Consider the following 72089-nt stretch of genomic DNA (forward strand, 5'->3'; position numbering starts at 1 on the left):
CTGGTTGTGGTGTCCTCCTATGCATCCTAAGAGGCTGCGGTGGTGGCAACGGTACTCCTACCTCATCCAATGCACAATACTGATTGTAATAGGAAGCATCAATCTCCTTTCTTGGACGCTCCAATGGTGGTGAGGATACCTTAACACCCGTAATTTCACACAGATGAGTGATCAAAGAGGGGTGCCTTAGAGGTGCCTTGTTACTCACAGAATGAACGCAACCTTGAATTTCCATGGCTATCACTTGCCCAATATTAATGTTCAACCCCCTAAGAATACAATAGAGGAGTATGACCCTGTTGGTTGTGATGTCTGACACATGAGAGTAGGGTTGTACATTGGCATGTGTGAATGCCATCCAATATTTGACCAGAGGTGTCAGATACGATCTTCTGATGTGCATAGGCGCCTCTTGCCTTTTTCTCTGAAAATGTCCTTCAGGCATACATAATACCCTCTCCACATCAGCAAAATCAGGACCTTCGTCAATAGTCAATTCGAACTGGCAATGTTCTCTAGTCCATCAATGCCCAAAAACCTATTAATTGTTTCAGCATCATAAGGTATCCTCTTACCCCTCACATAGCTCGAGTACTACAGAGTCTCAGTGCCAAAAGCCCTTGCATTTGTATAAAGCTCTCTTACCACTACTACATTAGCCAGTGTTGGGTAAGAAGCCACGTTCTCCCATCCTCTTCTTTCCAGTTCTCTTCTAAACTGTGGGGCTAATGCTGGTATGAGTCCTACTTTTCTCTCCATCAATAATCTCCTATCCTGCATTACGAGGAAGTACCTGTCATGTGCAGTGGAGAGAAACTTGTTTGGTTCTTTGTCCTTCCTCTTATTTCTAATGGTCTTCACCCTTTTTCCTGATGAAGAAGTCATTCATGCACCACACAATTTCACAAAACAACAAATATCATCAAGCATTAGTACATGAAATTAAAACAACTCCGAACACTGCTTCTTAATAACGCTGAGGGAAAAACAGAGAGCCCGCAGTGTCACCTGCTTCTTAAAAACCCTAACAGCAAAAAGTCACGCTCAGCGCCCCTTAAGGGCGCTAAGCGGCATGCGTGACTTAGGTCCCCTCTCTTCTTGGCTTGTCTTGGGTGTTCCTAGTTAAGGTCCCTCGACTTCCACTTCAAATTTTCATAATTCCATGTATTTTTCACCCAACTCACACATCAACACTCACCCAAAACATTGAATCTCTCTACACCCCTTAAACATTCAACAATCAGCACAAAGATATGAGTTTAGAAAACTGGGTTGCCTCCCAGCAAGCGCTTGTTTAACGTCACGAGCCTGACCCAATAACTCTTCAAACACCCATCAGTAAGTTTCTGATAGCATAGTATCCTTCAATAGATACTCATTCACCTAGCATCCATCAGTAGATGATGTGCCATAGCAGACTCATGACCAAAAAGAACAAAAGTTTAAAATTACATCACCAACTGGAAAAAAATTAAAGTGTTCAAATCACTGGGCTGCGTCCCAGCAAGCGCTTCTTTAACATCACTAGCTTGACCCAATAAAGCTCAAGTCACTTCTTTCATGTTGATGTTCTTCTTTTTCCTCTCACCCACGTCATGAACATCTTCTTGGTCATATTTTTTACTCTCCTTGAGTACGGAGCTTCAATCTCTATGACTCCATTATCTTTAAGCTCTTTAACAACACACACTGTGCCCTTGAATCTCACTAGTGCACCAAGTTTGAGTTGTTCATCCACCGAGTCATGATGAACCATCTTTCCTTCGTTGTCTTTTTCTTCTCCTTCCTTAACCTGTGACAAGAAAAAATTTTTACCTTTGATATCCGGCTTGGCACCTTTTAGGCTAGTCACTGGTGCATCTTCATCTGCAGCTTTATAATTGGTCTTCCTCACTTGATTCTGCTGCTCAGCATTGAAGACATCAAAGATCACCTCCTCTTATTGGTCTTTAAGTGCTATCGTCCCATCATCCACATTGATGATTACCTTGGCCGTTTTTATGAATGGCCTTCCAAGAATAATAGGAGTCTTCACATCTTCCTCCATTTCCATCACTACAAAATCAACCAAGAATCTAAGTTTGTTTATGCAAACCACAACATCTTCCGCCACACCATAGGGCTTTTTGGTAGATCCACCTGCTAGTTGCAAAGTAACCTTTGTAGGCTTCACTTTAAGACCATCAATCTTCTCTAGCACAAATAAGGGCATCAAATTAATGTTTGACCCTAAATCAATTAGGGATTTCCTTATATTATCATTCCCTATGATGCAAGGAATAATAAAACTTCCTGGATCTTTAACTTTTGGAGGAAGCACCTTCTATAAAATAACACTGCAATTGCCCTGTACATCAATAGTTTCCTCATCTATATATTTCTTCTTTTTGAGGAATCTCTTCAGAAATTGTACATACACAAGAACCTGTTGCAATGCTTCAACCAAAGGAATTTTAATCTCCAATTTCTTGAAGATTTCTTTAAAACACCCTAATTGCTTCTCCTTTTCTTTTCTGCTACACTCCTTAGGGTAAGGAAGAATCTTTTCAACTTTTTCAATTTTTTTCTCTCCCCTCTTCTTTTCTTTTTCTTTTCTCTCAACCTCACCTATTCTCTCTTCTTTTTCTTCTTTTAATTCAACTCTTTCTTTTCTCTCCTCTACTCTCTCATCACTTATGCTCATAATAGCTTTACATTCTTCCTTGGGGTTAACCTCAGTATTAGCCCAAAATTTCCTCTCAACTTTATCCTCCAACTTCTTGGCCAATTGACCCACCTACATCTCCAAATTCCTTATAACACCTTTAGTGTTCTTGTAGTTGGAGATAGTTACCTGCATAAATTGTTGAAAGGTTTCTTCAAGATTTGAAGTTCTGTCAGATAATGCAGAGATCTATTGTCATTGTGATTGTTGCTGTTGTGGTCTATTGAATTGTCCTACTTGCCCAGATTGCCTAAATTGATCTTGACCCATACTTGGGTGAGGTTTCCACCCTTGGTTGAAATTACCTTGACGAAATTGATTGCCCATATAGTTGACGTCTTCTTGGGCCTCCACTGGAAAAGCACATTGACTATTGATATGATCACCACCACATAATTCACATAGTTTTTGTTCAACCTGTGAAACATTTTGTAGCTCCTTTGGCAATTGAGAGAGTTTCTTTGTCAAATTCTCCAATTGTTGAGTGATAATCTTATTTTGTGCAAATAGAACATCATGAGATTGTAACTGTAGGACTCCCTTCTGCTGAGATGAAGCTCCTTTTTCATTATGCATCTCATTGTCATTAGTAGCCATGTTGTCAATTAATTCACAGGCTTCCTCTGGAGTCTTATTTGTTCAAGAACTTTGCAACCACACCTTCCCATTTAGTAAAGCTATCTTCCAGGAAAGAATTCAACCATAACTTAGCATTGCCTACCAATGAGAAAGAAAACAAACTAAGCTTTATAGCGTCATCCGACACTCCATTGATCTTTATAGTGTTACAAATCTCATTGAAAGTTGTTAGATGCTCATATGGACTTTCATGACATAATCCATTAAATTAGTTGTTCTTCACCTTGTATCAATGTAGGCTTTACCTCCATGTTTGGCATTATTAAAATGATGAGGGCCAACAACTGTTGTGTAATCTGCCAGAGTGCGTCTGCCATTATTTTCTCCAGCCATCTCTTTAGTGTTCTGGTCATATCCTTGCGGTGAAGGTTGTAAAAGTGTCTCTAGAGAAGGGAACAATTCTCTAGATGTTCGAATTCTCCTCCTCCTTCTGCTTTCGTCCAATCCTTCAAGAAGAGGTTCTGAGGTTTTCTTGCTTCTAGTTCTAATTCTATCCTGCATACACAAGAAAACAAAACCCTAGAAAACACTGTTAGAACAAAACAAAAACAAAATTAAAATAAAAACAAAAAAAATCAAGTCAAAGTTAATCAATAATCACACAAATAGAATATTTAAACCACGAGTCCCTAGCAACGGGCCAAAAACTTGTTAAGACTCCGGCAAGTGTCGTATCAAGTAATAAACATGGTAAGACAAGGTATCGTTTCCCTAGAGACTCACGGCCTAAACAATTATGTGATTTCATGATTAAATAACACTTGAAAACAAACTCTTTTGGGTTTAGAATGCAAATACTAAAAAGTAAATATGCATGCAATTTGATCAACTGGACAAAAGTGCAAAGATGAACGGATTTGATATTATGGAATGAATATGTTGTTGGGGTTAGATTTCACCTAGTTTACTCTCATGTATATACAAATTCTACTTCTTCATTAATGTCAATGTCATTCTCTAAAATACTTAAAACCCGATTCCTCGGCGAAGAAATCCTATCCTTAACTATTAGTTCATACGATTTTTAACATTCCTAATAATTAATTCTAAAGAAGAAAAGCTTAAGACAACCATAACTCATACCCCCATTCCTGAGCAATACTGCTTCTGGGAACAATTCTCCGGATCATGAATTGTAAGATACCTTTCGGTACTCATGCATATCATACATCATGCTAAAGAATAAATTAAACAAAGGAAGCATTACGCAAAGAAGATTTACCCTAACAATTAGTAAAGGAAGCATATATAATTAAGAATCAATTCAATACATGAGAGTTTACAAAGGTTACATCATCCCCAATGTTAACCCTCGACAAGTGTAACCGAATCGTATCAAGTAATAAAAAATGGTAAGACCAAGTATCGTTTCCCAAGAGACTCACGACACTAAACAGTTATGTGATTACTCAACTAATTAAGACTCTAGAGAAATATTTTGGGGTTTTTGAATGCAAATGCAATAAAATAAACATGAATGCAATTTGATCAATTGATTTTAAACATAAGAATGAATGAATGAAGTTGATGATATTGTTGTTGGGGTTTAGATTTCACCTAATTTACTCTCATGTATTTATAAATTCGTCTTTCTTCATTAATGTTAATGCCACTTTCTAAATTACCTTAAACGCAATGTCTTGTTTACAATGTCTTGGTGAAGAAAGCATACTCACAATCACTAGTTTACAATGTCTTGTCTCCCTAGCAATTATTCATGCATTATTTTGAACAGAAGTTTAAAGGTAACCAACCATCATATTCCCATGTCTAGGTTTATACTACTATTGGGAGAATTCCCCAGATCGTGATTTGCAAGATATCTCTTAATAACAATCCTAGGGAGAGAAGAGAAGAGCTATCACATCCCCAAATCGTGCAACCCTAAGAGTACGAAATCTCCTTATACTTACAAATAAAAAGATTTATGCCATACATGAATCAAACATCACAAGCATTTGAGCAAAGAAGAATATCTCTAACAATTAATGAAAGAATCATATATCAATAATAAGAATCAATTCAAATTAAAGAGACTTTAAGAGGTTACATCTTTTCCAACAACAAATAAGGTTTAGTTCTCCATCGTCATGGAAAAACTAGATGAACAATGGAATGAAAGAATGAAAGAGATAGAAAAAAACCCGAGAAAGAGAAGAGGATAGTCGTTACCATCCCCAAATCTACCCCTAAGGGGTGAAAAATGTGTTTTTGTGTGTAAGCCATCAAAAGATACTAACCCTAGGAAGACTAAAACCTTATATAGACTTCTAAATATTACAAAAAAGTAAGTTGAAGCCCATAAGAATGTTGCTCAGCGGTAAATACCACTCAGCGATAAGTGCGTGACTTTTATTCTGCCCCTCAGCTGCAGTTGTTCCCCTCAGCGGTGATTGCGGGTCTCCAAAGTGCCGCTCAGCGGTAAATGGCGTTGAGCGGTACTTGCAGCTTCTTCCTTTTATGCACTTTTTCTTCCTTTTCTGAATCCAACTCCTAGCTGCTTCACTTTTTTCACTTAATTCATCTTAAAACCTGCAAAAACAAAGAAATCAATCATAAAACCTGTCTAACTCTCTTATTTCCAAAACTTCAACAAAAACATGATTCCAAGCTAGTTTCTAAGTCATAAAGGTTGTCTTTAAGGTCAAATTTAAGTATAAAAATAATAGTTTTTCAACTGTTATCACAACCCCAAACTTAGAACTTTGCTTGTCCTCAAGTAAACAAGATGTAACTCAATCTTCCACCAATCCATACAATGGTTCACCACATTCAAAACTTCTTTTCTCAAGACAAGTAAATACTCAAATCAGCTCGTCACAAAGAATTTAGTTAAGATGCACAACTGCTTTAGTGTTCACATAATCCCATAATATCCAACAAATGCTATTCTCATGAATGATCAATCAACTAAGCATAGATGAAATTATGAGCTCATGGAATTTGTCCTCTCCAGAAAAACTGTTTCACTCAAACACACAAGTGTATAAGAGGTCACTCATTCACTATACTATCACAATGTCACATGAATTAACTTTGCCTTTCATTTAACCACAATCAAACACATTCACAAGTAAGTGTCATCACAAGGACTTTTCTATGGCTTATAATGTGGCTGGGCTAACAAGAAAATTGTTTTTTCTAGATCGCAAAATCCTTGAGTCAAGTGAATGATCTAAACAAAACCATTCTTCCTTCTTCCCAACTTTATTTTGCATTGAGCCTTTCTCTTTTTCTTTCTCTTCTTCCTTTTTCTTTTTATTTTCACATGCTTAGCTCTTGGCTCAATGCTTATTATTTTCCCTTTTTAGACTTCCCAACAACCCCAAACTTGAACATTTATCAATACCACAATACATCTTCAACTCAACTCAAGGTAAAACGTTTTCAAAAAGGGTTTTCTAATCATGTTCAAGGCTAAGGGTTTAAAGGATAGAACACATAATGTTCTCTTTTAATGGGCTAGAATCATGCATTTTGGCTAAAAAGGGTGATAACAGTTGAAAAACTGTTATTTTCATGCTTAAAACTGATACTAAAAGCAACCTTTAACACTTAGAAACTAGCTTGAAATCATGCTTTTGGTCATATTTTTAGAAATAAGAGAGCTGGATAGGTTTATGCTTGATTTCAGTGTTTTTAAGCAGGTTTTAAGGTGAATTTGGTGAAAGAAGTGAAGAAGGATAGAGATGGAATCAGAAAAGACATAAAAAAGTGCAAAAGGAGAAGCCGCAACTGCCGCTCAGCGGCAGTTTACCGTTGAGCGGCACTCAGGCAGTCACGTTGGCTCCGCTGAGGGGTGAAAAGGCCGCTGAGGGGAGAAAAACAACTCACGCACTTACCGTTGAGCGGCACTATTTTGGGCTTGGGCCTAATTTTCTGTATTTTTAGAATAGTATATAAGCTTTAGGACGTCCTAGGATTTGTATCTTTGGCAGAGACGAAGCAAACACTCTCTTTTCCACCCCTTGAAGGAAGATCTTGGATGCTCAGGCTACCTCCTCCTCTTTCTAGGGTTTTATCTTTCATTCTTTCATTATTGTTCATCTAGTTTCACCATGACTATGGTGAACTAAACCTTGTATTGTTGTTGGGGAATCAATGTAGTCTTGTGAAACTCTCATATATGGAATTTGATTTAATGTCTTATATTAAGATATATGTTTTCTTTCATCTTTAGCCAGGGTTTTTCCTCTTTGCTTATTGCTTGGTTTGTTTAACTCATTCATTGCCATGATTATTGATTTTGTCGATACGGGAACGTACGGGGAAGTCTAGATCCGGGGAATTTCTCCCAATAGCATATTGGTTGCCTTTAAGCTCCTGCACTTTAAGAACTAATTACTAGGAATGCTAGGAATTGTATGAACTCGTAATTAGGGATAGGCCTTCTTATAAGGTGATTTAGAGAGTGGCATTAGCATTGATGATAAGAATGATGAATTCCTAAAAGTATATGAGAGTGGATAAGATGAAATTGATAACCCCAACAACATACTCATCCACCTAATTCATTGAAGTGTTTGTATTCTGTTTTTCTCCATTGATCAAATTCATGCATACATATTTAATTATTGTCTCTTGCATTGAAACCTACAATCTATTGTTTACAAGTCTTAAATAATCAACAAATCACATAGCTAAACTAGGCCGTGAGTCCTTTGGGAGAACGACACTTGGTCTTACCGAGTTTATTACTTGATACGATTCGGTCACACTTGCCGATTGTTCAACAAGTTTGTGGCGCCGTTTTTCGGTGTTCATAAATTTGTCATCAAGTTTTTGTTGTCGTTGTCGGGGACTCGTGGTTTAACTAGTTCAATTGTGTGATTATTGATTATCTTTGACTTGAATTTTGAATTTTGAATTTTGAATTTCTGTTTTTATTTTTTCTGTTTTTATTTTATTTTATTTTATTTTCTATTTTTATTTTATCTTCTTATCTCTTATCTTATATCTTCTTTTATATCTTTTTGTGCTAACAAATTTTTCTAGGGTTTTGTTTTCTTGTGTATGCAGGAAGCAATCCGAACTAGAAGCAAGAAAACTGCAGAACCTCTTCTTGAAGGTTTAGACGAGAGTAGACGGAGGAAAAGAATTCGTACATCTAGAGAACTTTTTCCTCCTCCGGAAACTCTGTTACAACCATCACCATAAGGTTCTGAACATAGCATTGAGAATATGGAGAATAATAATGCCAGAAGAACTCTTGCAGATTACACAAATATAGCTGGACGTCAACACTTTAACAACATAGCAAGACCAAGGGTCAATGCAGTCAACATGGAGGTTAAGCCAGCATTAATCCAACAGGTGAAGAGTAATCAATTTAATGGGTTGTCTCACGAAAGCCCATATGAGCACCTCACAACTATTAATGAGATCTGCAACACGATGAAAATAAATGGGGTGCCAGATGAAGCAATCAAACTTAGCTTGTTTCCATTCTCACTAGGAGGCAATGCTAAGCTTTGGTTAAATTCTTTTCCAGAAGAAAGCTTTACAGAGTGGGAAGCAGTGGTGACCAAGTTCCTAAACAAATACTTTCCACAATCAAAAGTAAATAAAGGAAAGCAAGAGATTTCATCATTCAGGCAAGGCATGGAGGAATCACTGGGGCATGCATGGGACAGGTATAAAAGCTTATTAAGAAAGACACCCACGCATGGCTTTGATGATGTGGAAGTAGTCCTAATCTTCCTTGGAGGTCTTTGTTCACAAACCAAGATGATGCTTGATGCCTCAACAGGAGGAAATATCAAATGGAAAACTCCAGAGGAAGCTACAGAAATCATTGACAATATGGCTACTAATGACAATGAACTCAACAGTGAAAGAGGAGCTCCTATACAACAAAAAGGAGTTCTACAGTTACAAACTCATGATGCCTTGCTAGCACAAAATAAGATACTAACTCAACAATTGGAAACTCTTACGAAAACACTTGCACAACTACCAAAAGAGTTAAAGACTGTTGCATAGGCTCAATCACAGTTGTGTGAAGTATGTGGAGGTGACCATATCAATGGTCAATGCACTTTTCCAGTAGAAGAATTAGAGGATGTAAACTTCATGGCCAATCAATACCGTTAAGGGAATTTTAATCAAGGGTGGAAACCACACCCAAGCATTGGTCACGGACAAACTAGGCAAGTTGGACAAACTGGGCAATTCAATAAGCAACAGCAACAACCAACCTTATGGCAACAAATTGCTATACTAAATGAAAGGTCAATAAGGATGGAAGAAACTCTTCATCAGTTCATACAGAAAACTGAGTCTACTCAAAAGAGCACTGAAGCTACTATTAAGAGTTGGGAGACTCAAATGGGTCAGATTACCAAGCAGTTAGAAGAGAGGCCAAACAAAAATTTTGGGGCTAATACTGAGGTTAACCCCAGGGAAGAATGCAAAGTGGTGGAGAGTACAAATGCTGAGAGAGTTGAGTTAAAAGAAAAGAGAGAAAAGAAAGAAAAAGAAGAGAAAGAGAGAGAAAAAGAAAAAGAGAGAAAAGAGAAAGGAGAGAGAAGAGAGATAGAGAGTAATGATATTTTTCCTTTTCCAATAAATCAAGAGAAGCATTTTGATTTTACAGAATTATTCAAGATGGTGGACAATGATGTACCTTGGAATCAGATACTACAACAAATTACAGTTTATACTAAACCTGAAGAAGAAGTCTCTACAAGGAAAAGACGTAGAGATGAAGATACAAAAAAGTATAAAGCTGTTAAAAAGGAGTCATTCCCTCTAAAGGCAAAAGATCCAAGAGGTTTCTCCATTCCATGCGCAATAGGGAAGAAGAGGATAAACAAAGCCTTACTTGATTTAGGATCAAGTGTTAACTTGATACCTTATTCTTTACTGGAGCAAATCAGTGATGTTGATGTGAAGCCTGTAAAGGTTAACTTAGTAATGGCAGATGGATCTTCAAAGGAACCCTGTGGAATCGCAGAAGATATTATAGTTTGTGTGGGCAAACTCCAGTTTTTGGTAGACTTTGTGGTGATGAAGATGGAGACTGAAAGGATACCCATTATTCTTAGAAGACCGTTTATGAAAACGGCCAAAGCTATCATTGATGTGAACGAAGGTATAGTGGTGCTCCAATACAGAGAAGAGAGAGTTGTTGTAGATGTCTTCAAAGATGAGAGGCAGATGTAGGAGGAAGAAGCTAGTCATAAAGCTGCATTTCAAGATGTACTCATGACTAGCTCTCAAGATGAAAAGCCCAAGGTTAAAGGTAAACATTGTTTATTGTTTCAGATACCGGACAAAGAGAAGATTGGAAGAGGAAGGAAAGTTCCTGATGACTGGGTGAAAGAACAACTCCAACTGGGTACACCTGTGAGAGTCAAAAACAAATTGTGGGTTATGAAAGGCTATAAAGAAAAGGAGATGATAGAGATAAAGTCTCCATATTCTAGAAGAGTCAAAATAGTACACCGGAAGCAGTTGAGGAGTTGGTGGAATATGGACATCAACCAGGAAGAAGGAACTTGAACTTTATTGGGTCAAGCTAGTGACGTTAAAAGAGCGCTTGCTGGGAGGCAACCCAGTGATTTAAGAGATTTTAATTTTTGGTTTGGTGATGTAATTTTGAACTTTTGGGTATTTTTGTTTTTGTTATAAGTTTGTTACAGGGTTTACATCTACTGATGGATGTTAGGCAGAAGAGTATCTACTAAAAGATACTATGTTTGTATACACCTACTAATGGGTGTTGGTAAGAAAGATTTGCATCTACTGAAGGGTGCTGGAGGATTTTGGGTCAGGCTCGTGACGTTAAACAAGCGCTACCTGGGAGGCAACCTAGTTGATTGATTTTATCTGTATTGTTTGTTTTGATTTTGCTTTAGTTGCATGATAGAGATTGAATGTTTGAGTGTTCCGAGAACTTACTTGCAGGGAACAAGTGAGGGGCATGAGTAGAAGGCACCTAGGGTAAGTTAGGAAGAAGAAAAGCACAACACGAAAGTGCCGCTGAGCGGTAGTGTCGTAAAATGGGTTTAGGATTCCCCTTAGCGGAACTCGAGCCCATTAGGGTATTTTTATACCTTAAGTCACACTTTGGCCTCTATTTTTAGATTCTTCTCTGCACACACACTCCTAAACATTTTTCCAAAGGTTCTCTACATTTTCCCTTTCATTCCTCTTTAGAAAATCTCCCTTCCACTCACTTTCTCACTAGTTTTCCATCTAAGTTTGGGGTTGGGAGAGAGCATCATTGATGGGGCTGAGTTTTTCAAAGCACTAGAGTAGGATTTGTTTTATCATTCACTTATGTTTTTAGAATAGGGTTTGATGTACTCAATTGGAAACTTTGTCTGGTATGATGGTTTGCTTATAATTGTGATTGTTTGATAAGTGATGCTTGATGATACTTTGATATGGATTGAGGTTGAGATGTACATTATATGCTTATACAAGTGGTTCACAAGCTTTGTGAACAAATGCATGATATTATGATTGTGATTGTGATATTAAGCAGGATGTTTATGTCAAATATGAATGAGCTTTAATGTGAGGTTTTGATCTTCAGAGTTTTTGTGATTGAATGTTATTCCTTTGGAAACATGAATGACTTTGCCTAGGTTTTCTATGATTGAATTACTTGCTTGTTTGCATCATATGATCAAGGCCATTTGTTGGTAACCCTTATATTAGCCAATTTCATGATTAGCCACTAAAAGAGAACACTATGTGTTCTATCCTTTGAACCCTTAGCCTTGAACATGATTTGGAAACCCTTGTTGAAAAGCTTTACCTTGAGTTAAGTAGAAAATATTTTGTGGTATTGACAAATGTTCAAGTTTAGGGTTGTTGGAAAATAGAAAGGAAATTGAAAGCATTGAGCTAAGTGCTAAGAAATAAGTATGTGAAAAGAAAAAGGAAAAAGAGAAAGAAAAGAAAAGAAAAAGCAAAGCTCAATGCAAAAGAAAGTTGGGAATAAATAAGAATGATGGTGTTGATATGATTCTCTTAACTCAAGGGTTTTGTGATCCAGAAAAACCAATTTTCTTGTTAGCCCAGCCACATTATAAGCCATTGAAAAAGTCCTTGTGATGATGCATGCTTGTGAATTTATTTGATTGTGGTTAAATGAAAGGCAAAGACGATTCATGTGACATTGTGATAGTAGATTGAATGAGTGATTACCTCTTATACACTTGTGTTTGAGTGAAACACTTTACCTAGTGAGGAAATATTCATTGAGCACATGAACATCCATGTTTAGTTGATTAATCATTCATGAAAAATAGCATTTGTTGGATATTAAGTGACTTTGTGAACACTAAGGCATGTGCACGTCTTGATTGAAATCTTTGTCATGAGTTTGATTGAAGTCTTTACTTATCTTGAAAAGAAGATTTTTGAATGAGTGAACCATTATAAGGATTGGTAGAAGATTGAGTTACATCTTGTTTGCTTGAGGACAAGCAAAGTTCTAAGTTTGGGGTTGTGATAACAGTTGAAAAACTGTTATTTTCATGCTTAAAATTGATACTAAAAGCAACCTTTAACACTTAGAAACTAGCTTGAAATCATGCTTTTGGTCATATTTTTAGACATAAGAGAGCTGGACAGGTTTATGCTTGATTTCAGTGTTTTTATGCAGGTTTTAAGGTGAATTTGGTGAAAGAAGTGAAGAAGTATAGAGATGGAATCAGAAAAGACATAAAAAAAGTGCAAAAAGAGAAGCCGCAATTGTCGGTCAGCGGCACTTTATCGCTGAGCGGCACTCAGGCAGTCACGTTGGCTCCGTTGAGGGGTGAAAAGGCCGCTGAGGGGAGAAAAACAACTCACGCACTTACCGCTGAGCGGTAGTTTACCGCTGAGCGGCACTATTTTGGGCTTGGGCCTATTTTTTTGTATTTTTAGAATAGTATATAAGCTTTAGGACGTCCTAGGATTTGTATCTTTGGCAGAGACGAAGCAAACACTCTCTTTTCCACCCCTTGAAGGAAGATCTTGGATGCTCAGGCTACCTCCTCCTCTTTCTAGGGTTTTATCTTTCATTCTTTCATTATTGTTCATCTAGTTTCACCATGACTATGGTGAACTAAACCTTGTATTGTTGTTGGGGAATCAATGTAGTCTTGTGAAACTCTCATATATGGAATTTGATTTAATGTCTTATATTAAGATATATGTTTTCTTTCATCTTTAGCCAGGGTTTTTCCTCTTTGCTTATTGCTTGGTTTGTTTAACTCATTCATTGCCATGATTATTGATTTTGTCGATACGGGAACGTACGGGGAAGTCTAGATCCGGGGAATTTCTCCCAATAGCATATTGGTTGCCTTTAAGCTCCTGCACTTTAAGAACTAATTACTAGGAATGCTAGGAATTGTATGAACTCGTAATTAGGGATATGCCTTCTTATAAGGTGATTTAGAGAGTGGCATTAGCATTGATGATAAGAATGATGAATTCCTAAAAGTATATGAGAGTGGATAAGATGAAATTGATAACCCCAACAACATACTCATCCATCTAATTCATTGAAGTGTTTGTATTCTGTTTTTCTCCATTGATCAAATTCATGCATACATATTTAATTATTGTCTCTTGCATTGAAACCTACAATCTATTGTTTACAAGTCTTAAATAATCAACAAATCACATAGCTAAACTAGGCCGTGAGTCCTTTGGGAGAACGATACTTGGTCTTACCGAGTTTATTACTTGATACGATTCGGTCACACTTGCCGATTGTTCAACAAGTTTGTGGCGCCGTTTTTCGGTGTTCATAAATTTGTCATCAAAGGGTTACCAACAAATGGCCCTGATCATATGACACATACAAGCAAGTGATTCAATCATAGAAAACTGGGGCAAAGTCATTCATGCTTTCATTATAATAGCATTCAATCAAAGCTCTAGATCTCAAAACCTAACATATGAGCTCATTTAACTATTCCACATACACATCCTGCTTAGCATCATAATCATAATCACAACATCAGGCATTTGTTCACAAATCTCGTGAACCACCTGTATCTCAGCATATAATGTGCACATTCTCAACATCAATCAATATCAAAGCATCATCAAGCATTACTTATCACACAAAAGTCACAAGCAAACCATCATAGCAAACAAAGTTTCAAATTGAGTACATATAACCCTATTCTACTAGAAGAAGCAAATAAGTTCAACAAATTTAGAATACTAGGGTGCCTCGCAGGTAGCGCTTGTTTAATGTCTCGAGCCTGACCCAAAATCCTCCAGCACCCATCATTAAGTGCAAACGAACATAATATCCTTCAATAGATACTTTTCCACCTAACATCCTTCAGCAGATGCAAACCCTGTAACAAGTTTATAACCAAAACAAAAATACTAAAGGTTCATAATTACATCAATAAACCAAAATAAACGTTCTTAAATCACTGGGTTGCCTCCCAACAAGCGTTCTTTTAACGTCACTAGCTTGACCCAATAAAGTTCAAGGATCAACCAACATCATCATCGTAGACAACTGCTCTACTTCTCCTCCCAGATAATGCTTGAGACGTTGGTCATTCACCACTCAGCTTCTCTGTTGATCATTACCAGTTGGATCAACCAATTCAATTGCTCCATGTGGTCGCACACTTTTCACTATGAATGGTCCTGACCATTTTGACTTTAACTTTCCAGGAAAAAGCTTCAATCTCGAATTGAACAATAGCCCCTGTTCCCCTAGAGTTAAAACTTTTTTTACTAACTTCCTGTCATGATAGAATTTTACCTTTTCTTTGTAGCTTCTGGATGAATCATATGCATGCAACCGCATCTCTTCAAGTTTCAGCATCTTCCTTCTATGCTTATTGTGAGTTTCAGAAGGATCAAAATTCAAAACTTTAAGCGCCCATAAAGCTTTGTGCTCCATCTCCACTGACAAATGACATGCTTTCCCATAGACTAGCTGATAAGGCGATAAACTCATAGATGTCTTCATTGCAGTCCTGTATGCCCAGAGAGCATAATCAAGTTTTTGTGACCGGTCCTTTCTTAATGCAGCAACTGTTTTTTCTAAGATTCCCTTGATTTCTTTGTTATACAACTCAACTTGCCCATTAGTCTGTGGATGATAAGGTGCAGCTACGTTATGTCTCACACCATAATGTTTGAGTACCTTTGCTAGCTGGTAATTACAAAAATGAGATCCTCCATCACTAATAAGTACTCTAGGAGTTCCAAAGCGTGAGAAGATCTGCCTCTTTAGAAATTTAATCACAGTGCTTGCATCATTTTTGGGACACGCCAATGCCTCTACCCATTTGCTCACATAGTCCACTGCCACCAAAATATATTCATTATTGAAAGATGGTGGAAATGGTCCTACAAAGTCAATGCCCCAGCAATCAAAGACTTCAACCTCTAAAATGCCCTATAATGGCATCTCATGACGTCTTGAAATAGTCCTAGTTCTTTGACTTCTGTCACAATTCCTGGCATGATTATGAGCATCTTTAAATAGAATAGGCCAATAAAAACCTGACAGGAGAACTTTTGTTGTTGTTTTGTCCCATTGAAATGTCCTCCATATGGTGAGTCATGACAGTGCCAGAGAATTCCTTCTGCTTCTTCATTTGTCACATATCACCTCAAAAGATTATCTCCTTCAATTTTGAACAAATAAGGATCACCCCAGATAAATTGTTTGGCATCATGCAAACATTTCTTTCTTTGTTGCCAATTAAGATCTTCTGAAAATATTCCTGCAGCTTTAAAATTGGCCATATCAGTAAACCACGACCTCTTTTGAATGTACATGAGTGTTTCATCTGAAAAAGACTCCTAGATTTCTGCTTCTTTACTAGTAACCTTAGTGTTAACCAACCGAGATAAATGATCAGCAATAAGATTCTCACTCCCCTTCTTATCACGGATTTCAACATCAAATTCTTGCAACAACAGTACCCATCTAATCATACGTGGCTTAGAATCTGACTTTGTCAACAAATATTTTATAGTTGCATAATCTGTGTAAATAATCACCTTAGACCCAATGAGATAAGGTCTAAATTTCTCCAAAGCATAAACTATGGCTAGAAACTCCTTCTCAGTAGTAGCATAATTCAACTAGGCATCATTTAAAACTTTGCTAGCATAATAGATTGTGTGAAATACCTTTTCTTTTCTCCGACCAAGTACGGCTCCTATTGCATAATCACTAGCATCACACATTAGTTCAAAGTTCTGATTCCAATCTGGAGCTACAATCACTAGAGCCGACACCAATTTACTTTTCAAGATATCAAAGGCTTTCAAACATTCTTCATTCATCACACAAGGTATATCTTTGACCAGTAGATTACTCAATGGTTTTGCAATTTTTGAGAAGTCTTTAATAAATCTTCTATATAATCTGGCATGGCCTAAGAAGCTTCTGATTCCCTTCACATTTGTTGGCGGAGGAAGTTTCTCAATAACCTCTACTTTGGCTTTATCAACTTCAATCCCCTTAGCAGAAATCTTGTGTCTCAACACAATTCCTTCTATTACCATGAAATGACATTTCTCCCAGTTAAGCACAAGATTTATTTGAACACATCTTTTGAGAACAACATCTAAATTCGCCAAACACCTTTGGAAAGAATCTCCAAAGACTGAAAAATCATCCATGAAGACTTCAATGCACTTCTCTATGAGATCTGCAAAAATTGCCTGCATACACCTTTGAAATGTGGCTGGAGCATTACATAACCCAAATGGCATCTTTCTGTAAGCAAAGACACCAAAAGGACAAGTGAATGTCGTCTTCTCTTGATCTTTTGGATCTATCACAATTTCATTGTATCCAGAATATCCATCAAGAAAACAATAACAAGCCTGACCTGCTAATCTCTTTAGCATCTGGTCCATGAAAGGAAGAGGAAAATGATCATTCCTAGTGGCTTTATTTAGCTTCCTGTAATCAATGCACATTCGTCATCCAGTAACAGTCCGAGTAGGAATAAGCTCATTCTTCTCATTATAGATTATTATCATTCCACCTTTCTTTGGAACTACTTGTACTGGACTTACCCATTCACTGTCAGAGATTGCATAAATGATATCAACTTCCAAGAGCTTCAATACTTCTTTTCTAACCACCTCCTTCATGACAGAATTTAGCCTTCTTTGTAGTTGAGCACTCGGTCTATAGTCATCTTCCATAAAGATCCTGTGCATGCAATAAGTTGGACTTATACCTTTAAGATCTGAAATTGACCACCCAATAGCTTCTTTGTTGGCTTTTAACACTAGTGCAGAAAGGGGTTTTAACGTCCGATATTTTGGCCTTTTGACGTCCGCCGTACGCCCGACGTTTATGTGGGTGACGTCGCTCAGACGTCCGTTGTGTGAGGACGGACGTCTACATGAACGTCCGTTGTGCCAGGACGGACGTCTACATGAACGTCCGTTGTGTCAGGATGGACGTCTACATGAACGTCCGTTTTGTCTGGACGGACGCCTATGTAAACGTCCGTTGTGTCTGGACGGACGCCTATATAAACGTCCGTTGTCTCAGGACGGACGTTTATATATACGTCCGCCTCCTCCCCCGGACATCTACCTTGCTGAAATGTTTTAGGTAGGAGCTGGAGGGTGGACGTCCGTGTGTGCACTGACAGACGTCTATAGACGTCCGACTGTGCACTAACGGACGTCTACTGGGCGTTTTTTTTTTTAAAATTAGTTTATTTTTTCAATAAAACCACACCTGAAAAGCAGAAAAATGTCCCAGAACAATTTTGCAATAATATAAAAATGCGTTTTATATAAACAAAGTTCTACTTAATGTGGAGTTCAATCCACTACCAAACTATCAACATAAAACTTAAACTAAAACTAAACAATGTTCAACAACAAATATAACTATTCCTAACTCCATCTTTGCAGAAGATAAGCGGTCCACTCCTGCCTTATCTGTTTAATTGTGTCTTCTGTAATAGGCGATGTAGTCTTGAAGCGCTGCAAAATTCAACAAAGATTCATTATTGTTTCATATATAGTTGAAGATGAATATGATTTGTAATGTATTTAAGGTATACATCATTACCTCATTCCAGTCATCTGTAATGACTGCTCGAATGATGGTCTTAATCCAACACATCACATAGAAGCCACATTCCCATGAATCTAGCTGGTGGTTACACTAAAATAACAAACTAAATATTTAAGAATTTAGATCATTCAATAACATAAATGAAAAGGAAACTATAAATGACTTACAACCTTTGGATACAAAAGTTGAACCAGTTGACCACGAGATTTACCAATAACTCTGTACAGATTGAAAACACAATGTATAATTAATATGACTATTTTATCATAAAAGTTGAAGGTGAACATCAAATTCAAAGTCATTTTTGGAGAAACACTTACCCTTGAAGCATGGTTCTCAACTCAGTTTTCATCCTCCATTGCAACGAACAAAAAAATATAATTTTACATTGTTTGGGAATGATTACCATCAGCTGCCAGTGCGACCTATCACGAAGGACAAATAGTTATTCAACTAATTAACGAAACTATAATAATAAACTGACCACATATAACAACACCTACCCGTCAATGTATGGCACAAGGTATACGTCTCTTTTTGACTCATCCATCCATGTTTGCAAATAATCTTGTCTGTTTTGAAGTGTGTTACGAGACGGTTGAATGGTCTGAGGTTCAACAAATCCATACATGGAAGACCGACCTTGGTCTACAACGATTGTGTCCATGTACCTAAAACAACAAAGTTAAGTTGTTAGAAACTATATAACAATGTAAATAAAAGTAATATGAAAGACCAAATTGACTAACTTACATGCACCACAGCTGAATGATGGAAATATTCAACATCCTGTCTCCCCCAATCACCTCCAATGCATCAGAAAATGTGATATAAACTGGCACATGTGGGGGAAGACCAAATACCCTCAAATCCCAGTATAGTTCTAATGATGCTTTCTTCAATCTGGGTAATTTTGTCACTAACTTTGATAGAGGATCATCCTCCGCTTCAGCCATCTCATCATCTTCATGTATGACTGTATCATGAATTGGCTGCTTCTGAGGACGTGTGAACTGAAGATAAGAATTTAGGTCAAAGCTTTGTCAACAATTATATGAAGAATAAACATAGAAATACTAAGGAAAAAGACATTATACCTGTGGAGTAGCGATGTGGGACATGATCAATGCTCTAGGCCATGCAATAAATGATCCAATGGCCTCCCCCACAAAGTTAATTTCTGGAGTGGGTATAGGCACCTGAGCCTGGGGATCCCGAACCTCGTCAATGGTCACACGCACATGTTGGGGTAATATGGGAACACCATGAATGGTTTCCCCTCCCTCAAGCACTCGTCCGACAGCCACAATGCGTGGGGGATCCCCATCAACCAACAGCTCATATTGACCGCTATACTGAGTGGGTCTACAGCAGAGCATGATCCTCTAGTGCTGACACGAGGTGGTGTGGGAGTTTCATCGACCCCCATGTTGCCTTGCGTCATGGAATGCAGCTTTTCTTCAAGCGCTCTTTGTATTTGTTTTTGTTCTTGTAGCTGCTCCATGAATCGTTGCTCCATTGATCTCATGCTTTGGTTGAGTCTTTCCTCCCACTGAAGATCCATTTGCCTCAGTGTCTCCTGACTCATTGATTGGGGGGTTTTCTGTGTAGGGCCAAAATAGTCACGAAGACTAATCGCCCCAAGAACTCCACGTACACGTCCTGGGTGCTCGGGCCTTCCAATGGCCGTTGTCAGAATGTCGTCCCTACCTTGGCCAGCAAATGTGCCCTGAGTCTGCTGCTCAACCAACTCATCCTGCACATAAAAAAACCAAGTTACTTAGAAGACATGCTGTGATAGATACACAATCAGTTAACTGCTTATAATTTGAACTTACAATTCTCTGTGAGATCAAGGCAGCTGAGGAAGATGTCATGTTCCCATCAGATTTAGTCCGAGCAGCCTTCCACAGCTCGTACCTAGCAGGTGCAGGTGCTAGGTCTGGCGACTCAAGTCCCAAGGCATCGGCTCTAGACTTTCTCAGTTTCTTCTCCAGTTTTGCATATCCACCTCGTGATAACAAGTGGGGTGCGTCGTTTAACCTTTGTCTTTCTTGGGCGGCTAACCTTTTATCCTGTGAAACCATGTATATAAGTAAGTGTAAAATCATAAAAACTCAATGAAAGACGATCTTAAGAAACATACCTTCCATTCCTCAGACTCTCTAGATGCACGAAACTGCATCCAATCCTCCTCTGTGAAGGTATAATGCTGAGATGGATTTTCATGTTGTCTATCTCCAAAGACATATAGTCGTGTCAGCCTTGTCTTGAAATCCCTCCATCTTATCGCTATATGCGATAACACTTTCTTTCTGATTTGCATTGTGTTTGGAATATCAAAATGTTGTTGTTTAAAACAAAAAACTTGTTACCAAAAGAAAACATAACAGATAAGTATATCACAAATTGCATGAAGTCTAAACATACCTGAACATCTTGCCATAAGAGGTTCTTGTCGACCTCTGGGACGTCATCCCAACATGCATGAAGGATAGAGACATGACTTTTTGCTAACTTGCCCAGATAACTCCTAAACCTATCAGCATTTGGCCCTGATGGATGACCTGATCTGGGGTCAATGTCAACATGCCTCCTCTGACCATCCACGCGTCTGGATGTCACATCTGCCACTCGGGTGACGCCTCGTCCACGTCTGCTCTTTCCCGATCCTGAGTCTGAGGCCGACATACCTGAAAAATTATACAACGTTAGTAATAATTCAATTATGATGAACATACATATAAAGTCAATAAAAGTGAAAATATTAACCTATTAATTAATTGTTTTTTCCCAAATGCCTTCGTTGTGATCACTACGAATTGCCTGCATTACATCGGCAACGTCATCAACTGGGTCTTCAGTGAGTCTACATGCAACAGATGTTGTCTCAAGTATATCAAGAGAATCATCATCATCATGTCCATGCATGTTTCTACCTTCTAAAACCACTGACCATTTGTTATTCGATGGATCACTTACGTAGAAAATTTGTCTTGCTTGACTAGCCATGATAAATGGTTCATCAGTGTAATTCATCTTGTTCAAGTCTACCAATGTGAAACCAAGGTCATCCATCATGACACCAGAATTTATATCAACCCATTTACACTTGAAAACTGGTACTCTAAAAGTGACGTAATCAACTTCCCATATTTCTTGTATTATTCCAAAATAACTGATGGATGCTGTGATTGGATTTTTGTCTTTAGAACTAGCAAAGTGCACAGCCTCAGCTTGTAGTGTGACGCCACTATTTTGAACTCTGCTTTTGTCATCTTCTACCTTTGTCTGAAACGAAATATTGTTTATATAGTACCCACCATATGTAATGACCTCTGTGTTCGGCCCACGAGATAACCTCAATAAAGTTTCAGAAACATGTGGAGTCGCATACATCTTTTTCTTAAACCATCCCAAGAAGGTTTTCACATGTTCATTAAGATGCCATTTTTCACTCATTTTTGGGTTTGCTGCCTTTATTTCATTAACGTGGTCAGAAATGTAAGGAATCACATCAACAGTGTTGTTTAAGACGTACAAATGAGCTTGGTCAATTTCTTTTCTGCTAACACTTTGAATTCTCATACCTCGAACACCCTTACCTTCACATTTTCCTTCATTTTTGCTCTTGGGAAGACCGACGGGTTCACAAGATGGCATATAACTTGAACAAAATTCAATGGCTTCTTCTACAACGTATCGCTCTATGATTGAAGCTTCTGGTCTATACTGATTCTTGACATATCCCTTTAAGATCTTCATGTATCTTTCAACTGGGTACATCCACCTTAAGAAGACCGGCCCACATATTCGAATTTCTCTGACTAGATGAACAATCAAATGTACCATGATATCAAAAAAGGAAGGTGGAAAATACATCTCCAATTGACATAGTAGTCTTATTCCCTCATTTTCCAATTCATCTAAACCTCGAGGGTCAACAACTTTCTTGCAAATGGCATTAAAGAAAAAACTCAGACGTGTCAGAATACCCCTAACAGAAGGAGGTAATATACCTCGAATAACAACTGGTAACAACTATTGCATCAATACATGACAATCGTGAGACTTTAAACCAACTAGCTTTAAGTCTTGCATAGACACAAGGTTACTAATATTTGAAGAATAACCTTGCGGAACCTTCACACTTCTTAAACAATTACAAAAACTTTGTTTTTCTTTTTTGGAAAGTGTGTGACAGGCTGGGGGCAGATAGGTGCGTCTTCCTATTATCTGTGGATGTAACTCAGATCGGATTCCCATGTCAGCCAAATCTTGTCTTGCTTTTATTCCGTCTTTGCTCTTTCCTTTGACGTTTAATAAAGTTCCGATAACACTGTCACAAACATTTTTTTCAACGTGCATCACATCAATACAATGTCTAACATCAAGTTCACACCAATATGGAAGCTTAAAAAATATCGATCGTTTCTTCCAGATGTTCTTTGCAGAGGTACTTTTATGATGTTTTCCAAACACAATGTTAATGTTTTTAACTTCGTTGTACACCTCTTCACCATTCCGGGGTCTGCACACAACCTCATCCTCAGCACTTCCATTAAATGCTTTTTTCAATCTACGATAAGGATGATTACGAGGAAGAAATTTTCGATGTCTTGTATATACTGTCTTCTGACCATGCTTCAACTGAAGGTAACTAGTGTTTTCTTCACATATGGGACATGCAAAATGACCTTTAACACTATAACCGCTCAAGTTTCCATATGCTGGGAAATCATTTATAGTGCAAAACAACATTGCACGCAAACGAAACTGTTCCTGAACATGTGAGTCAAACACGTCGATGCCTTCTTCCCACAACAATTTCAAATCATCAATTAAAGGTGCTAAGTAAACATCAATGTCATTTCCAGGTTGTCTAGGACCCGATATCATCATGGACAACATCACATATTTTCTCTTCATGCACAACGAAGGAGAAAGATTGTAAATCATCAACATAACTGGCCACGAACTGTGTTTGCTACTTAAGTTTCCATAAGGATTCATACCATCAGTTGCAAGTGCAAGCCTTAAGTTTCTTGGATCTGCACCAAATTCAGGGAATTTGTCATCCATTTTTTTCCATTGTGGAGAATCAGCAGGGTGTCGAAGAAGATTATCGCACTTTCTTTCGTCAGAGTGCCATTTAAGGTTCTTTGCATCTTCTTTAACAGAGAACATACGTTTGAACCTAGGTATTATAGGCAAATACCACATCACGTTAGCAGGTGCACCATCATTACCTTCATCACCAGTGACTCTGTTAGATTTCTTTTTAAAACGGGATAAACCACATGTTGGACAATACTTTAACGAAGCAAACTCCTTTGTGTACAAAACACAATCATTAGGACAAGAATGTATCTTTTTATATTCAAGACCCATTGGACATAAAATTTTTTTGGCCTCGTAATTACGAATAGGTAGAGTATTATTTTTTGGAAGCATCTCCTTCAACAACTCCAACAACTCGGTGAAACTTTTATCGGTCCATCCATTCCTTGCTTTTAAACTAAACAATTTTAAAGTTGAAGACAGACGTGTAAAGTTCGAGCATCCTGGGAACAACGGTTGCTCTGAATCATTAATAAGAGAATCATACAAATTAGCCCTTCCAAAATTATCTTCACCGACATCACGTATCATGTCCTCTAAATGGTCACTCATCCATTCTTCCACATAATCCGTTCCTCGTGACGTGGTTTGCTGCTCCAGTAGTTCTCCATGCCAAGTCCAAACGGTATAAGTCCTCATTATGCCGTACATGAATAGATGGTCACGCACATTGCCTAAGTCTTGCCGTATTTGATTAAGACAATGCACACAAGGACAAAAATATGTCCCGTTGACAGACTTAACATTTTGTTCAACGTATTGCAAGAACTTCGAAACACCCTTCTCATATTCTTCACTGATGCGACGTTCCTTCATCCAGCTTCGATCCATACTATGTTCGTAAAATCATCAGTTCAAGTGTTTTAACTCTCACAAGGTTAGGCCCTACCCATTCAAAAAAACTAATTTTCATAATTATATCAGTCACGTGCATTGAAGTCTACATCATAAAATTGATAAGATTTCGGCAGCATTTCGCATTGGTCTCTGAAATACACGAAATGAGAGTAGTCAACGATGACCACAATCAAATATGCATCCGGAGAACAACACAAGTACTGATCCGAAATTTTATCAATCTTATCCTTAAACTCCAATTGACATGGTATTGCAAATTATGGAAATTAATTTTCTCAAACTGTCCAATCGGACAATTCAAAATTTAACACAAACGATTAAAAGATTAATCGTTTGTCTTAAATTTCAAACGGGAACTAAGTGTCACTCAATGATTTGATACTTATATAATAACACAACTAATACAGATATATTCAAAAGCCAATTACACAGTCACATTTTACAGTAAAAAAACGTGCATTCACAAAACTCAATTACATGCATTCAAAAAATTTTCAACCAACAAGCTAACCTGAAAAGTAGATTCGAAATGAAAAGGAGGAAAACGGAGGAGTGAACGGCCTAAAACGCAGTCCAAAAACAGTCAAAGAAGCTGCCCAAGAACACGCAAGAGTCTGCAAAAAAACGGACCGAAAACGATTTTTAATCGGTTGGAATCAAAGGTATTTCATCATAGAGCAATGTAATCGGATTGAAAATCAATTTAAACGGTCCAAAAACGAGAAAACGCACCTGGAAATCAATGGCGCAACAGCGTTTTGCGGAGGAAGACGATGAACAGTGTTTTCGCGTTTCCAAACGTTAACTAGTCACGGGTTCGCGGGAGCACGATATTATAATCTTAGACGTCCGGTGAGCTGGTGGACGGACGTCTATAATATTATAGACGTCTGGTTCGTCACTAATATGACGTCTTTGAGGATTTAAAAATGATATTCGCGGGTGGGTTTAAACGTCAGTCCTTGGTTGCGCGGACGTCTATAATATGATAAACGTCCGTTTTGGGGGGGCTGACATCTATTATACTGAACAACTGAACGTTTCAACTCTCCATGCCAGCCCATAAACGTCGGTCCTCAGCGGGCCCGGACATCTATAATATTATAAACGTCAGGCCCCCCAGATTGGACGTTTAAGGATCTGAAGAGAATTAAATATCCAACCACCCTGTCAATACATTAAACGTCGGGTATGCGGGCAAGGACGTTTATAATATTATAGACGTCCGAGCCCTCCCAAAACGGACGTTTAAGGACCTGAAGAGAATTAAATATCCAACCACCCTGTCAGTACATTAAACGTCGGGTATGCGGGCACGGACGTTTATAATATTATAGACGTCCAGGCCCTCCCATAACGGACATTTAAGGTCCCTACTTGGGGAATTCAAACGTTCAGTGTCAGCATCGTAGACGTCCGTCCCCCTGACACGGATGTTTAAGGGCTGCCATGGGTACTTGAAAACGTTCAGCTTATAAACGTTCAGTTGTCAGCCTATTAACGTCCGTCACCTAGGACGGATGTTCACTGAAGTATAAACGTCCGTCTCGGCCAGGGACGGACGTTCAAAGGCTGCACATGGTTTTCACTCCTTAGCCTATTAAACGTCCGTCACTTAGGACGAACGTTCACTCAAATATAAACGTCCGTCTCGGCCAAGGACGGACGTCCAAAGTTAACACATGGTTTTCACTGTTCACCTTATAAACATTCTGTTGTCTGCGTATTAAACGTCCGTCACATAGGACGGACGTTCAATCAAGTATAAACGTCCGTCTCGGCCAAGGACGGACGTCCAAAGTTAACACATGGTTTTCACTGTTCACCTTATAAACGTTCAGTTGTCTGCGTATTAAACGTCCGTCACATAGGACGGACGTTCAATCAAGTATAAACGTCTGTCTCGGCCAAGGACGGACGTCCAAAGTTAACACATGGTTTTCACTGTTCACCTTATAAACGTTCAGTTGTCTGCGTATTAAACGTCCGTCACATAGGACGGACGTTCAATCAAGTATAAACGTCCGTCTCGGCCAAGGACGGACGTTCAAAGGGCTGACATGTGTTTACTAGTTCAACCTATTAAACGTCCGTCACCAAGGACGGACGTTCATAACATCATAAACGTCCGTCTCGACAAGGGACGGACGTTCAAATGGCTGACACGTGTTCACTTGTTCAGCCTATTAAACGTCCGTTACCAAGGACGGACGTTCAGAACATTATAAACGTCCGTCTCGACCAAGGACGAACGTTCAAAGGGCTGACACGTGTTCACTTGTTCAGCCTATTAAACGTCCGTCTCGACCAAGGACGGACGTTCAAAGGCTGACAGGGGTTCAATTGTTCACCCTATTAAACGTCCGTCTGCCAAAGCCGGACGTCTATAATCCTATACATGTCCAGCTCGACCCAGGACGGACGTCTACAGTTCCACTTATTTACTAATATGCCACCGGTCAATTATATACGTTGGGGCTTTTGTGGACGGACGTCTATTGGGAGACGTTAAAACCCCTTTCTGCACTAGTGTAATATTTCTACCAACTTTTCTTCTTCTTCAGAAAGCAAAGAATTACTGATGATGATTGGCTTTGTTCCATCTTTTTGTAGAAAAATGTACTTCAAATGTGATGGTAACATTTTTAATTCCAACTTTTTTGTTTTAACTTCTTCTTTGATATCAATTGTCTCAAACTGAACATCCTCCACTGGAATTTCCTTCAATGTCTCCAAATTCGTCATACATTCATCAACTAGTTTCTCTTCTTCTTCATTTAAGTCTTCACAAGCATCAATAAGAGTTTTCTCTAGTGGAGAAGAATAACGTACCATCCTTTCTTGCACCATACAAACTTCATTAAGTATATCAAGTTGAAAACATGTTTTATCATCTTTAGGATGTGTCATGGTTTTGAATACATCAAAATTCACTTCTTTATCTTGAACTCTAACTTTAAGCTTACCATTCTCCACATTAATTAGAACTCTGGCAGTCTTCATAAATGGTCGCCCAAGAATGAGAGGTACATCTCCATTATAACAAAATTAACTGGAAATACAAATTTATCAACCTTTACCAGCACATCTTCAACTACCCCATAAGGATATTTAAGAGACATGTCCTCCAATTGTAGTGCCATTCGCATGGGTTTGAGTTCCAACCCATCAATTCTTTTGAACATAGAAAGCGGCATTAAATTAATGCTAGCTCCTAAATCAATCAACGCCCTTTCAATTTCCAACTCTCCTATGGTGCATGGAATAGTGAAGCTCCCTGGATCTTTAAACTTGGGAGGTAATTGTTGTATGATTGCATTGCAATTACCTTGCACTTCAATGGTCTCCTTTTCAATGTATTTTCTTTTCTTTGTAAGGAGTTCCTTCAAAAATTTTGCATAGGATGACATCTGTTGCAATGCTTCAGAGAAAGGGATGGTAATCTCCAGTTTTTTAAACATCTCTAATCTTTTCACTTCTTCCAACTGTTGAGAGATGATCTTATTTTGTACAAGCAAGGCTTCTTGAGATTGCAACTGTAGAACTCCTATATGTTGAATTTGAGCCCCTATCAAATTTAGTATGATTATGCAAAAAGAATAAGTATGACAGAGAATAACTCAGTTTGCATACATATAGCATATATAATCACTCACAATTAATTCATCAACCAATTTGATATTATTCAGACTTAATTCCTTTCATTCATTGATATAAGAAAAATGAGTACAAACAGAACTCCAAAATATGAATGGCTTAACAGTCAATATTACATTTTTCAGAGAAAATAGATAAAAGACATCAAATCATATCCCTTAGCCGTATGTCATCATCACTTTCTTCTATTGTACTCTCCTCTTCATTCTCTTCACCCTCCTCCTTCTCTCCACTATCACCATCAGATTCATCAATTTGCAACTTTCCTTTTATAGCAGCCACATCTTGATTGATAGATTGACAAAGAATGGTTAGAGAATGCATTTGTCTAACCATGTGTTTTTCAAATTCAAAACGAGGTTTGAAGGGTGCAAATGATGATCCAACAACTTCTTCTTCTTCATCCATATATTCATCTTTGAAAAGCCACCCATCAGGACCATGTTGTGAACCCATGTGATGCAGTGTAGTTTTGTCAATAAGATTGTTGTTCCCATATGATTCAAAGGATTCATTAACACATTCTACCCCAAAATGAAGCAGCACCTTGGAGATGAATACTGAATAAGGTAAGCTTGCAGATTCAAGTCTTTTACATATTATCTTATATGGCAACTGCCCAGTCAGTTTGGATATTCTCCTTAAGAGCATGAAGAAGACACAAGTCTTCAATGGTTGCCTGAGCGTAATTGCTGTCGCTTGGCAGAAGAATCCACGAAATAATGAAGGTACATAAGCGGTCATCCTTCTTCATCTCGCTAGTTCTATAATGAGAGTAGTTTTGTGGCTCATTTGAGTTTCTTAAGCAACCTTGATAAACAATAAATTTGTGGAATCCTTCCACCCCCAAATGACACTTTTAACCACCCGGTTGGAATCCAATTATACTTAACCAAATTTCGTCAGTCAGTTTAATATCTACTCCCTTCACCCTGGAACATAGTGTTCCATCACTGATTTTCATATTTGAGTAGAATACCCCTACCAGTTCAGGATACCATGGGTCAGCCATTTCAACAAACCTCTTTAAGCCTTGTCTGTTGAGCCAATTTTGGAATGTAAATCCTTCTCTCCTGAAGAAATTGAGTTTCACATACTTATGAGGGATTATTCTCCTCATCCTCTAGTTCTCAATGAAAGTTTTTTCAGGGTTGTCATCACTGATCCACCCCTCAAGATTCAGACCACGATACATATTCTTTCTTCCGATAGTCTTGATTCCTTTTCTTTGAGAGGAGGATGATGCCATGATTCAATGTATGCCAAGAGTAAATTTAGCCAGTGTATTAGTTAGATATTCAATCTTTTCAACATGAGCATGACAATCTTTACAATCCTTCTCAACAACTTTAATTTTAGATTTAGCATTTATAGCAGATTGTAAAGCTTTGTCAAGTTCAATTTTCAACTTATCATTTTCTTTAACAAGGTTATTAATTATGTATTCAAAATCTTTTCTTTTAGAGTTTAATCGATTAACCTTATATTGAAGTTTCATTGCTTCAGCATGGAGTTCCTAAAACGCATCCAGTAGTTGATAGTATCTGTCCTAATAGGCTCATCTTTGAAACTGTTGTTGTTGCTTTCTGAGTTGACTAATCTAGCCATGAGACATAAGTTTGTCTCCTCCTCTAGGCTTTGGTCATCTTCATCACTTGAAGATCTTGTTGAATAACAATCTTCCCATGTTATGTAGGCCTTCCTTTGCTTATTCATCCTTCTGTTCTAATTGTGCTTCTCATCCGCTTTCTCCTTCATCTTCAAATCTGGACACTCAGGTTTGATGTGTCCCTCCTTTCCACATTCATAACATGTAAAAGTTGTAGCTTTTCCTTTCCCTTTTCCTCCTCTTGAGTTACCTGCAAAAATCAGATACAATATTTCTATTTTTCATGAACTTTGTAAATTTCTTTACCATATTGTTCATCACTTCTTTCTCTGGAATGTTTCTATAAAAATCATCATCAGACTCGTGACTTCTTGAAGCTTTTTTACTTGATACTTTGAGAGCTATGGACTTCTTCTGTTTAGTCTCCTCTTCCTCTCTCAACCTTCCTAGCTCCAACTTGTGTTCCCTAAGCTTGCCAAAGAGTGTGGCCATATTCATTGTAGTAAAATCTCTTGATTCTAAAATAGTTGTAACCTTTGGTTGCCAGTTTCTATTAAGACTCTTCAAGATCTTTATGTTGATTTCTTCTTTCTCAAATACTTTGCCAAGTGCAATCAGATGGTTTACTATGTGGATGAACCTTTTTTGCACATCATAAATATTCTCTCCAGCCTTCATCATGAACATCTTGTATTCTTGGATTAGACAATTCTGTCTAGCTCTTTTTACCTCATTGGTCCCTTCATGAGTCACTTCTAGGAGTTCCCACATTTCCTTTGCGCTTTTGCACGTTGATACCCTGAAAAACTCATCAATGGCAAGTGCAAAAGAAATAACATTTCTAGCTTTTATATCATACTGAGCCCTTCTATTTTCCTCTTGATTGCACTCAGAAAAGTTTTTCAAAACAGGTTTTCCATCAACTAATTTTGTAGGCTCAAAAGGACCATTAATCACAGCATCCCCTACGCCCTTATCTATAGATTCAAGAAAGATTCTCATTCTTATTTTCCATAAAGTGTAATTTTCTCCCGCAAATAAAGGATGTCTGTTTGTAGAAGCACCTTCACCGAAGGTCTGAGAAACAGAGACCATCAAGATCAATTAATTGATTTCACAGAAAATGTAATCGATTATTTTTTGAGTAATTTTCAAAAACCAGCTCTGATGCCAATTGTAAGAAAAGATATGGCTAGTTTCTCTTACCAAGAGGAGGGGGTGAATTGGTGATCAATAAAAACAATTAATTTTTCAACCTTTTCGTAAACTTAGAATGATCTTTAATCTACCTTGAAATCTAAGCAATAAAGCGCATGCAATGAAAGTAAAAGAGATAAAGAAAGAAATACAAACACGAGGTTTATACTGGTTCGGCCTCAATGCCTACATCTAGTGTCCTTTCAATCAACCTGAGATTGAAAGCCAATTACACTATAAAGATATGAGTTTTTACAACAAGGCTTTACAGAGACCACCTTTCAAAGTGTAACCACCTCTTTTACTCACTAATCTAATATAGCCAACAACTAAATTGTACAACAAGAACAATCCTCTTCTGCAGTTACCCTTTGAGACACCTCTCAAAGTACAAAGAACTCAACGCTCTTCTTCCTGGCTGCACGCACAGGGAACAACACAATCCAAGATTGCTAAAAACGAAATTTGATCAGTCAAGAGTACACCTTAGTAGTGCAGTAATTGATCACCAATGAAAACCTAAATTTTTTCTTCAAGAAACCTTCAAGATTATCAACTTTTGTGTATCTTGTTTCTTGGAGCGTCTCAGCACACCTATATCTCTTTTCTTAATTCACAAATATCAGATATGAAAGTTTAGAATGATGAAAAGTCATTAGAGTAGTGTGCAATGCGTCAATTTATAGTTTTCTCATAACAGGCACAATCTAATTGATTACTATAATAATGTAATCAGTTACATTAGTAACAGAGTTACACCTAAAAAACATTCAAACAGATTTAACAGATTAAGCACATAATGTAATCGATTGATTTTATCACGTAAGTCAAAACTTAAATGTATGACCGTTGCGACAGTTAAGACTTATCAACAAACAGTTTTTAAAGTATAACAAACTTAATTGATTACATAAAATGTGTAATCGATTAGTACAACACTCAGGCATATTGAAAACATTTTCAACACAAAACTCATCACAATACAATCTAGAAAGATGTTTGCAAAGACACAAGTTTTAATCGATTTTACACTTAATGTAATCGGTTAAAACTTGTTGTTTTGCCACAGTTTAAAACATAAGCTATCTGATAAACTTAATTCATTACAACATCACTATAATTGATTATTTCATACAAAGTTGCTTTGTGCTTGTGGTTTTATCACACAAAAACATTTAGTATGCATGCAGTAGATAAAAACTCAATTACAATCATAGAAGTATGCAGACCAAACAACATATCATCATATGTATCAATCATAAAGAAACATTTACATACCAACGTATGTATCAATCACAAATACACATTTCTATTGTTGTCATGAAAACATATGTGTTGTTACAATCAATGTGTTGTCATCATAAAAAAACCAAACACATCAGGGATTGGGTTTAACACTTATATTGCTCCCCCTATCAACATATATGATTGGTGATCATAGATCACACGTTCGCTCATTAAAGAGGTTATATGTGGGAACTTGAATGTAAGATTTTTCTAACTTTGGTTGAACATGAACAATGTTCTTCTTTGAAGATTTAGTTGACTTAGAAATTTCATAGAATTTTGGAACTATAAGCTTCGAAGGAGGTTCTCGTCGTGCATTCAACATCTCCTTCAGGCATCTTCTATCATATAGAATGTGGTCTCTCTCTTTCTTCTTCTTTTTGAAAACATTATATAGGCTCTGAAGAAAGTAGTCATTATAAAATTGTTTATGATTATTGAGCAAATTCAACTACTTTTGAATGACTTTTTCTTTCATTTGAAGAATTTGATATTATGGATGTATTTAATGCATTCCATGAAACAATGAATACTCTTTTATTATTTAAGCAATATCTTAAAAGTTGGATGTACTTATATGCTTCTTGGTAGTGTGCATTTACTTTGTTTTTCTTAAGATGGAATGTCGTACGAAGTATTCAAAGTTAAGAATGCTTAATTTAGGGAGTTGTTGAAGAAATTTGCTTTAACTTTGTCACAAAAATCCTCATATGTGACTTTTCCTTTGGCTAATGGATCATTTTAACAAATGGAAGTGGTAGACATTCCCTACAACACAAAATAAGTATGTATATGTTTTTTCATGCAGTACAATGTTAGATTACTTCTATTTGCTTATTGTCTGAACATGTTTGTGCCAGGTTAGATGTAATACAAGACCACACAATGTTGTTTCATTTGTTAGATACAACAATTGCATCTTTCATGATTTTGTTTTTGATTTAAAATATTGTCTTTCAAATGAAACATGTTCATGTTTTTATACTTAGTGGTTTTCAATACTTAATCAAAATCACAAGTTGTTGGACTTTTTCTCTAAGAAAAGAATGTGTTGTGTTCTTGAATCACATTTTTTGTTTCTAGTAACATCTTTCTTTTCTTTAGTTGATGGAGTATTTCCCGTTTGTTTCCTTTTGAGTTTTTAAGGATTGTATTGGTTGGTTTTCTCTTGGTATGATCCAATGGTACGACATATCCTCTTGATTATATATAAGAGTTGATCTTGTGTTATTTTCTATCTTACATACATTTTTCTTATGTTGGGTGCTTAATAAGGTTGAATAAATGAGACTAAATGTAAGATTTGTTGAGATACTGTCAGAACCATTAAAAAAGCACCAAAAACCCCTCTGAACGGACGCCAGGTGTCAAGCAACGAGGATCCGAAAATCAGATAGTGGAATGCAAGTGTCAGCAGATGAGCGGACGTTCGTTTTAAACAAAACTGATTTTCTGAAATTTCGCGTCACACTCTCTACATGCACTCTTCTTCTCCAAAACTCTGATATTTCATTTCTCCTCCTTCTCTCTAAAAAGCTCTCCCTTCTCTCTACCAAAACTCACCCTTTCTCTACTCCGATCTCCATTCAGGCACCGTAAAAACACTCCCGGCGTCCAGAGCTTCAGTTTGAACCGAACAGTTTCGAGTTCTGAACTGGTAAGTTTTTCTTTTCCTTAGTCGTTCGTTCTCTGGTACATGCAAACCAAGTACCAGTTGCATGATGTTATCTTGTCTGAACCATTATTGGTTTTTTTGGTTGTTTGGTTAGTTTGAAGAGTTGTGGAACGTAAGGGTAGAAGGATGTGTAGTCAGACGAACTGTATTCTGTCACTAGGACGATCGTTCAAGCTCAGAGGTAAGGGAAGCTTATCTAATTTAATTGTATGTTCATTTGCATGTTCGTTGATAATGAATGCATGTTGTTGAGTGGTTGAATGTATATAACGTATGAATGCTGATATGCTTGTTTATATGGAATATGATTAATTAGTATGATATGGATTGTACGAAGTATGAAAATTGATTATGATATGAATTTATAAAGTTACGAAGTTTTGTATTAAGAAATGAGTTGAAGATAAATGATTCTGCTATGAATTTCCACTATGAAAGTGTACGTTCGGTACTGAACGGTCCTTGACCGTTCGGTGTTTCTAGTAAACTTGGTTGAAATTGGATTCTTTCATTTGGAAAGAATCCTAGTTGAGGACGAGTGTCTTAGTGTGGTAATACTATGCTTGAGCGTTCGGCCAAGCGTAGTTGCATCTGAGTATTCTGTGATAAACTTAAATGTTATAAATATATGTATTTGTATATTTTAGTTATTCTTAAACACTATTCCGATAAAATCTTATTATATTTATCAAGCTTTCTATTATAAGTTAGTAGTGCTCGGTCTTACACCAATTGTTCGGGCTCATTTCTTTATAATCTATCTTGAGGAAAATAGCGTTCGTCCAACTTCAGCAGAATTTCCCTCTACCATGTTTGGTCATTGACTCGCATTAGGTTTCTATATGTGAATTATTCTAAGTATGGTTCTTTAAACGTCTTGACGTGTCTACATTCATTGGTTCTGGTCTAGAGCTTTAGTACTTGACATGTTCTTTGAAGTGTTGGTTTGAGCTCACGAGAGTCAGTTCATTTAACTGACTCATGGTATAAGTAACGTTCGTTCTTGTGACATATAGAGGTGCTCGGTTTCTTCCTCAACCTGATAGTAACCCTCTCGGTCTTATTCTATTATGGAACGGGAGACTTCTCTGACTCGTTCCAAGTGTCGTCCTAGTTCTGAGTGAGGGTGGAACGTACAGTATTTGAGGTCCTTGATAATCCTTGAACAAAGATGGAATTTAAACGATTGATAATGAAAGATGAAGAAAATATGAGATGGATGAAATGTTGTGGATTATGAACGAGCGTTCCAGGAAGGAACGACTCATGAATGAATATTGAAATTGTAAAGTATGAATGTGGTTATGCTAAGCTGGCGGTTCATCCTAATGTTCCGTGAGTACTCGTCCTCACGTAGAGGGGAGTAGGTCATGTGTGAGAACGGCAGGAGGTCCTAGTCCTTAGGGTTACTTTGGATAGATAGGACTAACCTCGGGTGGCAGCTGATGAGGGTATTCCAGTTACTACATCACCCGGGTGCACGAACGTCGTAGCTACACAGATTTCATACAGTCTGGACAGTCAGTCTAGTATTAGGCCTTGCTTGAAACGTATGATGAAAAATATATTATGTGTTTGAATGTGAGAAATGTATGTTTATACTTGAATTAAATTATATAAGCTTATCCTGTGTTTTCCTGTCCTGTCTTGTTTGGTACGTCCGTCTTTGTCATTGCAATGATCATTCGTGTGGATGTGAGCAGAAGGAGACGACCTGCTGGAAGAGGCGCTGGAAGAAGAAAATTTGGTTGAGGTAGAAGTGAAGACTGAAGAGTAGGACGTTCGGTTATTGGTGTAGTTTATTGTAAGGTGGTCGTTCGATCACCTTTCCCCTTTTGAGTTATTTTGACCATTCGGTATAGATTTTGTAAACCGTTCGGTCAAGTTTGCTTATCTTATATAGTTTGCAATCACTCTTTTGTAAGGACGTTCGTCCGTAAACGTACGTTCAGTTTTATTTTAGTGTAAAGACTGATCTGAATTATTAATTAATGTGATTATTCTATTATATAGTTTTGGACTGTATTTTTGGGATGTTACAGATACGAACCAATATAAATTTTTTGTGTGATCACTCTTTCGTTTATCTTATTATTATTAATTTTGATTCCTAAATAAATTACATCTAGTTTTCTTTTAAGAATTTTTTTAAGTACTTAGAAAGGGTGAATCTTTTAAAACCAATTTTAAAGTAATCAAACTCATTAAATTCTTTGGTATAAGTAAATATATTAAATAAACATTATCATAGTAGATTACAACATATGCCTTGACTTTACACATCTAGAGTAGATTATGACACAAACCCTAACTTTACTCAGCCTCACACATATGCACAATAGACTATAACACAAGCCCTAATTCTACTTAACACTACACCTACACAAAATAGTGGATTGTGTTAACACCTTGACTCTATTCGACCACTCATCCATATATTTTCATCTCAAATATTGATTTTTATATAGAAAATCTTTCTCTCTTGCTCAACAAATACTTCAATTCGCTTAATGAAGTAAGTTTAGAAATTTATAATATTGTGGCTCACTTAGTAAGCATCATCACTTAAGTAAAACCGTATATTTTCTTAACTAATGCTTGACTCACTTACTCAACATTTCAAGATGGAAATTCTAAATCAAGAGGTGTGCTTTGATATACAAATAGAAGAATATATTTGTTAGAATATTACAAAGAATGTATTCCAAAAAGAAATCATAATTTCTTTTTCTTTAAAAGTTTCATTGGTGTTGTTTTTATTACATTTTCGTTTTATTTTCTAGAGAAAGAAAAGGCAAACATTGTGGAAGAAAGAGTGTTGGAAACAGAACAAAGACAAGATGAAACAAACAATATTTAGATTCTTCTTAAGAAAGGACTAGCACACGTGTCAATCGCTTTTAGACTCCAGATGGCACGTGTTTAGAAGTCTCAGGTTTTCCACACAATTCAAGACCAATCAAGCTCAACTTTGTCTTTTTGTTTTCCAAATAAAATAAAATAAATAATTTACAAAAATTGTATATTTTTTATTCGTCTCTTTCAATTTTTTTTTTTAAAATTTGTTCATAATATTAAAATAAGAGATAAAAGTAATACATTAATAATAATTAATTAAATATTTTAATTAATAAATTTAACTAATTAAGAATTCACATGTTTTTGATTAAAATTTGTAATTACTATAATTAAGTATCAGTACTTTTAGGATCGATTAGGTAATAACATTAAAAAAGATTATTAGAAATGATATATATACATATATATTAGAAAATATATTAACATTTTACTCCATATTTTACAAAGCAAATAACATGTATACTACTAATATAAATTATTAGTTATATATGATTTCTTAAAACATACGTAAATAGATCAAGATGGAGTTTAACTTTCCTTAACTCTGTCATTATTAAACTTTTTGAAATTTATTCTGTGCGTGACAGGAAAATTGAAAAAGTCACCGACCTAGCTAAAAGAAAATTTATTTTATCATTTTTTATCCCCTAAATTTTCTATGATATAAATTATTTAAATATGATTTTGTTAAAAAATAAAAGAAATTGTCTGTTATACAATTTGTTTCAGTGTTTGAATAGTGAAAACAAAGTTTGGTTTCAATTTTGTAACTGAAAAAAATTTGATTAATAACAACTGCAAGATTATTAAAACTAGTCAACTAGATTAAATGTAAAAAATTATATAAAATATATAAAACTTCCTTGTGTGTTGGGTTCAAATTTGGAGTTCTTGGTATTGAGATCTTGTTGTAAAGTTTCAATCTTTTTACTGTTTCCTTTATCCCTTTGGAATCACAGAATAATTCCTCAGCATATTTCTTTTCTCCTTCTCTCTCCTCCATCTATTACTCTTGATTTCCCTTCTTTCTTCAGGTTTCTTTATTGTATGGTTCTGCGTTTTAGCACACACCACTATATTCTCTTCTATACCTTGTGGATCTGTCACTATGACTTCCTCACTCGAGAAGATCATGCAAGGCGAACAGGTCCTCACCAACGATTTTCAGGACCTTACAATCAAAGATCTGGTATTTTCCCCTTCTTTCTAGCTAATGGGTATGCATATTTCTTCCTTCTTTCTAAGGGGTTTGTCTTATTTTTATTCAATCCATGTGTTTAATTTCTGCTTTGTTTGGATGATTTTGGGATACCCAATTGGGTTTTCATGTTAAACTTTCAGAATTTATGTTATTGGTGGGTCTTATTTGTATTTAATCTGATATTTTGTTCATGTTATATTTTCCGGGGTTGGAAAGGTCAGAATAGAATTTGTTTGATGATTTAATGTTTCTTTGTTTGCTGTGTTGTTGATGTTCAGAGTGAGAAAGGCAGCGAGACAGTGATTCACGAGGTAGGTAATGGAAGCCATGGGGGAATCTGTGCTATTTGTCTGGATGAGATAGTGCTGCAGGAAACTGCTCTTGTAAAAGGTTGCGAGCACGCATACTGGTTTGTCTGAACAATCTCTTGCTGTTGCTTTCATAGTTGAGTTTGTGAAAAATGTACTTTCTTGAATCTCTATGTATGGTATGTTCATTGTTTCAATTGCTTTGAATTAGTTGGAATTTTCGGTTCTTATTGTTGTTCTATGACATGGATTAGTGCCCCTTTCCAAATGATGGTGTTGTTTTATCTTCCTTGAATTAAATAGGAAAAACAAAATTCCTCTAAAACGTTTGTACTTTGGATGTTATTCGTGTTTAACCTGATCATGTAGGACCGATTCATTTAAGTTGGGGTGGATTATGTCTGAGCTACATAGATCATTTAATTCATGTGTGGACATTTTTTATAGTATCTTTTATGCTTTGGATTTGAGAATTGAAGTCAACGGCAAGTTTGTGGTTGCATTACAGTTGGTATGTACTTTCGGTTGGTATGTAAATTGAGGGTGTGGAAAGATCCACAAATCCAATTCATAATCATATTGGTTCAAATCGCTTTTAAGTCCATTCTAGTTGATTCGTTTTAATTTGATATCCATAGTTTTGAATTTTAAATCCAATCCAATTAATTGGATTTGGATTGGATGTTCGAAGGCATATCTTTTTGGATTTAAAGAAAGGAAAAATACATCTTCATCCTATGAAATCAATTGGTCTAGAAACTTTTTTGTTGATTTTCTCTTAAACATTTTATTACTCTATCTGCAAAGTGCCTCTTTGGTTTGTACAACCTTGGGGCAGTGTTAGTTCGGCTTTGCATAGTCATCTGTTTCTTAGCTTTGGTTAAGATGTCCCCAACTCAGCCTTGAGTGGATCATCATCAACACGACTTTGGCCAATGCATTATCAAGTAGGTCTTGATCAATGCTTTGCTGACTTGACCTCGACTGGAACATCATTGGCATGGCCTCAATAGGGGCATCCTTGGCCCCAAGCAGTATGTTGTTGGCCTATTTACTTATTACAAGCCACTTTTTAAACCAAATTATAACTGTTTTAAAAGCTTGGTCTGATCTAAGAGCTTGTTTATGTGGCCTGATTTATAGAAAGACCTACAAATAATTAGAATAGTCTTGTTTTGTGCCATCAGTCAATGCATATGATTACTCCCTCTCCCAAGTCAGTTTTATCTTGAAAATATCTTAATTATTTAGTGAAAAAATTAACAACTAAATGAATGCAAATAAATCTGAATTTGAATTTGTTACATATAATAGTCTCCGTTTGTGTGCCAATTTGATTTAAATTAAATGGATATAAATTTAAACTGACTTAAATCCAAATCTACAAAAAATAAAAATCAATTTAATTAAATGGATCTAGATTTAAAATACTACCTATTTGATTGGATTTGGATTGGACATGAACCCAATGCATTCCCCCCCCCCTTCCCCTGCAGTTGAGTAATCCGACTTCTGTTAGTATGTGAACCTAACATATTTCTACATCTAGTATGATGTCCAATTAAGCATTTCAGGTTGCATGACTTGGATACTTAGTGTCAGGCAATAACCCCCTTAAAAGCTCAAAATGGAAGAGCTCTTTAGGCTTGACACCTGGAGAATGTACAGCCATGGTTTTAACTTGTGACAACTTCAACTTTTATTTAGTATACTGGAAATTAGACAGATTGAATTCGAACTCGCGATCACTTGGTACCATAGATTCTGATATTATGTTTTGAATGTTTAGGTTGTTAGGTGAAAGCACAAAAATGGTATTACTAAATGTTTAGCAACTAGGTTAGCTTTGATTTGACAGTTTCATTTTGAGTTTACACCAATATTTGTTCTATGCAAAATTGATAATATATCTAGGTTTTATCCCAATATGTATCCCCTATGTTCTAAATGTTTAAGTTGTTAAGTGAAAACAACCGAATGGTGTTACTAAATGTTCAACAACTAGGTTAGGTTTGATTTGACTGGTAGTAGCATTTTGAGTTTACACCCAACATTTTTTCTATGCTGAAGTGATAATATATCTAGGTTTTATCCCAATTCGTATCCCATTTTGAGAGCACACCTAACAAAATGTCATCATGTTCACAAGTCTGAGGTGGTTTGACACTTTAGGTAGTAATGTTTGTTTCTGTAACGATGATTTAGAAATTGTAACTGATGTTTAATTTTCCTCGTTGTGGGGGAAGGGTTGCTTTAGAACATTCTCAGTTGTTTACTTTACATTCATGGATGTGATGAATTCTTCATAATATATATTCAGTCATATCCTATCTATTCAAGTTATCTCAGTTGATCAACGATGATACATATCATGATCAATTGCAATTTTGGAGTCAAGTGATTGGTTGTGCTTTATATGGTGGAGGCAATAGTTGTTTAGGATCTTTTGTTTCCTTTAAATGAATAGGCTGAAATTTGTCACTGCATGAGATTGATCTGGTATATATTGGTCTTGTGCCAGCAATTGTGAAAAGGGTTAAATCATGTCATTCGTTTCTATTTTTGTAAGAAAATCTCAAATCGGTCCCATTTTTTCTCAAACGTTTCAATTTGGTCCCTATTTTAGAAAATTTTATCTGGACTAACAACGATAAAGAGGAGGCATGTGTCAGTTTGTGGTTTTTGTTGATTTTTTATTTTTTTAATTTTTTATAAAAATAAAATTTTGCAACATGTCAAACTGATGTGATGTCGTGTGTCATGTGGCGGTAACAATATGATGTGGTGGCAGAGACAGTGTTATGTTTCACTGTCACACCAAGTCTCATTGCCTTAGTTTCAATTAGGTGTTTCACTATCACACATGGTGTCATTGTCTTAGTTTCAATTTGGTGTCTCTAATTTTATTCGGTCCCAATTCAATCCCAATTTTTTTAAAAATTAAATAATTTTAAAAAATTAGGATTGAATTGAGACAAAATAAAATTATAGAACAAAATTGGGACTAAGTCTAACACTTGACATGGTGATAGTGACATGTGGCACTTCCATTGCCACATCACACTATCACGTAACACGAAATCAATGACACGTGGCAATTTTTTATTTCTTCAAAAGTTTTTGAAAAGATAAAAAAGCTGCAAACTGTCATGTGACACTTCTCTAACATTGTTAGTATAGTACTAACCAAAATGACTTGATTGTATTAAATTTCTCAAAAATTGAGACCTATAAAAACAGGTGACTGATTTGAGATTGTCCTACAAAAATGTGAATGAATGACATATTTAACCTTGAAAAAAAGTATAGGTCCAAATCTAAATCTGGATTATGTAGTGGACATATTTTAGTTAATTTTTAATGCTATTCTACACTTACATTTCCACACAAACAGGTTTATATGATTTTGTATTTTTACCTTTTTGTTCTAAATGCTCTTTTTGGCTAATTACGTGAGCATTGTAGAAAATTTTGTTCTATTTGGATTTGGTAGTATTTCCTTTTCGTTCCATGCATTTTCTTTCACAGCAATGGAAACTAACACTTGGAAATTGTTGGCTGGCCCGTCAAGCTTCTGTTAATGATTGGGGAAAGCATCTCTCATGAAAAAGATGCTGTTTCTGTGGAAATCTTTTTATGAAGTAACTCTTTACTGGACTTGAAAACATCACTGTTGTGTAATGATCTCTGCTCTAAATTCTGACATGGCTGTTACCCATCATAGTTGATCATATAGGGTATGTAATTGCCTTTTTTAATACCCGGGAAGAAAATTAGAAACTTGGTATATCTTCATATAAAATAAACGATGTTCTTATGTAAATTTTTTGCTGAATAATATTGTAGCAGTTGTTCTAGCTTGTGAAATTTAGATACCATTATTTTTGTCATCATCGTCATCATTTTGTAATGTTTGTTCTGCATATTTTTGTTTATTGTTTTACTTGATTTTTGTGCAGTGTAACATGCATTCTTCGATGGGCTACGTACCGTGAGAAAGTTACTTGTCCTCAGTGTAAACATCCATTCGAGTTTCTCAATATTCATCGCACGCTTGATGGCAGGTAATTATGGTACCTTTTTTTATTTTATTCCGTTTCAAGTTTTGTATGGGAGTGGATCCTCTATACTATTATTCAAGACTATATGATGTTCTTACACTTCCAGCATTCAAGATTACATGTTTGAGGAGAGTGTTTGTCTGCTACTCCGGGCCTCATGGTTCAAACCTTTATCTGTTGACGAACACGTGGTTCACGAAGATGCATACGAGGAACTAGGAGATTATTATCAGTACGAGTATGAGGACGAGGACGTGGACGATGATATGGATGAAGCTTATTATGGTGGTTCGTCAAGTTTTCGTATCGGCAACCGCAGATGGGGAGATAACGGCTACGTTAGGGCTGGTCGACAAGAAGCTCGGCCAGTTAACCGAGCGAACTTCCAGGATTCAGGAGCAACAGGAGCAAGTTCGTCGCGAGAGCCGAAGAAGAAAGAGGTTGGGAAAAGTAGCACAGGCAGAAGGGCAAAGAGAGCACAGAAAAGGGAAGCAGCTGATAAGGCTGCTGAAGCAAAACATCAGCAGCATTTGGTAAGGCTGGGTAGGAAGTGATTTTATTTGTTATGTGAGGTTTACTTTGAACTCTCCTTCCCAGAAGCTATATATTTTCTGTCATTAATTTATTTTCCTTGTACATTCTGTGTTGTGTACCATGAACCATGTAATAGATCTTGGGAAGGTGTTTAGAATAATGGTTTGGTGGGGTGGTCGGATCATCAGTTCCATGCTCACTAAAGCACTGATCAATTTAGGTTGTAGTTCTTTGTTTTACTTTCAATCCATGTCTAAACTGTACATAAATTCCTTGTCATGTTGATATTATTCACACCTCAACAATGTTTAATGTGTATCTTACCTCAAGGTTAAGAATGGGGTAAATGATCAATTTGTTATATTGTTTTCATAATACTTGAATTTAATTTCATCTTATTTTGAAGTATTTAATTTGATATTTTAAATTTACATTAATTTAACTTGTTAGATAAACGCTTTTATTATTATTTAATGTCAAAATTATTTAAATATTAAATAATTATTAATAAATTTAGAAATAAATTTTTTAATTGATCTTTTGTCAAACATTTTCAATTAATATTACTGAAGTCTTTTTCTTTTGCTTAGATCGAAAGTTTTTTTTTTATTAATTATTATTTAGATTGGTATTACTTAGAATTATTTTTATGATGTTGAACTTTGTTTATCATTTTTAGTTATTTAATTTTTTATATTAATAGAAAATAACTCATAATGATGGCGGCATATTAAAAAAAATTCTAACAAATGATTGGTTAAGATAAATACCGATGTTGGTGATACAAAACATATTATAAATCTGAATTAATTTAATTGATAAAAAATATATATTTTCTTAAATTATAATATTATACAATTTCAAATAATTTAATTAATAAAAAATCTATATTTTCTTAAATTTTATATATATTGAAAGAAAGAATAAAAAGTTTAAATTAGTTGCCAATGGTTATAAAAGTGCCAGAATTATTCTTCTATTCAATTCCACATGATCTTTGTCATTAAAATGTAATTATAAAATAAATTTACACTAAATTAGGGATTATTTTATCAGGTTTTATCAATTTAGGATTAAAATTTTTGTTCTTTTAAAAATTAATACGTATTTTTCTGTGAATTGTATTTTACAAATTTAATATATGCATAATTGAATTGAATTGATTGAGAAAAGATACTGGACTACTAATGCATGCATCGTCATCTCATGAGAAATAATTGATCATGCCTATATGCATAATTAGTCATACACCTATATATTTATTACTATTAATAAAATTAATTTTTTACTATAACAATTTAAAAAAGTATAAATATTAAAATTTTAAAATTAAATTATTCATTTCATCAATTTAAATATTGTAACACAATCTTGTTATTAAAAATTAATTACATTCTATAATTACATAAAAATTAATTATGTGTGAGGTATGTATTAGTCAATCCTAAAAGTATTGTATTTAATTGTTAGTTTAAACTAACCTTAAAACCCTTAATACTTTATTAATGATATTAACAAAATGAATTAAAATTATATTGAAATATAAACTTATAATAAAAGTTTAAGTATTCTTTAAATTTATTTATCTTTATGAAATGTTACCTAAAAAAATAAATTTAAATATTATTTTCACTTTAATGAATTAGTTACTTTATAATTAATTATTCTTAAATAAAAAATATTTTTATAATTTACTATGTAATTAATTAATTTAGACATTGTAACTTTCTTCGGCAGTTTTAGAAAAATTTCAATATCTATTTATAAAAAAGGAATTAAAAAGTAAATTGGATTAAAATTAATTTAATGTTTTTTAATGGAATGGGAGAAATTTAGTTTTTTTACTCTGAAAGTGTTTGTTAAGACGAAAAGAATTGTATTTAAATTGCCTATTTATTTAGCCACCAATTAATGTGGTCAATGATCCGAGCTACGAAAGATTTTACCGAATTAAAATAAGTGATGAATACTTCAAATTCTCGGGTCAATTTTTCCTTGTGATAGAAGTAACCACATTGTCAATAATCAACAACATACAACTCCATTCTTGTTAAAATAAGTATCAGTGGTGGACTTTTCCTTAAACACCATACATGTAAAATGTGTTTCCTAAGGCATTATACAACAAATGTTAATCACTTTTTGAAAGATAATTAAATTAAGACCAAGTTAATTTGCTTACTGTAATTTTAAAAAGAGAAATAAATCAAGAGTATATACAATCAAGTTAATTATGGTTAGGGAAGGCAACGAAGAACAGATAATGAGGGTTGATTCGTTAACCTTCAAGAAAAAGTGTGGGTAGAATTAATCTATCTGTTTCACATTTTAATATTGATGAATTACTATAATTTGTCTATAATATAAATGAAGAGGGATATACAATTAAGTTAATTATGGTATAGCTTGGTTCTCATTCTAGTTGTTAAAATTTCACATTGATAATAATTTAAGTGCAAAATTTCACAAATAAAAACAAGCTAAAACAAAAGAATAAAAACAAATTAAAATATGATAAAAGCTATATAAAAAATAAAATAAAAGAGTTTTAACATAATTAAACATAGAAGAGTTCTAACGTCGACTATTAAAGTCAACACGTACTCAATCCATTCCTATTTATTTAGTATAACATCACATAATACACCTAATCATATTGTAATGATGAAGTATCAGATATGATGTGGTAAGGAAGGTGAAGAGGTATGAGACTACTGTTTTGCACAATAAATGATAAATGTTTGGAATGAGTAGAGTCGCAACCCGCCTTTAGATATGGAGAGATCTAATGGTTGAGGGGAAAGCATGGAAAGGTAAAAAGTCACAAATTCTATTATAAACAGGAGTCTCATTTTTCACATTTTGAACCAAGTTATGAGAAATTGCTCTATTTTCGATACCTTGTGAGAAGAATGAATAATTTCAAGATTGATTACTTCAAATATATGTCTTGTAGTAGATCCAATATGAGTTCTAGCGAGGAGTCAAATATTAGTAGTAGTAATAGTAGTTGAATCTCAATGTCATTAGACACATCATCATCCCATACCATATGAGAGGAAATGGAGGTGATTACTGAAAATCCCGTTGAGTTTCGACTATCCACAAGGGAGGGGTACAAATGGGTAGATCCTTTAGTAAGAACTCAATTTTCAAAATTTAGGTGGTCTAGAAATTTGAATTCCTGGTTGAATAGCATATATGTGTTTGAGAGAGGAGTGTTAAAGGACATAGTATCGCTTAGGAGGGTGAGTGTTATTGACAATGTTTGTCATGGTCGAGAGGGGTATGAAAAAGAGTTCTTGTATGTGTATATAACTTTTTTCCTTTAGTTGCATGTTTGCTTACCCTTTGACGAGTTTACCATAGGTGTGCTTAGACTTCTAAATGTTGCACCAATACAACTTCATTTGAATAGTTGCACTTGCCTTCAAGCTTTTAGATTAATATGCTAGACTATTTATTTATGTCCTTCACCTGAGTGCTTTCTTTATTTTTACATAATGCGGCCAAAGGATCCCATTACTTGACTATCCTTGGTGAGCAGGTTAAGTACATGTTTGTTAGGTGCCTATTCTGAATCTTTTAAGAAGTTTAAGAATGGGCTTTTTAGCGTGTGGTGAACTCGACTGGCCGCTCATATTTTTATGATGATAACGACAACCCAAAATTTCTCTTTTATTGGACTAATAACCCCCTTAGGTATAAGGAGTGGTCAAATGACATATTGTTCGAGAAGGATCGAAGAATATCTTGGAGCAGCTCCTGCAAAAGCTACCTACTAATAATATCGTTAGAGTTTACCTATCTCCAAAGTCGATTACTAACTTGTGTGGTACGTAATGAGTAGCCTATAACTTGAGTAATTTTTAGTTGATCTAAAAATTTTGTGGTGCTTGTAGGTTACAAGGCCAACATGCTACAAAAACTAGAGCTGATGAGGAGATGTTTTGCAAGATAAGGAACCAACTGGCCAAGGAGGCCAAGAAGGCTAAAGAGACTATAGTTTCTAACTTAAAAGGACCAGTTGTAGATACTCATCGGCCCTTCAGTGGCATTAAGAGGTTTGTCCCATTAAAGAAGCAGGGCATAGGTAAAGATAGGAAAAAGCTAAGAGTTTAGCTTCTTGGTAAAGCTGGCAGTTCAGGTTCAGGCAGCAAATAGTCTGATGTAGGTGGTTTGGAGGTCCCCTTTGTCGTTACTTGTAAAGGCGAGCATATAGGGTTGAAGGATAATGAACTGAAGTTGGTAGAGGAGGATGAGCCTGTAAGACCCTTGAAAAATAATTATATTTAAGATAATAGATAAATTTTATGGTACGGAAAAATTACGTATAATGCTTTAGTAAAATATAATGCTATAGTACATATTGCTATGTATGAAAAGTTGTTTAAAGAACCAACGTTAAAGAAGAAATACTTTATAATGCCTGAAGCCGAGATAATAAACAACGTTTTTTAGACCAAGTTGTCTAAATGAATTAGAAAATCATAAACAACATCTGAAAGAAGGTATCTTTCTTTGCAATCATCTAATAGACTTTATGAGCAAAATAAACTAGCGTTTCATGAAAACAAAAGTCTATCTCTTGTATAATACTAAGGTTAAAAGAAGTTTTTATTCAATATAGTGTTATATCAAGCAAAGCCTTTTTACAAGAAAACATCGTATGATGAATGATTGTTAAAATTGTTACAACCTTTGGAAAAACATCTTATGTTGATATCATCTGATGATTATACATGCTATATGTCTTACCAAACGATGCATTTACGAATGAAATGACAAAGGATAAAATGTGTTAAACACATAACAGTGTCTAACACTTATCAACGTTCAAAATATTTAATGCATGTATTATAAAGAACCTTGATAACAGTTGAAAAACTGTTATTTTCATGCTTAAAATTGATACTAAAAGCAACCTTTAACACTTAGAAACTAGCTTGAAATCATGTTTTTGGTCATATTTTTAGAAATAAGAGAGCTGGACAGGTTTATGCTTGATTTCAGTGTTTTTGTGCAGGTTTTAAGGTGAATTTGGTGAAAGAAGTGAAGAAGGATAGAGATGGAATCAGAAAAGACATCAAAAAGTGCAAAAGGAGAAGCCGCAACTGCCGCTCAGCGGCAGTTTATCGCTGAGCGGCACTCAGGCAGTCACGTTGGATCCGCTGAGGGGTGAAAAGGCCGCTGAGGGGAGAAAAACAACTCACGCACTTACCGCTGAGCGGTAGTTTACCGCTGAGCGGCACTATTTTTGGGCTTGGGCCTAATTTTCTGTAATTTTAGAATAGTATATAAGCTTTAGGATGTCCTAGGGTTTGTATCTTTGGTAGAAACGAAGCAAACACTCTCTTTTCCACCCCTTGAAGGAAGATCTTGGATGCTCAGGCTACCTCCTCCTCTTTCTAGGGTTCTATCTTTCATTCTTTCATTATTGTTCATCTAGTTTCACCATGAATATGGTGAACTAAACCTTGTATTGTTGTTGGGGAATCAATGTAGTCTTGTGAAACTCTCATATATGGAATTTGATTTAATGTCTTATATTAAGATATATGCTTTCTTTCATCTTTAGCTAGGGTTTTTCCTCTTTGCTTATTGCTTGCTTTGTTTAACTCATTCATTGCCATGATTATTGATTTTGTCGATATGGGAACGTACGGGGAAGTCTAGATCCGGGGAATTTCTCCCAATAGCATATTGGTTGCCTTTAAGCTCCTGCACTTTAAGAACTAATTACTAGGAATGCTAGGAATTGTATGAACTCGTAATTAGGGACAGGCCTTCTTGCAAGGTAATTTAGAGAGTGGCATTAGCATTGATGATAAGAATGATGAATTCCTGAAAATATATGAGAGTGGAAAAGATGAAATTGATAACCCCAACAACATACTCATACATATAATTCATTGAAGTGTTTGTTTTGCTCTTTTCCATTGATCAAACTCATGCATACATGTTTACTTATTGTCTTTTGCATTTGAAACCTACAATCAATTTGTTCTTAAGTCTTAAATAATCAACAAATCACATAGCTAAACTAGGCCGTGAGTCCTTTGGGAAAACGATACTTGGTCTTACCTTGTTTATTACTTGATACGATTCGGTCACACTTGCCGATTGTTAAACAAGTTTGTGGCGCCGTTTTTCGGTGTTCATAAATTTGTCATCAAGTTTTTGGCGCCGTTGCCGGGGACTCGTGGTTTAACTAGTTCATTTGTGTGATTATTGATTATCTTTGACTTGTTTTTGAATTTTGAATTTTGAATTTCTGTTTTTATTTTTCTGTTTTTATTTTATTTTATTTTCTGTTTTTATTTTTATTTTTCTATTTTCTGTTTTTATCTTCTTATCTCTTATCTTATATCTTCTTTTGTATCTTTTTGTGCTAACCAATTTTTCTAGGGTTTTGTTTTCTTGTGTATGCAGGAAGCAATCCGAACTAGAAGCAAGAAAACTGCAGAACCTCTTCTTGAAGGTTTAGACGAGAGTAGACGGAGGAGAAGAATCCGTACATCTAGAGAACTTTTTCCTCATCCGGAAACTCTGTTACAACCATCACCACAAGGTTCTAACCATAGCACAGAAAATATGGAGAATAATAATGCCAGAGGAACTCTTGCAGATTACACAAATATAACTGGACCTCAACACTTTAACAGCATAGCAAGACCAAGGGTCAATGCAGTCAACATGGAGGTTAAGCCAGCATTAATTCAACTGGTGAAGAGTAATCAATTTAATGGGTTGTCTCACGAAAGCCCATATGAGCACCTCACAACTTTTAATGAGATTTGCAACACGGTGAAAATAAATGGGGTGCCGGATGAAGCAATCAAACTTAGCTTGTTTCCATTCTCACTAGGAGGCAATGCTAAGCTTTGGTTAAATTCTTTTCCAGAAGAAAGCTTTACAGAGTGGGAAGCAGTGGTGACCAAATTCCTAAATAAATACTTTCCACAATCAAAAGTTAATAAAGGGAAGCAAGAGATTTCAGCATTCAGACAAGGCAAGGAGGAATCACTGGGGCATGCATGGGACAGGTATAAAAGCTTATTAAGAAAGACACCCACGCATGGCTTTGATGATGTGCAAGTAGTCCTAACCTTCCTTGGAGGTCTTGGTTCACAAACCAAGATGATGCTTGACGCCTCAGTAGGAGGAAATATCAAATGGAAAACTCCAGAGGAAGCTACAGAAATCATTGATAATATGGCTACTAGTGACAATGAGTTCAACAGTGAAAGCAGATATCTTAGTCAGAAGGAGTTGTTACAATCAAATGATGCTCTGCTTACTCAAAATAAAATTATTTCTCAACAGTTGGAAGAAGTAATTATGAAACTTTCTCAATTACCACAAGAAATACAAAAGGTTTCAATGGTTCAATGGCAACAGCAAAAATGGCAAATGCAGTCTACTCCATCTGAGAAGACAACTAAACTTGACGAGACTTTCAAAAAATTCTTGAAGACAAATACATCTTATTGTAAGAATGTGGAAGTTGCATTTGAAAATATGAAGATCCATATTGAGCGAATAGTTGACAAGATGAAAAATGGTAATATCAGAAAGGAGTGTAAAACTGTTGTGACCAGAAGTGGTAAGGTGCTAGAGGAGAGAAAAAAAGAAAGAGAGGAGAAAGAAAATGAGAGTGAAAAAGAAACATGTGAGTGGAAAGAAAGAGTTGAGAGAGAAAAAAGAAAGAAGAAGAAGATGAAAAGAAAGAAAAAAAAGAGAGAGAAGAGAGAGATGAGAGACAAAAAGAAGATGAAAAACCACTTCCTTATCCAAAGAGCTATTCAAGGAAGAAGAAAGAAAAATAACTGGAAAGATTCATGGAGTTGTTTAAGAAGTTGGAGATCACTATACCATTCTCTGAAGCATTGCAACAGATGCCATCATATCCGAAATTTTTGAAGGAACTTCTTACAAAGAAAAACAAATACATTGAGAAGGAAACTATCAAGGTACAGGGTAACTGCAGTGCAATCATACAGAAACTACCTCCTAAGCTTAAAGATCCAGGAAGCTTCACTATTCCATGTACCATAGGAGACTTGGAAGTTGGAAGAGCATTGATTGATTTGGGAGCTAGCATTAATTTAATGTCGTTATCCATGTGTAGAACAATTAAAGGTTTGGAAATTAAACCAACCAGAATGGCTCTTCAACTGGCGGACAGGTCTCTTAAATATCCATATGGAGTGGTTGAAGATGTTTTAGTGAAGGTTGACAAATTTGTATTCCCAGTAGATTTTATTGTAATGGAGATGGAAGGGAATAGTGATGTACCTCTCATTCTTGGGAGACCTTTTATGAAGACTGCTAGAGTTTTAATTGATGTAGAGAATGGTAAGCTTAAATTAAGAGTTGATGATGAAGAAGTCACTTTTGACGTATCCAAGGCCATGACATATCCAAATGATGATAAAGCATGTTTTCAATTTGATGAACTTGATGAAGTTTGTATGGTGCAAGAAAGGATGGTGCGGTATGTTTCTCCACTAGAGAAAACTCTTATTGATGCTTGTGAAGATTTAGATGAAGAAGAGGAGAAATTAATTGATGAATGTCTGATGGACTTGGAAACATTGAAAAAGAGTCCAGTGGTAGATCCAATGTTTGAAACAATTGAAAAGGAAGAAGAAGTCAAAGCAAAGTTGCTAGAATTAAAAAGATTACCAACACATCTGAAGTATGTTTTTCTAGAAGAAGATGGAACAAAGCCAGTCATCATTAGTAACTCTTTATCTCTACAAGAAGAAGAACAGCTGATAGAAATTCTGAAAGCTAACAAAGAAGCAATTGGGTGGTCAATCTCAGATCTTAAAGGAATTAGCCCAACTTATTGTATGCATAAGATCTTTATGGAAGAGGATTATAAACCGAGTGCTCAACCACAAAGAAGGTTAAATCCTGTAATGAAGGAGGTGGTTAGAAAAGAAGTATTGAAACTGTTAGAAGCTGGTATCATTTATCCAATCTCTGATAGTGAATGGGTGAGTCCAGTACAGGTGGTTCCAAAGAAAGGTGGGATGACAGTAATTTATAATGATAAGAATGAACTTATTCCTACTCGGACAGTTATTGGATGGCGTATGTGCATTGATTACATGAAGCTAAATAAAGCCACTAGGAAGGATCATTTTCCTCTTCCTTTCAGGACCAAATGTTAGAAAGATTATCAGGTCAAGCTTTCTATTGTTTTCTAGATGGATACTCTGGATACAATCAAATTGTGGTAGATCCAAAAGACCAGGAGAAGACGGCCTTTACTTGTCCTTTTGGTATCTTTGCTTATAGAAAGATGTCGTTTGGATTATGTAATGCTCCAACTACGTTTCAAAGGTGTATGCAAGCAATTTTTGCAGATCTCTTAGAAAAATGCATTGAAGTATTCATGGATGATTTTTCAGTCTTTGGAAATTCTTTCCAAAGGTGTTTAGCTAATTTGAACACTGTTCTTAAAAGATGTGTTCAGACAAATCTTGTTCTTAATTGGGAGAAATGTCATTTCATGGTAACTGAAGGAATTGTGATAGGACATAAAATTTCTGCTAAAGGAATTGAGGTAGATAAAGCTAAAGTAGAAGTCATTGAGAAACTGCCTCCACCAACAAATGTAAGGGGGATTAGGAGTTTTCTCGGTCATGCTGGGTTTTATAGAAGATTCATTAAAGACTTCTCAAAAATTGCTAAACCATTGAGTAATCTTTTGATGAAGGACGCTCCTTTTGTGATGAATGAAGAATGTTTGAAAGCTTTTGACATATTGAAGAGCAAATTAGTGTTAGCTCCAGTAATTGTAGCCCCAGATTGGAATAGAAATTTTGAATTAATGTGTGATGCAAGTGATTATGCAATAGGAGTTGTTCTTGGCCAGCGAAAAGAACAAATTTTTCATCCAATTTATTATGCTAGCAAAGTTCTGAATGATGCTCAGTTGAATTATGCTACCACAGAGAAAGAATTTCTAGCTATAGTATATGCTCTAGAAAAATTTAGACCTTATCTTATTGGGTCTAAGGTGATTATATATACAGATCATGCAGCTATCAAATATTTGTTGACAAAGCCAGATTCTAAGCCACGACTGATTAGATGGGTACTACTCTTGCAAGAATTTGATGTGGAAATTCGTGATAAGAAAGGAAGTGAGAACTTGATTGCTGATCATTTGTCAAGGTTAGTCAACAAGGAGGTCACTAGCAAGGAATCAGAGATCTGGGAATCTTTTTCAGATGAAGCACTCATGTATATTCAGTAGAGGCCATGGTATGCTGATATGGCTAATTTCAAAGCTGCAAGGGTTATGCCAGAAGATTTAACTTGGCAACAAAGAAAGAAATTTTTGCATGATGCCAAGCAGTTTGTCTGGGATGATCCTTATTTGTTCAAGATTGGAGCAGATAATCTTCTGAGGAGATGTGTGACAAATGAAGAAGCAGAAGGAATTCTCTGGCATTGTCATGATTCACCTTATGGAGGACATTTTAATGGAGAAAGAACAGCAGCAAAAGTTCTTCAATCAGGGTTTTATTGGCCAACTTTATTTAAAGATGCTCATAATCATGCTAGAAATTGTGATAAGTGTCAAAGAGCAGGTACGATCACTAAACGTCATGAGATGCCATTACAAGGCATTTTAGAGGTTGAGGTTTTTGATTGTTGGGGTATTGACTTTGTGGGACCTTTTCCTCCATCTTTCAACAATGAATATATTTTGGTAGCAGTGGATTATGTGAGTAAATGGGTGGAAGCATTAGCTTGTCCTAAAAATGATGCTAGCACAGTAATTAAATTTTTGAAGAAGCAGATATTTTCACGTTTTGGCACTCCAAGAGTGTTGATTAGTGATGGAGGATCTCATTTTTGCAATTATCAGCTAGATAAAGTACTCAAACATTATGGAGTGAAACATAAGGTAGCTGCACCTTATCATCCACAAACCAATGGACAAGCTGAGGTATCTAACAGAGAAATAAAAAGGATCCTGGAAAAAACAGTGACTTCATCAAGAAAGGATTGGTCACTAAAGCTGGATGCTCTTTGGGCTTATAGGACGGCAATGAAGACTTCTATGGGACTATCACCGTTTCAATTAGTCTATGGGAAAGCATGTCATTTGCCAGTAGAGTTGGAGCATAAAGCTTGTGGGCTTTGAAATTCTTGAATTTTGATCCTTATGAAACTCAAGGACACGCAGAAGGCAGATTCTGGAGCTTGAAGAAATGCGATTACATGCATATGATTCATCCAAGGCTTATAAAGATAAGATCAAATTCTATCATGACAGGAAGTTGGTAAATAAAGTTTTTAATCCAGGACAACAGGTACTATTATTCAATTCAAGATTGAAGATATTCCCTGGGAAATTGAAGACAAAATGGTCCGGACCATTTGTAGTAAAAGGAGTGCATCCACATGGAGCAATTGAAATATTTAATCCAGCTGCTGATGATCCACAGAAAAGCTGGGTGGTGAATGGTCAACGCCTCAAACATTACTTAGGAGGAGAAGTGCAACAATTGTCCACAATGATGCAGTTGGCTGATCCTTGAAAGTTCGGGTCAGGCTCATGACGTTAAACAACCGCTTACCGGGAGGCAACCCAGTGTTCTGAACTTATTTACTTTTGTTTTAGAATATGGTTTGATGTACTCAATTGGAAACTTTGTCTGGTGTGATGGTTTGCTTATAATTGAGCTGTGCACATTACATGCTTGTACAGGTGATTCACAAGCTTTGTGAACAAATGCATGATGTTGTGATTGTGATATTAAACAGGATGTTTATGTCAAATGTGAATGAGCTTATATGTGAGGTTTTGAGCTTCAGAGTTTTTGTGATTGAATGCTATTCCTTTGGAAACATGAATGACTTTGCCCAGGTTTTCTATGATTGAATTACTTGCTTGTTTGCATCATATGATCAAGGCCATTTGTTGGTAACCCTTATATTAGCCAATTTCATGATTAGCCACTAAAAGAGAACACTATGTGTTCTATCCTTTGAACCCTTAGCCTTGAACATGATTTGGAAACCCTTGTTGAAAAGTTTTACCTTGAGTTAAGTAGAAAATATTTTGAGCTAAGAGCTAAGAATAAGAATGTGAAAGAGAAAGAAAAGAAAAGAAAAGAAAAAGCAAAGCTCAATGCAAAGGAAAGTTGGGAAAAATAAGAATGATTGTGTTGATATGATTCTCTTAACTCAAGGGTTTTGTGATCCAGAAAAACCAATTTTCTTGTTAGCCCAGCCACATTATAAGCCATTGAAAAAGTCCTTGTGATGATGCATGCTTGTGAATTCATTTGATTGTGGTTAAATGAAAGGCAAAGACGATTCATGTGACATTGTGATAGTAGAGTGAATGAGTGATTACCTCTTATACACTTGTGTTTGAGTGAAACACTTTACTTAGTGCGGAAATATTCATGAGCACATGAACATCCATGTTTAGTTGATTGATCATTCATGAAAAATAGCATTTGTTGGATATTAAGTGACTTTGTGAACACCAAAGCATGTGTACATTTTGATTGAAATCTTTGTCATGAGTTTGATTGAAGTTTTACTTACCTTGAAAAGAGGATTTTTGAATGAGTGAACCATTATAAGGATTGGTAGAAGATTGAGTTACATCTTGTTTGCTTGAGGACAAGCAAAGTTCTAAGTTTGCGGTTGTGATAACAGTTGAAAAACTGTTATTTTCATGCTTAAAATTGATACTAAAAGCAACCTTTAACACTTAGAAACTAGCTTGAAATCATGTTTTTGGTCATATTTTTAGAAATAAGAGAGCTGGACAGGTTTATGCTTGATTTCAGTGTTTTTGTGCAGGTTTTAAGGTGAATTTGGTGAAAGAAGTGAAGAAGGATAGAGATGGAATCAGAAAAGACATCAAAATGTGCAAAAGGAGAAGTCGCAACTGCCGCTCAGCTCAGTTGCCGCTGAGCGGCACTCAGGCAGTCACGTTGGATCCGCTGAAGGGTGAAAAGGCCGCTGAGGGGAGAAAAACAACTCACGCACTTACCGCTGAGCGGCACTATTTTTGGGCTTGGGCCTAATTTTATGTAATTTTAGAATAGTATATAAGCTTTAGGACGTCCTAGGGTTTGTATCTTTGGCAGAAACAAAGCAAACACTCTCTTTTCCACCCCTTGAAGGAAGATCTTGGATGCTCAGGCTACCTCCTCCTCTTTCTAGGGTTCTATCTTTCATTCTTTCATTATTGTTCATCTAGTTTCACCATGAATATGGTGAACTAAACCTTGTATTGTTGTTGGGGAATCAATGTAGTCTTGTGAAACTCTCATATATGGAATTTTATTTAATGTCTTATATTAAGATATATGCTTTCTTTCATCTTTAGCTAGGGTTTTTCATGTTTGCTTATTGCTTGCTTTGTTTAACTCATTCATTGCCATGATTATTGATTTTGTCGATATGGGAACGTACGGGGAAGTCTAGATCCGGGGAATTTCTCCCAATAGCATATTGGTTGCCTTTAAGATCCTGCACTTTAAGAACTAATTACTAGGAATGCTAGGAATTGTATCAACTCGTAATTAGGGACAGACCTTCTTGCAAGGTAGTTTAGAGAGTGACATTAGCATTGATGATAAGAATGATGAATTCCTGAAAATATATGAGAGTGGATAAGATGAAATTGATAACCCCAACAACATACTCATCCATATAATTCATTGAAGTGTTTGTTTTGCTCTTTTCCATTGATCAAACTCATGCATACATGTTTACTTATTGTCTTTTTCATTTGAAACCTACAATCAATTTGTTCTTAAGTCTTAAATAATCAACAAATCACATAGCTAAACTAGGCCGTGAGTCCTTTGGGAAAACGATACTTGGTCTTACCTTGTTTATTACTTGATACGCTTCGGTCACACTTGCCGATTGTTAAACAAGTTTGTGGCGCCGTTTTTCGGTGTTCATAAATTTGTCATCAAACCTTGATGCTTATATACTTTCTTTCTTGTGCTATGAGAGAAGAAGAACATTCTAGGAAATTTTCCCTTGAAACCCGTTGCTTAGTCACATCGTACAAGCTTAGTTCTGCTTAAGGTTGTGAGAAAAAGATCTTAACCCTACAACATAGACTAAAGTCTGACCTGACATCAAACGAGTACCTACTCTCTTGAAGTTAACTTCTCTATCTAACGGTCATCTTTCAAGAGGAGCTATATATATAGAAGAAAACTTAAAGAGAATAAGATAATGATAACATAAGAAAGATAATATAAGAAGAATAACAATGTAAAAATGATCATACAGAAAGATAAGTGAACTCAAGCTTCCTGTGTTCATATATCGTTTAAAGTTGAATATCTTGTGAGAGAAAAATCTTAACAAACACTAGTACAATCAGGGGAAACGACAGCGGTTATTTTTGTCTATAGGCAGCGGTTTCTGAACCGAGGCATATTCAGGCGAGGTAAAAAGTCCAATACTTTTGGTCTCGGTTGTGAACCGAGGCATATAGTCCCACTCTACGGCCTCGGTTCAGCCCCAACCGAAGCATTAAGTTTTAGGTTTTTTAATTTATTTTTTTCGTAGGAGATACTGCCTCGGGTACCTTCAACCGAGGCATAAAGTTGCACTCTACTGCCTCAGTTCAGGCTACAACCGAGGCAGTAGATTCTTTTTTTTTTTTTGTTCTCTTCCGCGACACATTTTGCTTCGGGTTTGACCATAACCGAGGCAGTAAGTGGGCTTTTGACTTCGGTTTTTACCAGAACCGAGGCATATAAGTACGTTTTTTTTTAAAAATGGTGTCTGTTTCTGCAACATTCCCAATCACAGAAACAGACCTGCATATATTTTTATAACCAGAACAGTCCAGAATATTACAGAAACGTATATTTTAAATGAAATTCATATTAAAACATAAAATATATTGAATGGAATCATAAATCAAATTCTTAGAAGCATAAATCAATCCAATGTAATCATAAATCAAGTTTCAAGCATAAATCAATGCAATGTACATGTTGAATTTATAGTAAAATAGAAAAGCATAAAACAACTTAGAAACATAAACTTAAAACTTAGTATATCCTAGTATCTACTACATACTATTATATAAATGAATTACATATCTAGCAAGTGTTTTCCTCACAAGTTGGATTGACTTCTCTGGAATTGAAGCAGTCCTATTAAATCTCTGCATAAAGTACAATGATTTCAATTAGTGTATATGAAATCCAAATATAGAGAACATAAAATTCAAACCTAAATATTACCGTTTCCCATCCACTGGTGTAATGTGCACGAATGATGGTCATCATCCAAAACATAACGTAGTAACCACATTCATATGACCCCATTTGTCTATTACACTACAATATATCATCATAATTATAAAATGTTAAGTAACATCATTTGAATGGAACCAAATGTAACAAAGTATGGACTAAAATACCAAACCTTAAGAGAAACCCATGCAAGCTTTTTAGCTGTAGCAGTAGATCTCCCAGATAACATCATATGTGTTGCAAGGGAACTATTAAAAAAATTCTTTAGCATACATTTATATAAAAAAAGGACCACACATTGAGATTCTTACCAATCTACTGCATGTCTAAGAGGGCTGGGAGGAGACTTATGCAATGAACAAAACCAAAGCCGTGTTCTCCGGTATGGAGATCACAAGTAGCTGCCAATGACACCTGAAATTGGTAATAACTTATGAATGATATACCAAAATTAATAAATGAATGTGTTGAAGTTAACAAACTTCACTTACCCATGTATATAAGGGAGAAAATATATCTCCTTCCCCGTTCCAAAGCAGGTGGTGATGTATGTCTGGATATCATCAAATTTATTTCTCTCATGAGTCATAGAAGGGTCAATGAACCCATATACATCGTTGAACCCCTTCTTGTTACTAACATCAAACAGATACCTAAAATGAAGAAATAATATGATATAAGTAAGTTGATAAAATATGTATATAAAATTTTCATAAACTTACATCATCCACAGCTGAATGAGTGTAATATTAATTTCATCTCTCCCCGACGCAAGCTCCCTAACATCTTGCTGATGCAAGTACAATGGGATATGAGCTTCTCTTCCAAATGTAGTAGAATCCCAATGTACATTCATCGGCACATCTGAAATGAGTTTAGCAAGCTCGTCTAACGCACCAAGAGGGTCATCCTCAGATAAATGAGTCTTCTTCGGTCTAGGACTTCCCTCTTGACCTATCTGCTGTTAAATGCAAAAATGGTTTGTTATAACGTCAATTAGAAGTAAATATTAAAATTGAGAAGTATATAGTACGAGTGTTTACCGGGGGATTAGATACATGACCAACCAAATGTCTAGGCCAGGCGACAAAGGACCTAAATGCTTCTTCCACAGTGAAGAACTCATCTGTAGGCACAGGAAGAACGATCCGCTATGACAACTTCATCCACCGTGACCTTGACCTCATCTTCTGCAAGCTGTACACCATGCACTACAGTGGCTGTCTCATAAACTGTACCACGAGCCACTAGCATGGTCCCAGTATCAGAGAGAATATATAACTCACATGGACGAGTGTCATCCATGTCGTCCCCTGGGGCACCGGCAGCTGAGCAACTTCCTTTACCGCTTCTACCTGTCAAATTAAATGTTAGTTTATGCAAAAAGTAAATTAGTAACCAAAAATAAATAACCTTACCTGTAGGGGGCACAACATGTTCCGCTACAGGAGATGGTGGAGGACGATTGCCATAATCCTCATAATGCTGCTGGAACTGGCGCGCAACCATTTCAGCAACTTCATCATATAACTCTGCTCGAACCTTCTTTGTGATCTCCTGCGTCATCTCTTTTCTTATTTCCTCCTTCATCTTTTCATATGAATATGGACGCGAGGAAGACCCAAAAAACTGTCGTATGCCTATGCCAGTCCCAGCACACGCACCCGTCCTGGGTGCTCAGGTCGTCCAATAGCTGTGGCAAGAATATCTTGACGACCTTCTTGTGTGAATTGACCTTGGGAGCTCTGCTCAACCAAGGAGTCCTGTCACATAACAAAAGTTCAAAATCATTTGAAATATCTATGTAATATATAACAAAATTAATGTAATATAATAAATGACATCTTACAATTCTTTCAGATATTTCTCTGGCAGACTCGGAAGTGTAGGAGCCCGATGGTCTCATACGGGCTAACTTCCACTTGTCGTGCCGAGATGGTGGTGAAGGAGGAGGAAGGAGGGTCACACCCTCAGAAAGTGGAAGTCTACTATCTGACTTCTGCTTCATTATTTTCTCTTCAAGCTTCCTATATCCACCACGAGACAGTAGGTGTGGATTTTTATTCTGAGCGCTTATTCCCTGTGCTTTTGACCTTTTTTCCTGTGACAAAATGAAACAATTGTCATGGTAGAGAATTATGAAGATGAATTGAATGATTTTACTGCACTTACCTGAACGAAGCTCTACAAACTGACGCCATGTTTCTTCGTCAATTGCTGAATATTTGGAACATGGATTTTCATTACTTTTTGGTCCAAATATATATCTAGACGTCAATTTTGTCTTAAACCCTCGAAATCTTTCTGCAATTGCAGATAAACACCTATTCCTTAAGCTCTCGACGTTTGGCATATCAATACAGATTTATTAATATAATGAATATAGAATTTGGAGCAATATTGCTTAACTTACCAATAGATCTTGCCAGATGAGATTCCGATCAGCCTCAGAAACATGGTCAAAGGATGGAGTAAGTATAGAGATACGATCACGTGCTAGTACTCCAAGGTAAGACCTAAATACATCTGCATTTGGGCCAGATGCAACTCCAGTGACCACGTCAATAATGACAGGTGTCCTCTCACCTGCATTTCTTCTAAGTATAAGCTGTCGTAACCTCGTTGCTCCTCTCGTCCGTCTAGAAGTGGTGGGGACTTCATCGCCTGACGAATGAGGTGACTCAGCCATATATCTGTCACAATAAATAAGATGAAATATAAATAAAACACTTATAAAATAACATATATTATTTAACAAAAGCCATAAATATTTACACAAACATGAAATTCATACATAATCATATGGATTGGTCATATATATATTCCCTCATTGTGATCTTCTCGTATTGCTTGTATATCATCAATTAGAGGGTCGTCATCCAAATTTATTGTCGTTTTAAATGGATGGTTGTCAGCGATATGAAGATTACTTAGATTCTCTTCTTTATCTTCAATTTGCCTTTTTCCTTGGAGAGCAACATACCAATGGTCAGACGCAGGATCTTTGACATAAAAAACCTGACTTGCTTGATATGCCATGATGAACGGTTCGTCTCTATAACCAACCTTTCGAAAATCAACAAGTGTCATACCAGATTCATCTATTTTGACACCACTCTTATTGTCTACCCACTTACATTTGAAGAGTGCAACGGAAAACTTAGTGTAATCAACTTCAAATATCTCTTCAATTCTACCATAGTATCTCATGGATCCAACTATAGGATTTTGATCTTTGGATGTGGAAAACTGTAGCGACTCAGCTTCTAGACTGACGCCACTATTTTGTACTGTGCTTTTATCATCCAAAGTCTTTGTATAGAATGTGCAATTATTAATTTCGTAGCCTGTACAACATACAACATCAAACTTCAAGCCATTTGCTAACCACAACAAAGTCTCAGAGGACCGTGATTCTTTCGAAACTTCAGATTTGAACCAGGACAAGAATGTTCTGTTATGCTCCATCAACTGCCATTTCTCTGATTGTCGTGGATAGTTGTCCCTTACAACGGCTTTGTGTGCTTCCAAAAATGGGATCACTTCATCTGTGTTGTTTAATATGTACAGATGTGCTTGCATCAATTCTTCACGACTTTTCGTCACCACATTCACACCTCGGATGCTTTTACTTGTAGAATATCTACTCAACCATGATGTCCGAGGGACTCCTATCGGATTTGCTTTAGTCATATACTCAGAGCAAAACTCAATACTTTCTTCAGCAATATATCTTTCAATCATCGAACCTTCTGGACGATATTGATTTTTGACGTACCCTTTCAAAATCTTCATATAACGCTCAATAGGGTACATCCATCTTAAGTATACTGGTCCACACAACTTTATTTCTCTGACCAAATGAACAAGTAAATGCACCATGATGTCAAAAAAGGATGGAGGGAAAAACATTTCTAGTTGACACAAGATGATGATAATTTCGCTTTGAAGTTCATCTAACTTTGTAGGATCGATGACTTTACTACAAATTGACGAGAAAAATGAGCACAATCGAGTTATGGTCAGCCTAACTTTTTTGGGCAAAATTCCACGAATTGCCACTGGTAACAACTGTTGCATTAAGACGTGGCAATCGTGAGACTTCAGTCCAACAAGCTTTAAGTCCTGCATTGACACTAAGCTCTTGATATTTGAAGAGTATCCTTGTGGTACCTTGATACTCTTTAAACAAAGACAAAAACTTATCTTCTCTTGTTTGGACATTGTGTAACATGCAGGGGGCAAATAAGTACGTTTACCAATCTCTCTTGGTGCCAACTCTTCTCGGATCTTCATGTCAACCAAATCCAAACGCGCATTCACTCCATCTTTTGTTTTTCCCTGGATGTTTAGTAGTGTACCAATCAAGCTATCACAACATTTTTCTCAACATGCATGACATCTATGCAATGTCTAACATCTAACTTTGACCAATATGGAAGATCAAAGAATATTGATTTCTTCTTCCAAGGGGTCGTTACAGAAGACTTCTTCGACGTTTTCCCAAATATATGATGTACTTTATTAACTTTCTCAGCAACTTCAAGTCCAGTAAGTGGAATGGGTGCATTGTCTTTCTCTTGTTCTCCATTGAATGCTTTCTTTAACCTTCGATATGGATGATTAGATTGTAAAAATCGCCGATGACGCATATACACTGTCTTCCTTCCGTGTTTTAATTGTTGAGCTGCAGTGTTTTCTTCACATATAGGACATGCTTTATGACCCTTCACACTGTACCCCGACAAATTACCGTAAGCTGGGAAGTCATTAATGGTGCAAAATAACATGGCATGCATCATGAAAGTTTCTGAAGCAAAGGCATCAAATATTTCAACCCCATCAACCCACAACAACTTCAAGTCTTCAACTAGTGGCCTTAGATAAACATCGATGTCATTTCCAGGCTGCTTTGGACCAGATATCAACATTGACAACATCATGTACTTTCTTTTCATGCACAATCCAGGAGATAAGTTGTAAATTATCAGTATAACGGGCCAACAACTGTGATTGGTACTTAAATTACCAAATGGATTCATTCCATCAGTAGCTAAGCCAAACCTAAGATTTCTACATTCTTCACCAAATTGGGGGAATTCTTGATCAATAATTTTCCATTGCTTTGAATCAGCTGGATGACGAAGCAGCCCATCAGTTGTTCTCTCATCTGCATGCCATCTTAGGTTTTTAGCGTCTTTGGGATTCGCGAACAAACGCTTAAGTCTGGCAACTAGTGGAAGGTACCAAACTACTTTCAAAGCAGAACCATTCTTTTCTGTGTGACCACCATCTTCACCGTTGTTTTTGACTTGTATCGTGATAACCCACATTTTGGACACTTTATCAAAACTTCATTCTCATTCCTATATAATATGCAATCATTCGGACATGCATGTATCCGTTTATATTCCATACCCATCGGACAAAGAATTTTTTTTGCATCATAATTACGATTGGGTAACGTATTTCCATCTGGCAGCATTTCATTCAACAACGACAACAATTCTGTAAAACTCTTATCACTCCATCCATTGCTCGCCTTTAAATTCATGAGCCTTAACACCGCTGACAACCGTGTGAACTTAGTTGAACCCGCATACAAAGGAGTCTCCGCATCAGTGGACATCGTTTCATACACATGTGCTTGGGCAAAAGCTTCTGCACCAACATCGCGGATCATGTCCTCTAAGTTGTCTTCTTCTGCTTGATCTTCCATATCCATTGTGGAATCATAAACATTTTCAGTTGGAAAGTCTGTTAATTCGCCATGCCATATCCATGTTGTATAACTTCGTATGAAACCATCACAGATAACATGTTCCCTAATATCACTTGCGTTCAACTTCCTCCCATTCAAACAGTTCACACAGGGACATCTGAACTTCACTTCATCATCACCACTTGTACTCGCATTACGTTGCGCAAACTCTATAAATCTTCTACCCCTCTCTCGTACTCAGTGCTGATGCGTGGTAAATTAATCCACCCTCTATCCGTACGCATCTTTACTGAAATTGTTTACACAATTTCAATAATCTTGAATGATCACTTTGATCGTGTTTGTATTCAAGGTGTGACCCTATCCCATTCAAGAAGATTCACTTTTTTTAGTTTATTAAACATATCAATTTTAAACAACATATCTTATTTCACGAAATTTTGCCAGCATTTCGCATTGGTCTTCAGGTTACACGAAATGAAAGTGATTATAAATCACAATCAAATATGCACCCGAAGATCAATACAAAACACACGACAAATTTTCGTGAAATTTAAGAATGTATATTAAAATTGATATGTTATAATAAACTATGAAAAAGTTATTACTCTTCTTAAACTGTCCAACCGGACAATTCAAGATTCAATACTGTAAATTATTATTACCATCTCCTATATTTTCATTTGTAAAAAGTATGTTTGTTCAAAAAATCTGGAGATAGTAAATAATTTTTGTATTGAATCTCAAACGGGAATCTAAGGCTAATTAAAACAGAAGGATATCTCATACACAAAATAGAATAACAAAGAATACAAATTTTATGCCTCGGGTGCTTTTATAACCAAAGTAGTATCATGTATAGGCACCGGTTCTTCTAAAACCGAAGCATATTAGACGCGTTCTAAAGATGTTTTTTTTACTAGTGTTATAAAATAATTGATTAATTAGTGTTATATTAATTGTTAGAGATATATGAAATTTTTATAACAAGGTTAATATATTTAAAATCAATAAGTTAACGATAACTTATTTGACTAGCTTATAAGATGTAATTAACTAATAATGTCCTGGTATTTAACTAATAAATTAACTATTAGCCTATAAACTTATAATCTATAAGTTATGAATTTCTAAATTAACTATTAACCTATGAATTTATAATCTATAAGTTATGAATTCTCTCACTCATTCTCATGCCAAATAAATACATTGAACAAAAGATTAACTGTTAATATTTTATTTTCTTCATGACCAATCCAACGTCCTTATCTTTTCTGAAAATTTTTAGCTCCCCTTCTACGTTACTCTATCACTTGTTTAATTTTTCTTACTATATTTCACAGTAGGAATGAGATTGAAATAAAAAATTAACTAGGTGTTATTACTTTTATGGCTCTATTCTCTGATTGCTACCGTTCTGGTATAAGTTTAAAAACACCAACAACCTTATCATGATCCTGGTCGTATTAGACAACTATGCCACAGGGCATTCTGGCTCTCAAAATCAGTAGATTAAATCAGTTTATAATTTTCTCTACATTTTGATCAATGTTCTTATTGCACCAAGTCTCAAACAATATACCATTCTCAACATTTATTCCAACTCAAAAATCAAACACAAAATAAAGAAGGTTTGGAGAACTTACCGTGCAGCACCAACGGCAGGGACGAAGGAAGCACCAAAGGTGAGAAAGACGATGACGGCACAAGCAAAACCAAGGACTCCCGACGGAGCGGCGGTCACGGTGGTGGAGCCAGCCCTTGGAGAGAACAACTACGGTGCCGACAACCCTTGGAGACAATAACGTCGGTGACGGCAAAGGCGGAAAACAAAGGCTCAAGGAGTTGCAATGAAGACAATGGCGACACACGAGCGAAGACGAAAATAAATGAAGCAGCAGAAATGGTGCACGAAGAAGAAAGGAAAAAGGAACCTCTGGGAAGAAGAAATGGTGCAGCGCGAAGAAGAAAAGAAAAGGGCGAGAACTTAAAAAAGCTATACTACCTCGGTTGGCAGTGATACTCGAAGCAATAAGACATTACCACCTCGTTTTTTAACGTACCCGAGGCATATAGTGCAAAAACTCAAGCTTATATGCCTCGGTCACTAGGAAAACCGAAGCCTAAAAGGGATTTCACACTAGTTGCAAGCTACCCGAGGTCGTTCCTCTTGACCAGACTTGATCTTTCTGCTTCGGTTCTGCGCGCAACCAAAGCAGTATCAACTTTTCAGACTGTTTGGCACCGGTCGTATCAGAACCGAGGCCTATACTGTCAGCAAAGTCACATCTGGCAGGCGTGGCAGGCGGAGCAGGCAGGCGTGGCAGGGTGGAGCAGATTTTTTGGCTTCGGTTTTGCCTATAACCGAGTCAGTAGGGTGCTTTTGGCACTGGTTTTGAGTCAACCGAAGTATATACATTGATACGCTTCGGTTGGTGTACAACCGAAGCCTATATAGCGATTTCTAAGCCTTTTTTTTTACTAGTGAAAATACAAAACACTTCATATTGTTTATATCTTCTTCTTAAGAGCTATCATTTGTACCTTTGTTCTTAACACTGTTTGTGTTGTAAATTCTGAAGAGAATTAAAACACTTGTCTAGATGTGTTGTCTAGGTTGAAACCAAGAGCGGTAATAATACTTGTTGTAAATCAGGAGTGGTTAAATTCGGACTAGTCATATTGACTAGGGAACAAGGAGCGGTGAGAATACTTGGTGTAAACCTAAAGAGATAAAACTTGTGTAATATTGAAAATATTAGTGGAACCCCTTAAAAGTTCTTAAGGGAGAACTAGACATAACACAAGTTGAGTGAATCAATATAAAAATTTATGGTTTATTGTTTTGCTATTCAAAATGTTTCATTCCCATTTAACTTATCTCATAAAAACCAGCTTCTAAACATCTTACAATCCATATATATCCTCTTTACAAGTCATTAGACACTTTGAAAGAATTTCAAAACATTATTCACCACCCTCCCCCCCTCCGCCCTCCTTGTGATTTTAATTGGTATCAAAGCTTACCTTAAGGGTGAGTTCCTATAGAACTTAGGGAAATGATCCTAGCTAACAATGAAAAACGAAGGATATGTTGTCAACATGCCTCCTCTATTCAAAGGGGACAATTTTGGCTATTGGAAAGAAATAATGTGTGTTTTGTCTCCTTAACTCTAAAGCTCAAAATTCATCAATGTGTGCTTTGTCTGAAGAAGAATACAAGAAGGTACATGTGTTCAAGGGAGCGAAGGAAATGTGGGATACCCTAGTTGTCACATATGAAAGCTTAAATAAATTCAAAAGAAACAAGTTGAGCTTGCTAATGCATGAGTATGAGTTATTCACCATGCTAGATAACGAGAACATCCAAGCCATGTTCAATTGGTTTCAAACGATCTAAAATGAGTTAAGATCGCTAAGTAAGACCTATGATAATTTTTATAATATTGAAAAAATACTTCACAATCTTCCTAGTCAATGGAGACCACAAGTCACTGCTCTAAAAACCTCCAAGAATCTTGATGGGATGAGCTTAGATATGCTTGTTGGAATCTTCAAAGTACATGAGTAAAAGCTTCAACAAGATGGAATCATAAAGAAAGAAAAGAACACGGTGTTGAAAGCTTAAAAGCCCGTCAGAAGGACTCCCACAAAAGTCATAAAAGTAGAACCTTCAGAAAAGTAAACTAGTGAAGAAGATTCCATGGAAGAAGGAGAAGAAGATTAATTATTGTTCATCTCCAGAGATATACTCAATATAAAGAAGAAAGAAGGGAACATAGTTCAAAGGCAAACACCTTAGATCAACTTCTAGAAATGATCAGCAAAAAGAAAGGCCTATCGTATGTTATGAATGTAAGAAAACAAGCCACTTCAAATATGAGTGTCCTGACCCTAAGAAGACAAAGAGAAATATGGCTTCTCCAAACAAGAAAAGAGAAAAGCGCTAAGAGGATCTAAACTTCTCAGAATCTGATGAAGAAGATGAGGAAGTCAATCTCTATCTCATGGAGATAATGACAAATACTCGTCAAGTGACTCTGATTATGGGGTGGAGTTTACTAACCTACACATTATTATTGAAGCTTATCATGAATTATTGTCAAATTCTTCCACATTGTTAAAAAGCTTTTCAACTCACAAGAAAAAAATAAAAAGATTTAAAAAAAATGAAAATTTAAAAAATAAACTAACATCGTCTAATGATTGTGTTAAGAATTTACAAAAAGAAATTAACAAACTAAAAGAATTAATTATTGTCCGTGCGAACAAGTCTACATTGTCAGATAGGACTATGCACATTATCCTTTCTCCTTCTTCTCCAATTACTACCCTTATCTTCAAACCTTGATCTTCTTGTAAAGTAAACATTTTTGTTTCCCTCACAGGGTCTATCCTTGCACTGTTTCCTATTCCAGGATCGAGGTTGTCTCCTTCTATGACTATGTTGGTTGCTTTCGCTTGCTCAACATTGTTAGTATTGAAGGGGAGCTGGGAGTCAAAGGCTTGTAATATAACACTTTTGAGCTATCTTTTGGTCATAGTAGATCGTGATTATGTCCCAAAACTAGGAAAAATACTTCATAGCAAGGTGAGTGGTGGACACTACAACGCCAAGCAGGTTAAGTGATGGTCGATCGAACAAGATGTTACAGGACGTGCTTGCGTCTATGACCCTGTACTAGATTGGTATGGTCCTGGTTAAACTTCGTCATAACGGGGTCATTGCTTCCTCTAGAAACTCCAACTTCTTGTAGGTCTTCTAGTAGAATATATCTATTGAACTACCTTGGTTGATTAGGACCTTTTTTACAGAGAAGTTCTTCACTTCTACCGTTATGACCATAGGGTCATCTTGATCCGGATTTACTCCTTGAAAGTATGTGTTTGTGAACATGATAAGTGACATCTTTCGTCGATAGTTTCAGGATCTGCCTCCCTCGAACCCTCCATATATAGTGTTTATATACCCTTCAAAGGAAGTCTAGCATCAAAACACGTGTCTTCAAGTTAGGCTGCCCCCTCTCTCTTCTTTTCCTTCTCTTTATCTCTTTTATAGTCTCTTTGGTCGTCGGACCTTTGGTATCCAGATTGAAAATTTCTTTCATCATCGTGCCTTATAAAATGCTTAAAGTGTCCGACATAGATAAACTTTTTGACCTTATCTCGAAACACAACGCATTCATCTATTGTGTGACCATTATTTCGATAGCACTTGCAATATTTTTCATGTTAGCATTAGGTGGATTTTAAGATTTCCTTAGTGGGGTATGAGATCCACCTACAATGGTTCTTCCAGCATACGAGACTTAGGTGCGGTTAGGGGTTTGTAACGCGATAACTAGGCAGGCTTGGGCTCCTTATGATGGGATCTACCCTTTTGATGTGAGTCCCTTCGACAATTTTCCTCTCAACTAGCATAATCTTAACTCTTATCTTATTTCGATACTCTCTCACTTACTCTAGCCTCATAAACTTAGCGGCCTACTACACTAACTCATCCATGCTCGTAGGTGGTGTCATACATAAGTCGACTGCAAAACGACCACCTTAGTGTCGTGATTATGTAGTTGAGAACCACCTTTGAGTTCAGGATTTTGATCTTTAGGACCACTTTATTGATTCTTTTAGTAAAGGTTTGTAGAGAGGTAAAGCTCATGGTGAACTGTGTTATAAAACAAGATGCCAATATTACAAAATAATCCATGGAATAGGGGGGAAGGCGGGGAACCACTCTATGGTTGCCACTTTTAATGTGGAGGCAAAAGCTTTGCACATGATGACATCATTAGTCTAGTACAAACTGACCTAACTAGTATAGACAACAACATGGTCATCTAGGTCAGTGCTAGCATCTTATCGATCTAGGGTAAGAGCCTTCCACTATTTAGGAAGGGGTATCAGTGATGTCATCTATGAAGGGATGCTGGCGACTCCCTCCTATTGTCAATGAGTTGTGTGTCTTTGGTACTCGCTTTCTTCTTCATTCCCGCAAATAGGACTAGTGCAAATAGAGTTTTTTGCACCGACAATGTGTTACCAAGGGTTTATTTTCCCTTCCCCTTAACTACCATTCATTCAGCCTTGACCCTCTTTTCAGCCTAACATTTTCCTCCTTAGGGCATCCATCTCCTTTGTACTTCTTTTCTTAAATTCGACAAACTCCTGATGCATCTTCGCTTGGGTTTCTAGGATAGTTCCTATATCAACTAAGGAGGGTCTTGCCTCTCTTTCTCTAGTCATCCTACTTCTTGTTGACACCATAAAGGCTTTCTTCACAAAAATACATGTTTACCTCGTAGTGGGCCCAATTGTTCTTATGTAGCTGAGTGTGTATCCTACTAAGACTTAAACTCTTCAAGCAATTCAAAATTTCAATCTCCAAAGTACTCATCCTCCTCTTGAGTGCTCGTTCTCCCTAAGATGGAAAGGGGTTGTGTCTACAGAAGACAATTCGATGCTCAAGTTAGCCTCTCCCATTAGTAAACAACAAATGCGATAATTAATTAAAACATAATTAACATACCTCGTAAAATGTGCTATTTTTACTTATTGTTTATGGGCTTTACCTTGATGGACCTCGGCCCATTGACCCAAATACTTGTTGACTTTTTAGTTATCATAGTTAATCATGGTAGATTAAATGTCTTGTGTGACGTTGTATTGGTAGAATAAAGACAGTCAGAGTATATGTTGACTTAGTAGTTCGACATATACTTATCCAAAAATGAGTCCTATACTAGTGTAGCCAAGAAGTACTCAATCATATAAATACAATGTTGATAAATGATCTATCTACAAGGACGTATGTTGAGTTTATGACAAGGTTCACAACTGAAAAGATTGGAGATGAGAAGAAATTAAATGACAACAACTTAGAGAATGAAGTATTAATATTTAGTTACCTTTTCTTATTTGTGTTTGCTTATTGGTTATATATTAGGATTTCATTTTTACTAGTTTTAGAAAGTTTCACTTGCTTTCTTTTAATATTTTGTACTAATTATACTTTTATATTTTATATTTCAATTCTTAGACTTCGTCTATTATGAAAAAAAATAGTTACATATATATATATATATATATAATGCTTCATTTATATTCTTACTTTTTTATTTAAAATAATAAAAATATATATTTCTTCAAGCATAACACATTTTGTTATTTTATTTTATTATTATTTAAATGTACTTATAACGAGTGTAAGAATAAATTATTGAAAAGGTAAACAAAGTGGTGGTATAATGAGATTTTGAAGCCTATGAGAGTTACTATTTTAGAATAACACTTTACTTTTTTCCAGTATTTAGAGAAAATAATGAGTAACACCTTCTTGATAAATTATTTACTTATGAGAATAACAATTATAAGTAAGATGTCTAACAAGGATGTTAACTCTAATGCTAAAATATACTCCCATGAATCTAATTTTTTTAACTTGGTAGGTAAGTGTGACATTTCCATCATTAAAAAGAGTTCATTAGAAATGAAGGAAAAAAAAACATTTGATGGGGTAACTTTTTGTGGTGGAAAGAAAACTCCTCCGAGACACTACATTCGGACACTGTCCTTTTCATTTAGTATGGAATTTCAATTCACAAGAACATATAAGTTGAGTGATTACGTAAAGTGATTGGCGTTCGCATTGAATTTTCAACAAAGTAGTTGGATTTGCTTTATTGCGACTTTTATCGAGACCTTGTATCCCGTGGTCCTTTTTCTCCACAAATTGCAATGGATGATAAAAGCAAAAGAGAAACGACCTTTACTCAAGAAAGAATAATTTAAATGACTTACAAATTTTGAGCTTTATTAAAAATATCAGGATTTTTTATATTTAAAAATATATGCAATATCAACTTTATATATAAAATTTTGCATTATATAATGTTTATTACTTTCTTGTGACATTTCAAGTTATTTTACTTTTATTTTTGAAATTATCAAATTATTAATTCTACAAAAACATTTATTTTGCGTTGATTTTTTTTTTTAATTTCCCCATTCAATATATTGTAAAGTTTAATATAACAATAACTGTATACTTTTGAGGCACTTATTTATTATAAACTTTAATTATATAAAATAAATTTTTATTGTCTACCATGTACAAACTAGAATAGTAGTTTATTCTTTTATATATATATTATATATATATATATATATATAATATATATAATATATATAATATATAACCCTAGAAAATGATGTTTTAGAAGTGGTGATAGTATAAAAATAGTAAGACTCGATTATTTTAATGTTAAATTGTTTTATTATAAATAATTTAGTTATAAACGAGTTTCATTCTTTTAAAACGTATCATCTCTCTGGAA

At 35.9% G+C, this 72089-nt stretch overlaps 2 protein-coding genes across 2 annotated transcripts; one reads left to right on the forward strand and one right to left on the reverse strand.

The window, feature by feature from the left end:
• Nucleotides 1–14642: 14642 nt before the first annotated feature.
• LOC148193481 (uncharacterized) lies at nt 14643–17494 on the reverse strand. The gene is made up of 6 exons (XM_088099432.1): nt 17363–17494; nt 17043–17191; nt 16466–16922; nt 15468–15722; nt 15121–15413; nt 14643–14658 (listed from the first exon to the last, which is right to left on the reverse strand). Exons 1-6 carry the CDS (start codon nt 17492–17494, stop codon nt 14643–14645), a joined length of 1302 nt encoding a protein of 433 aa, XP_087955558.1.
• Nucleotides 17495–37634: 20140 nt separating this feature from the next.
• LOC148193482 (uncharacterized) lies at nt 37635–43128 on the forward strand. The gene is made up of 4 exons (XM_088099675.1): nt 37635–37838; nt 38129–38259; nt 42118–42222; nt 42326–43128. The coding sequence occupies exons 1-4, from the start codon at nt 37758–37760 to the stop codon at nt 42771–42773; spliced, it is 765 nt and encodes a 254-aa protein (XP_087955801.1). The 5' UTR covers nt 37635–37757; the 3' UTR covers nt 42774–43128.
• The last annotated feature ends 28961 nt before the right edge of the window (nt 43129–72089 follow it).

The sequence above is a fragment of the Vigna umbellata genome, chromosome 9 (assembly GCF_029865625.1).
Source record: "Vigna umbellata cultivar VRB3 chromosome 9, Vumbellata_1.0, whole genome shotgun sequence".
Lineage (NCBI taxonomy): Eukaryota > Viridiplantae > Streptophyta > Magnoliopsida > Fabales > Fabaceae > Vigna > Vigna umbellata.

Bases quoted from the DNA above. Each gene is read 5' to 3' on its own strand.
- LOC148193482 (XM_088099675.1), top strand. From the start codon at position 37,758: ATGACTTCCTCACTCGAGAAGATCATGCAAGGCGAACAGGTCCTCACC. The intron at 37,839-38,128 runs GTATTTTCCCCT...GTTGATGTTCAG, and splicing joins ACCTTACAATCAAAGATCTG to AGTGAGAAAGGCAGCGAGAC. The intron at 38,260-42,117 runs GTTTGTCTGAAC...ATTTTTGTGCAG, and splicing joins GGTTGCGAGCACGCATACTG to TGTAACATGCATTCTTCGAT.
- LOC148193481 (XM_088099432.1), bottom strand. From the start codon at position 17,494: ATGGAAGATGACTATAGACCGAGTGCTCAACTACAAAGAAGGCTAAAT. The intron at 16,923-17,042 runs GTTATGTAATGC...TTCTTTCCAAAG, and splicing joins TACAGAAAGATGCCATTTGG to GTGTTTGGCGAATTTAGATG. The intron at 15,414-15,467 runs GTACTCAAACAT...TATCATCCACAG, and splicing joins GTAATTACCAGCTAGCAAAG to ACTAATGGGCAAGTTGAGTT.